Source organism: Cucurbita moschata, unplaced genomic scaffold (assembly GCF_002738365.1).
Source record: "Cucurbita moschata cultivar Rifu unplaced genomic scaffold, Cmos_1.0 Cmo_Scf00009, whole genome shotgun sequence".
NCBI lineage: Eukaryota > Viridiplantae > Streptophyta > Magnoliopsida > Cucurbitales > Cucurbitaceae > Cucurbita > Cucurbita moschata.
This window is the reverse complement of record NW_019268525.1, coordinates 1-61,482: the sequence shown is the minus strand read 5'-3', so window position 1 is coordinate 61,482 and position 61,482 is coordinate 1. Positions and strand designations below refer to the sequence as shown.

Genomic DNA, 61,482 nt, shown 5'->3' with positions numbered 1-61,482 from the left:
GCAAAAGATTACAGTTGAAGTTTCCCCAAATGAAGAGACAAGGGTCAACTCCAGTGCATCTCCCAGTGGTTCCACTGCAACACAAAGTGTGTCAAATTCATCATCTTCAGCATCACTTAATAGCAATTCTTCTCTTGAAGAACTTTCGGATGAGACACCTCCAAGGAAGTATAAATCTTTAGCTGACATATATGCATCATGTCAGTTTGCTCTTACTATTTCAGACCATATGAATTATGAAGAAGCAACTGAAAAAGAAGACGGGAAGAAAGCCATGGCAGTAGAGATGCAATCCGTTAAGAAAGATGGAACATGGGATATGGTTGACCTACCAAACGAAAAGCTTTATGGAGATTTACAAGAAGAGGTTTATGTAACACCGCCAGAGGGATTCATAAAGGAAGACAAAGAAACAAAGGTATACAAGTTGAGACAGACATTGTACGGGTTAAAGCAGACATACTTACGAAGCCCTTGTCAGAAGAAAAGCTCTGTACTTACATCTGCAACTTTGAATCATGGGGGAGTGTTGAGATATGATTCAAAGTATTCAAAATGAAGATATGATTTGAAGTAGTTGAGATATGATTCAAATATTCAAACTACCAAGATTTTTAGGAGATTGTTAGTAGATTTAAATTCTTTCTAGATTTCGATGATTTACTATTTTTGGTCCAGTGTATTAGCTATAACTACTGGAATTGTGTAACACTATGAGCATTGAGTCCGTAGACAATAATAAAGCACCGTAGCTTTCATCTATTCCTATCCATTCCTATCTCTTTCACTATCCCTCTTTCCAACACTATAGTCCCACAAACAGTCTCCCTAGTACAAATTTTCACATACTAATCTTTTTCTGATCTTTCTATAGTTTTTTTCCCTAAATGTTGCTTCTCAACTACCTATCAATCAAAGAAATTTTCTGTTAGAGATTCATTCAACGTCTCTGTTGATTTCACAGGATTGCACATGTTTTTCAATGACAATTCACCAACATTATCACAACAAAGAGGAATTATAACAACAATGTAGCAAGAAACAATTTGATGAAAACGAAACGTGGAAAGCCTGATCGTACTTGAGACAAAACTCAATTGAAAAGAAAAAAAGAAATACGTGATAAAAGTTGCAGGAGAGTGAAGTAGACAAACCTTTATACAAACTTTGCACTATTTTCGAAGCAACAGCCACCTCGAGCATATTCTTTCGACTATGTCCAATATCATCTTTCTCCTCTCTTCCATAACCTATGTTTATGAAAGAATATGGCCCAAACATGGATTTAAAAAGATAGTTCTTCTGATAGTTTAAACTCGTAACATTAGGACCATCTAAAATCCGACTAAAATAGAATTTTGAATTAGGGAATAAACTAATAGATGGATGCATTCTGTACTGCACATTCAGAAGGTGTCTTGGGTGGCCCAAAGAGCTGAACCTCTCGAATAAACTTCTTCCAAAGCCAGCATCATCAGCAAGCTTTAAAAGAAAGGAGTAAAAAGGTCAGAACTCAAGTATCTAAAAAGTAATTGTTGAGAAATAAAATATTGTACCTTGCTTTCAACCATTGCTGGTAATTGGCACTCGTCGCCTATGAGTATAACATGCTTGATATACGGAAGTCGTAATGCAATCAACGACTCGCACTCTTTTAGTTGTGCTGCTTCATCAATTACTAATACTTTGAAAGGGTCTATCGACATAGAATGTAACCTATACGAACTTGAAGCGGTGGAAAAGACCAAAGTCGCATTCTGAAAGAAAAAATGCTCAATTGACAGTCTGTCTGTGACTTTTGGAAGCTTGAGTGCAGTTAAGGAGCAATGAAGAGATTTTAAAATAGAAAGGCAGTCACTTCTTGTCATGTTGAACAAGCACGCAAAATCTGTACATGTATGAAGAGCTTCACCATCAGTGGGAGATGAAAAAACATCCTCAAGTGCTTCAGAATCAAGGGATTCTCGAGACAGTAAATCTTCAAAACAATCTAGGTTTTTAACAAGAGAAGTCACATCCTTAAAATCATGCTCCGAAAGGCATTTCCTAGGTAAATGGGTAATGAAGAAAGCAAGACAAGCTCGGAGTCGAGAACCAAGAAACACGACTCTCTCTCTCGCAAATTCAAGAAGAGATTTGCCAACCACCTTATCATCTTTAGCTTCCCTTACACAGCCCTTCTCATCAGTTTCTTTATCATCGACATCATCTTGTTTTACTTCATTTTCCAAAAACATATTGTACTGAGAAACACAATCTTCAAGAAAATCAGTCATGGATGCAAAGCAATGCCTCCAACCAGTGAGGAACTCCACAAGTTTCCCAACTCGAAAATCTAAAAAGATTTCCTCAACGTTTGAATCGACTTTGAGCCTCTCATCATTTCCAAATAAAAGAATATCTCCCAAAGAATAAAATGAACAATCGGGTCCATATTCTAGTTCATGCAGCTCCTTGACCAAATTAAGGACTCTTGAGGCCACTTCCACAATGGCAACATTTGTTGGAGCTACTATGATAGTTCTGCATCTATTCTGCATTAAGTTTAAGAGCAATACACTGACCGTTTTCGTCTTTCCAGTCCCAGGTGGCCCCCATATAAGGTCAACAGAAGATTCATGCACAAGACTCACTTTGTTAAGGCATGACAAAACCGCTCTCACTTGAGAGTCATTCAAGGACGATAGAAAACCGGCGTTCAATTTTCGATCCAAAAGCCTGGACATGTCGTGATTTTCATTATCCTGTTGTGCAAAAAAGGGGGAAAAAAAGAAGCTTTTTACTTTTGAAGAAACACAAGAGTAAAAGCATTAGCAATATATAGAATCATATCATAGCAGAAAATTTTGTCTCTTCTAAAAAACAAAAGAAAAATAGATCAACAATATTTTGGTGTTCATGGTTAGAAAAAAGAAAAAAGAAAGATCTTAAAATGCTAAAACAACTCAAAGTAAATTTTGAGATGATACCATTTCTGTCTCTCTTGCTTGGCGCAAATTCCACCACCTATAGTTTAGTTGTAGTAGAACAAAATTTTATGTGAATTGAAATGGCTTATTGTAATCTTCTCATAACATGGCCAACCCTTTTTACAATTTTACCCCAATTTTGATGAAAGATTCCTACCATTTCTTACGGTAAAACAAATAAACCGCTAACTCAAACATTTGACTTTTTTGTGTAAGAACAAAGGTCACTCACCAATTGAGAGGGGCATAGAATTTTCAAGATGATCTTTGACTTGACATTAATCTGTAATGCATTCCATATTCTTCTTATTGGAAGTATGTTGAATAAATATACCACAAACATCGATTTGTCGATCATTTCCGAGTTATTTACAGATACTTTCACTTTAAAAGAAGTGGAGTGATCATCCTCGCTCTCATCATAATTTGAGATTTTATGAACAACACCTAAAGTCCAAGATTTCCCCATTCTTTCCAAATCTGTAGCAACTTCAGGTTTGATATCTGCCAAAATAATTACATCGCCAGGTAAAACTTTGTAAGACTCCTTGCCGATACGGTTAGATCTTTTCTTCCATCCATTAACTTTGCAGTCATATGATGCGGTATCATGCGGCCCACATTCTTCAAAACTAAGCACTTCAGCAAACGGCGCAGCTGATATAGCATCGATGCCCATACAAGAACAGAGATGAGCTCTTGTCTCCTCCAGTAAAGGGTACAGAAATGATCCAAAATAGCTCTCGACATTGTCAAAAGACTGTGGAATCTTTTCAATCTACCAAAAAACAAAGGATAAAAATCAAGTGAAGACTCTATCCAAAATAAAACCATATTTATGATATAGTCATGTGGAAAGAATCATTTAATCCGATAAAAAAAAAAAAGGGAAGCACAACAAGCAGCAAACTTAATCAGATTGAAGAGCAACTACTTGGGAATAAGTTATTTAGAGAAACAACAAATGACCTTATCTTGGAACAAGTTCTCATTGAAAATATCTTCAAGTGACCAAGAAAACACAATATCATCCATGCTCCTTCCTCGGTGATCTGCAGAAACCAAGATGTTACTAAAACAAAACCCATTTAAAAAAGGAACTAAAACAACCGACACCCTAATAGAATATCATTTCTTAAAGTGAAAGAAGTAAAGAAGGAAGAAGGAAGAAGGAAGAAGAAAAGTAAAAGAAATGGGCATGAAAAGGGGAAAAAGTGAGAAAAAGAAGAGAAGTGTACGGGAAAACAATCTGAATACGTACACACTTAGTGGTCATTGTTGGGTGTTGGTGAATATGTATGCAGTGAGGAGCTTGGCTTGCATGCTTCGGAAACTCCATTCTTGGGACCATTTGTCTTATTTTCCCACTGACGACAACCGAACCCACACTGACTGTCGTAGAACCATAATTTTATTTGTACGGTCAACGGTTTCTTCGCCATGAAGAATTTTTATGATAGGACCATATCCTTTTCTATAACATACACTTTTTTCTTTTTTCTTTTTCTTTTTCTTTTTTTATGTTTAATAAAATTTCATATATTCAATATTTTGTTTCTTTTCTATTAAGAAAAGTAAAAAAAAAAAAAAATTGTTTTAATTTAAAATGTTTAAAATCAGGAGAAAAAATAATGTGTTTGAACAATTGTAAATGCATGTTATTAATAAGGAAGATGAAAGGTTTTGTGGTATTGGGAGAATAATAAAAACAAAGAAATAAATATTGATAAATGCTTTTATTCAATCTGGAAGCGAGTAAGGAAGATGGAAGGTTTTGTTGTGTTGGGAGATCAATAAAAATAAATAGATATTAAAGAGAGAGAGAGAGGAGGGGAAAGGTTGGAGGTGTAATTAAATAAATAAACAAATCACATTCGTATTTGGAAAAATGGCTAGAATATGATTTTGAGAATGAAACTATGTTAAAGTATTTATTTTGTTTTACTGTATCATATTCGTTTAAATCTTCGCAATGATGTCAAAATTCAATTTAATTTTTTACTCTAATACTTTAAACGGCTCGAATACAATTTCCTCATCTATGGTGTAGATGGCTACAATTTTGTTTTCTTTTGTATTACTCTCAGTACAGTTCAGCAGATCTTTTTAATAAGAGACTAAAATGAGAAAAAGAAGCTTTTGTAAAGTCTCAGTCACAATTGCTTGAAAAGAAAGGAAAAAAAAGGCAATGGTTTCCTATGGAGACTGAGGGAACCGTATTTGATAGTAAAACAGAGTCTTAATCTCAACCTCAACCACAGATCACCATATTCATTCAGCAGAATCAACTTGGGATAGCTCGAAATATCACAGGCATAAGGCTGAGAGTACTTGATAGGCATCTGCCAAATCCAACCATATTCGCAAGTCCGGAACTTTTTGCATTCCCTTTTTCTTTATCAGAATCCCTCAGGTAGCCATAGAATTGAGCATTTAATCCAATACATGGCTTGCATTGAACTTGAATGCAACCTTAATTGGGTTCTATAAATTAGATGTCTCAACCAAACTCAGAATGTGACAATAATGTTTCATCGTATATAATCGCATCTTCAATTCGTGGACTCCAATAGCTCATCACATCCATCATTCAAAACTTAAATATAAAAGATCAGAAAAAAGATAAAAAGGACAACTTAATAAACAATGAGAAACCAGATGATGTTTTCTTCTCCACCTAACAAAAATGGTTCCAAGAAACTGTCTAACTTCGCACATTTTCCTTAGTTCTGAAATTTAACTCCTCACTCGCTTCTTCTTGATTCTAACCTTTTTCTAGGAATAACTCAAATGGGGCAAGGGGGAACGTCAAGGGTCGTTCCAGCTTGAATTTGACCCCAGCCAATAAGACGCCAGTGCTTCTCGACTCGACGACTTAGAGCAATCTTCTCCCCCTTGCTGGTGCAAACAGGAGAGGTAAGCTGCAACTTTGCTAAATCATTCTTAACTGCAAGTACTCTAGCTCCTGTAGACATGGATCCTATGTTCAACATTAGAATCTCTCCCTTAGCCAATTTTGATACTTTTCCCTGCCTTTCTGATCCTTTCGTCCTGACACCTAGGAGCCGCCGCAGAAGGAAAAAGTTCACCTACAAAGACAAGGAGGACAAATCTCAAAACAGGCAATTTTTAAGGACAATTGCCCTCCAGCTCTTTGAGACCAATTCGTTCACAAATTCTCATTACAATGTCCAAACCAGCAAATCAGAGCAACAGAGGAACTTCGAGAAACTGAGGATGAAATTTATTCTTACCGAAAACTGAGTTTTTATTGAGTAAAATGAAATAATACAAATATACACAACTAAATTAGCTATACAAAAAAAGAGCTCTAACCCAAGATAATAAGACCCAACAAATAATTAAAAAAATGATGGGAGGCCATTGCCTAAAGAGAAGCATTACACAGGATCAAACCTCTTGTCGAAGTTCTCTCAATACCTCTATAAAATTCTACACAGAACTGTAAGAACGCAGCATGCCATAAGATTTAGCCCTTATAATCAAAAGGTGAAAAAAAAACAACAATCCAGAAGAAGCTGAGGGCTCTAAAGAATCTTAGAAGTAGTCCTGGGTTGGACCTAAAGGTATTTCATCCATGAAATAATAAAACATTCAAATTTTAAGAGCTTTACCTCTAGCTCAACAAAAACATCAGGAAGTGATCCGACTTCTCCAAGAACCTGACCGACCAATCTGTCAGCACGAGTCAAAGTGGGATCCATGGTTGTGCCAACTCCAATAAGACCTCCAGGGACTGCAAATTGCAGCTCATTTTGCTCGGCATACAAAGAAACAATCCTCGAGTATATTGGGGTGCACTTGATGTTACCACTTTCATCCTTAACCACAATCCCCGGACGAACTTCAATAAATTGATTCACCTTTAAAACACCCTGGTAAGAACATATTTTCAAATTTGTTAGCCATGTATAATGCACCACCAAAACTGTGGACAAATTTTCCAAAGGTAAAATGGGTTAAGAAAATGTTAAGTGATGACATGAATTCCTTACAAAAACATTATTCAAAACAGGTTCAACTGCAAAATTCAGGGAGGTCAAAACATCCAACCACCAAACTAAAACTTAGAAAAATTTTGTTTTACTACTTATTACATTTTTTATCGAACTAGTATCCTAATAACTCAAACCAATCCGAAACTTGTATAAAGTTCACAACTGCACGTAACTCTACCTATTTAACAATATCACCTACATGCAAAGTCAAAACCCTCTTTTCAACCATAAGCATTAGGATGCTGCCTTAAGTATTTCATAGCATCTGAAAGCTGCTTCAGGTACTCCATAGCATCACAATTTAAACAAAACCTGATGATTATTTTTTTCAGAAAAAAGTAACAAGTATACCCGTAATATGCTACCACCAGCCACACCACCTTTGATCTCGTCAACTTCAAATCCAGGTTTGTTAACATCAAAAGATCGAATCACAATCATATTAGGCGGAGAGACAAAATTCCTTTCAGGAATTGGAATCTTTTTCACTATATACTCGCAAACAACATCAATATTGTACTTCAGCTGAGCAGAAATTGGTACTACTGGTGCACCATCGGCAACAGTTCCCTATCAAAGATAAACTGAACACAGTGAAAATCGTTTCATATGAAAATATCAACATCTTGAGACAATAGAGTAAAAAAAAATCTAACTTGAATAAATTTTTGAATTGCTTCATGTTGATTGATTGCTACATTTTCTTGAATAAGATCAACTTTATTCTGGAGGATTATAATATGTTGAAGGCGCATAATTTCAACAGCAGCAAGGTGCTCAGAGGTTTGAGGTTGAGGGCAGCTTTCATTTGCTGCTATCAGAAGTAATGCTCCATCCATAATGGCTGCTCCATTAAGCATGGTAGCCATAAGAATATCGTGACCCTAGAGACAAAAAAAAAAAAAACCGTGTTATGGTAGTAGTGCAGAAATAAGCTTTGGCTACATGCATGATACTAACCCACCAAACAATAAAATCAAAGAGTAAAAAATCATGAAACTCATAAGAAAATATAACTTATCTCATTCCTATTTATAAAGTATCCGAGGATTACTTTACTAACTTTCTTTGTCTCCTGTCATGCTTTATACAATTTCTTAGCTACACATATACAACAATTCAAAGCCTTACCGGGCAGTCAACAAAGGATACGTGTCGCAATAGTTTCATCCTGCAATTTTCAAACCCAGGCACATCACATACAGGACTGTCTTCCTTTCCACTTCCATACGCCCTACCAAAAGCATGTTGAGTACGTCAATCAAATACTGGAAGTTAATTGACCTTTTAAGTACAAGTACATGTTGTGTATGCAGGCAATATATAAAAATAGAAGAAACACTCACTTGTAGCACATTGGACGAGGGCACTTGTCATCTTCACATTTGTATATCTTTGCATTAGCATATCCCAGCTTAATGGTAATGTTACGCTCCAACTCATTCTTAAAACGTACTGTCTGCAGATTGACATTTCATGAATAAATCCATCAAGAATGAACAAGTTACCATGATTTTCTAGGGAAATTGTACTCTTATCAATTAAAACTTCTACTGGACAATCACTTTAAATCTGTGTTTCTGGCTGTAAGCTAAATCCAGCATAGAATAAAGAATCCATGCAAATAATACATGTTATTGAAGCCATTGTGAATATAGACATAAACTACTAACAACAATTTTTTCTTTACCGATCATTAAGAAGCAGAAAGAGATAAAGTAGAAGGCAAAACAAAGTTTCTGTATCTGCAGATAATTCAAGCTACATCTATGGAACTTAAAATTCAACCAACAATCACGCTAAAGGAGGAAGACAGAATAATTCTATAAAGAACTTCAACCAAGAGTAACCATCAGTAATGGAATAAATAATCACCTGGACTCCTGAAATTGCTTTTACAACAGTAGATTTCCCATGTGCCACATGACCAATTGTACCTGGAAAAGATTAATTTAGTAATTGATAGTTAGCTTTAATAGTAAGATAAGATCCACAAGACTAATTTTCTAGTATACAGTGTAATGAGGGGGAATAATGCGCAATAGAAAAATCATAAAGAAGAGAGAAGTTACCAATATTAATGGTAGCTTGACGAGATATAACTTCTGGTGATAGTGGATGGAGTTTTGTCACATCCAATTTCTTTAAGTCCTGTTCCATCAAACCCTTCCGTGACATCTTGGCTGAATGTCCGTGTGCAAACAAGTTACGGATGTCTTAGTTGGTTCTTTGTGAAGTTAAGACAAGAGAGAAACCAGTCTGCCTCCAATCCCAAAAAGAAAAAAAAAAACGTAATTATCAGGATGCCACCAAGAAGCTAACAAAATAAACAAACACAATGGTCTAGACTCTAAACAGAGAGCATCTACTGAAAAAAGTACTAGCCCCACATCAGAATGCAAATCACTGGAACAAATTGCATATTTGAAAACTCAAACTTATAAAACACCAAGGAAAATATATTGAATCATAATAATAAGCTACTTCACATTAAAAAATCACAAACGATTTTGGGTCCAAAATTGTTTATATAAAATCAAACATGTCTGCAGCATTAAGAAACTGACACTGAATAATAATTCACAAACTTCAAATAATTTGTGCACTAAAAAAACAAAACAAAAAAAAATCTTTGGAACTTTAGATTAAAGATATAGGAACGCAGCCAAAAACTACCGAAAATGATCGGTGGAAAGAACTTGCGCCTGCGAACTGAGAGATTCTGAAGACCGAGCAAAAACCCGACGTAGCGCTTGGAAGGAAGGGGCAGGCAAAGGTGATACCGTCGAGAGAAACTGGCTATTAGGTTTTTTTTTTGCATTGAAATTGGCTGTCAAGTTAGGGATATTATTTCTCTTTTTTTTTTTTTTTTTTTCTCTCTCTCTCTCTCTATAGAATGGTTTGCTTCCGTGGGTCGTATTGGGTCGAATTTACGAATACTTAAAGACCCAACACTTCAAAATGTAGATTATTTTGGACCAAAAACCCTTCCCTATGCTATAAACTCAAACCAAACCAACCCCTAAAAATTCGATCAAAATGGAGTTGGATTGGTTCGGTCCCATATGTTTGAACTTAACAACATGATTCACCCACCAAAAATCATTTCAGCTAAAAGTTGAAGATATCAAGTACCTAGTTGCAATTTCTTAAAATTAAAAAAAAATGATAAATAGGATTCATCATTGGAGTACAATAGAAGTTCGAATACACACGATCCATACATCAAAATTAAGCCAAAACTTCTATAAAGAAAAGATGCAGGAAGCAACTGTTGTTCATCGGAGCTGCTGATGCTTAATCTGAAATATCTTGCGTTGAGAGAGAGAGAGATAGTGAGAGAAAGAGAGAGATTACCGGCGGCGGCGAGTTGTGAATACGAGAGAGAGAGAGAGAGAGAGAGGGATCACCGGCGTGCAGGAGAGAGATAGATAGACAACAGACAGCTTACATAGGCTAGGGCTTGGCTTGAAGAAATGGGTAGCATAAGAGGGGCGTGAGTGGGTTAAAATTTGTCTGCTTCATCTTTTTTGGTCATATTGTGGGTAGAGTTTTTAATTATTTAAAATCAATTCGATGCTTTTTATCATAAGAAATGGAATGATAATTTTATGTAAAAATATTTTTCTTACCAAAAAAAAAAAAAAAAAAATCATATTTTTCAATGACTTATTGTGAGATTTTTCCTTAGTTTTTTTTTTTGTTTTTAATTTTGTTAGTGTTATGGTATTTTAATTAAGGTTTAGATTTCTTGGATAAGATCTAATACAATTTGAAGCCCTAAACAAATAAATTAAAATTAGGAATAAGTTTTTTTTGAATTTTTCAAAAGTACCTATTTGAAAAATGATAAAACGTCAATGGTGCACGGTTGAAAATGGACAAATAATGGCCCATAAAAAAATCTTTTGGGATGTATTTTCTTTATTTAATATTTTCGCTATGATTCATTTGATTCATTTGAATTTGCCAAAGATACTCTATTTTTGTCTACCACCTGCTCCCCATGATTCATTTGAAATTTCTAATTAATCTTTTTTAGTGTTAGGATCTTTAATTTACAACCTAAATTAAAATTATAAAGAAATCTTTTTGAGAAAAAAAAATGATGACACTCCTTTTAAAAATCATGAAAAATAATCCAAGAAAAAAGGTTTTGAAACATTCTTTTCTTAAAAATGTGTTAAATTCATCAATATTTTGAAAAATATTGACAATAACTAAGGTTTTATCCATTAACCATTTTAGAATTTCTGTATAGCTTTTGGGTACGAGTGTCTTTTATTTAAGTTTGAGTTTTAAATCTTTTGGATTTTTGGCATAGCCATCTCCGAAATTAAAAAAGGTAAAATGAAAAACAAGTTTTTTATGAACTTACCCTTGGTACGCATTTGAAAAATGAAAGCTACGAAAAGTGGGCAAGGGTACACATTTAAAAATTGACAATAGAGGAGTCGCTCTCTTGCACAATGGGAGGAGAATACAACTTTTCCAGCTGAGAATGAAACGATTTTGCTACAAAGTTTAAGAAAGAACGCAAAGAAGAGGTGAAAGCAGTCAGATCAGTAATTACAATAAAAGAAAAATCCAAAAGGTTCATCATAATGTAAATTCCATTTCCAACTAAACAAAGCTTTTTTGTACAACGCAAACTTGAACGATCAATTTCCAATTCCGATTGATCTCTCAATCTTACAGCATAGAACTGTAGGAAGAAACATAACTCCAAAGGATGTGCCTTTCCTGGGCGGATCCTTAGCTAAAAGCTATGACGATCCTTCGGCTAACGTCCTCTTTGAAGTACTGATATATAGAACTGCATTAAGAAATTGATGTTCATATTGATCTCAAAACATCAATAATATCATCACAGATATTATTTTGATATTTACCATTATTTCCACGGATAAAAGCATCACCATATTTGTTCTTCAACTGTCCATTAACATATTCTTCAGTTTGCTCCATTGCTATATTCATGTACCCATCAAGACAAGCTAGAATACCTATACAATGAGAAGTATAATGGGATCTTCTCATCAGAATTCAAAATAGAGAACATCTGTTTTTCATCAGTTATACTGCACGAGATAAGACAAAAATACAAAGGTCTATAAATGGTCATGTTTAAAATCAAAACAACATTTGCGGTTAATGTGGGAGGGTGTTGGTCAAGGGGATAGTTCACATTTGGTTGGTTGGGAGAGGGTTAGGAGACCTATTAAGTTTCGAGGGATAGGTGTTGGCAATTTGAGGATTTGCAATGAAGCTCTTCGGCTAAATTATTGTGATGTTTTGCTTTGGAGCTGAATACTTTAAGTGAACAGGTATAGCACATCCCTTCTTTCCGAAACCCTTGGAAAGCCATGTCTTTAGGTCCCTTTTCTCCAATTTCATTAATCACTGCCAGGAATGGTTCAAACACCTATGTCTGGGAGGACCACTTGGTGGGTGATAAACCCTTTCATAACTTGTTTCCTCCTTTGTACATACTTTCCTCTTTGACTTTAGTCATTTCTTGGGCAGGTAATTCAATTCATTTAACTTCAGCATTCGATATCACCTTTTGAACAAGGAAGCTTTGGATGTGTCCGCACAACTTTCTCTATTGAGAAGAGACCAACTTCACCCATAGAGATATTTGCTTTTGGTTACATTCCCACAACACTCCTCAATCCTATCTTTTCGTTGTTACGGAAGGAAAAAGTCCCCAGCAAGGTCAAGCTCTTTGCCTGGCAGATTTTGCATGGAAAACGCTAACCGCATCTAGATATACGCATCCTTTGTGCTTAAGCCACGATTGAGGTGTTTGAGCACATGGGTCATATTCTTTGGGATTGAGGTTAGCTATCTCAATTTGGAACTCTCTTTTGGAGACTTTTGATGTGTGCCCAACTCGTAATAGTTATTGTTGCCTCGTGGTGGAAGTCTTATTCCATCCATCTTTTCAAGATAAGGGTCGTACCCTATGGTAGACTAGTTTCTTTTGCTACTTGAATGGAAATGAACACGAGAATTTCTAGACGGATCGAGAGGTCATGGGAAGATCTGTGGGCTCTTGACAAAGTTTAATGCCAATCCCTAAGCATATATTTCATTTTGCAGATATTCTCTTGGAGCCCCTTTTATCTTGTGATAGGGTCAGCATTTTTTTTTTTTTTGCCCCTTTTGCATTCTTCCATTTCTTCCCCCCTAAAAGCTTGATTTTCTAAAATTTAAAAAGAAGAAAACATTTTTCACAAACGAGACATGTTTGAAGGACAAGGAATTGAAGGAGAGATTATATGAACGCAAGAACAAAAATCAACCTATAGAATATATCATGTTCAAGTAATGTCATAATAAAAGCGATTATGTAGAGAAAAAAAATATATGAAAAATGACGCCAAAGAAAATACGTGAATTAAAAAAAAAAAAAAAAAAAAGATAGTGCATCAACATTTGCAGGTAATTTTTTACATCATCTATCAGATTCTTAGAAGTAATAATACAATTCTGGGAATAAAAATGAAACAAGATTGAACATGTAGAGACTTATCCAGGGGAAAAGAAAAGTAGAAGCAAATATACCTCGATAGTCAACACCAGAATTGAGTTTCACGACTACAGGATGGCCCCGAATTGATTTGAGAAAGTCTGCTGGTGTCTTTGTTGATGCAGAACCTTTTTCACCACCAATACTCATCTCTGGTTTTCTTCTATCTGCACAACCAACTTGTTATAGCTAATCAGATATAAGTAGTCAAATTTATTCAGGACCATCACCGAACATAGAAGAACTTATGTGCAATTTTCATTTAACAGCCACTAAATATATATTTCAAATGAACTATGACACACCCCCATAGTTAAAGGAACAAGGGCTCAAACAGAAAAATCTGCACGTCTCAAAAATGAAATTGAGAATCCATTGAGGTAATGAACGTCTAAACAATAATGAGGATTCACAAAGGAATCATTATGTAAAAGCTAGAAATTGAAAAAGATTCAAGTACATAGTGGATTTCTTAAATCTAAAGCAAATATGAATATGAACAGCCATTTATAAGCATCTTAGACTAAGGGCATAAGGATGCAAAATTAATAGTCCAAACTAAACCAAACAGAAACAAATTCCTTTTGTTTAATGTATTTTTAAAAATTTCATTTCCGTAAGTTTCTGGTGAGCCAAAACGAACCAAAAAACGCTGTCAGTCTTCCCAAATCACAGCAGTTGAGAAATTTGAACCAAAAAAATCAGAAGACGAAGAAACGGAGAGTAAAAGAAGGATAAAGAAACGATATAATATCAAAAGATATGGATACGAGAAAACGGAAGACCTGGTGTGGATATCCCTCTCAACTGCTGGCTGCGAAGGTGGATGAGGAAGAGAAAAACAGAGAGAGCGTAACGGTACGAGGGATTGTCTAAAAGAGAATCAAAAACAAAAAGACGAAGATTAGGGCAAAAGTATTTTTTGTCTTTCCTTTCATATTTTATTTATAATTGCTGAAAGTAACATTTGGATCTTTTGTAATTTGAGTTTTATTTTGTAAAAATTTAACGGGGAGTGATATCTTAAGCTTCGTCATTTTGGAATTAAACAATTTTCATTCTTTAAATCCGCGTGAAGATGAAAACTTTCGTTGACCATTTTTCAAATGAAAGTCTAGGGGAAGGAATGTAAAAATTGTTATCAAAATCCAAAATGTTATCAAAGTTTAAGGTCTATTTTACAAAATTTTTACATCTTACCAAGTTCAAAAATTAAAATTTATATTTTCTAGGACTTTAATACAATAGTAGAGTTGGAAGTTTTATTTAATATTTGGCAAATAATGTTTTAATTTATTCAGTTAGCATTATTACGCATACACGTGGCAAAACCTTTATTTCCCTTTTGTTGTACCCACTATTTCTTAGAGAAGTAAGTACTTGGAAGAGGAGCAACGTCTCAAAAAATTAAACACCCATTTGATTGGAGATTTTAGAGTTAAATTACATTATCGACCATTAAATTCATTCTATCATTTCATCAAACACCACGTCGTCCATATGTGGTTTTGCTTATTTCACAACTAATGTTGTTGTTTTTTTTTAATGAAATAGTTCAAGAATCAAAGTTATTATTATTTTTCCAGTTATTATCCCAATTGAATATTTATTGTTTTGATTCTTGCGATATTAATAGCAACACTTCATGGCAACTAATGCTTATTTAGAATTAGGTGGGACAGTCGGTGATAGTGAAGGACAATACCTTGTGCTGTAAACCAAATGGATGATGCCTCTCTCTGATTAATGTTTCTATTCCAGCAGTTTGGGATAAATGAGCATCGTCAAAGACAACTCTCAACATTTAGAACTTTATATATATTATCAATAAGCCTCAAAGGTTGTCCAGTGAATCCAGTTTGCATTTCTCCGATTTTAAGATTGCAAAACGACACCGCAAAAAGCCACCAGAAAATTTCCATTATTACCACTACCCATAATAAACTCAGATAGACCAGCACCACATCCACGCTCACATGCATGGGAGGGGGGGAAGCAGAGAATGGTAAATAACTCCTGTAATATAAAGAGTAGTCACAACCCTGCCCCTTTTGTAGGGCGAAATGGAAAAAGAAAAAGAAATAGCACAAAATACAGTGAGTGACTACTTACACACAACTCCCCAACTATGTATGTTGATTCTCAGTCCCAAGTGACAGAGATCATTGAGTTGGCAAGCCCTGATTCCTCAAATATCATTTTGGTATCATAGTCTAGAAACTCTGTAGCTCCTGGTATTGCATGTGTCAACTTGAAAAGTTTCGTCTCCCCTTCCTCTAACTGAGAAGAACAGAAAGACCAAAGCAACTGCAACAGAAAAACGCCCTCAGAGATGTACCTTCGTTATGCAGAAGTGGTTGAAACCCCAATCATAAGAGTTGGATTCAATTATAAGACCATGTTTGTTCACGCTGAGTTGGGTTAAAATAAATTTAAAAAAAAAAACTACTTTTGGTTGTGCTTGAAATCATATAATTGTTTAGTAGTCTACATAGTCGGACCAAAGCAAAGGAAAAGAATGAAAAGTAACAAGTACAAGTTGCAGCAAATTCTGAGGCCCAAGTGGATGAATTAACCGAAGAAATTTAGAATGCAATTGCAGCTCTCAAGAATCAGTATTACCTGGATTGGATCCGTCCGGAGAAAATTCCTTTGGCATCTACGTCCATTAGGAAGACGGACTCCAATCCTGCAAAGAAGATTTCTGTCACCTTTGGGTTCTTCGGCCAATGGTGGATAAGTTGGGCGCCTCTCTTCTTCCTTCTCAGTAGTTTTTGCATCCTTGTTATCCTCAGAAGATAATTTGACCATTTCTTTTATGCCTTCCAGAGAAACTGCCAATGCATGTTGCACTTCCTCATCCTCCTCATGATCCTCTTCTGCACATAATTATGAATAAAAATTTCAAAAATTTTACTCATCTATCAGATTATCTGCATTTGTTTCAATAACATTGGCGAATCAATAGTTACAAGTTAAAATAGCTGTTTAGTTAGTTGAGAGGTTGTCGGTAAATTAGGTAGAAGGCTTCAGGTAACATTAAATCACATAAAGGTTGGTTTTTTTTAATGGAATATGTTCTGTCTTCAGTTTTCAGATGAAAATGGGAGAGGCAAAAACAAACGAATAGCATTTAAATCTATCAAATTTAAACTCCCAAAATAAAAGAGAACATTCATCATCAATCTGCCATATTTACAATCCCATCAGACAAGAAAAGGCCTAAGAAGAATAAATAACCGAACATTAGTGAGATAAATAAAAAACTAGACCTTTAACTTTCGGTGGAGTCAAGGAACTCTCCCTTGGACGTTTATGAGATAAGGTGACATGATGATCCTTTGGACATCCATCCATGAAGGGCAATAGATCCTGCAGGACACAAGATACATTTTTCAGATAAACCGAACCCATTATTGAGATAAAGATAATTAAAATCTCTAGGATATCCACCTCAAGTAAACGTTCAGGTTGAACCATTCCAAACCAAGAGTGCATTTTTTGACCTGTGATGGGGTCGATGACAAGAACAGCAGGAATTGATTCTAGTTTATAATAGGTGCAAACCTTTTGGCCTTCAGTTGAATCGTCATATACCTGTGTAAAAATAACAGAATATGATTTAAAAAATTAAACTGAATACATAACCAAGAAAAACTAATATATATAAATGGGAAAAAAAGTGAGATCAAATTTTTTGATTAAAGATGGAAAAACTTCCATTAAAAGACGGTTCTGTAATCGATAAATCTCTCTTACCATAAAGGGAACGGAAATAATCTTACAGGAGCACATTTGGCATGATTCTGAGAATGTACTTGTCTAAACTGTGCCGATGTTTCTAAATCCCCAAAAAATTTAGAAAAAGAAAACAAGATAGTTGCACTGCAGAGGATGGTGGAGTGGTTGGGGATAAGGCTAACGATGAAGGTTACTTTTCAAGATATAGTTGTCGGTGGATCAGGCCTTTGAGTTTTTGGCTTGATTGTTGCTGTAAAGATCTCTGAATGAAGAGTTTGGAGGTGGTTGAGGAGCCGTGTTTTTTCTTAGAGATTGTTGAAGTGTGGCTATCTCAATTCCAGCATTTTTGTGGTTCTTGGCTTCAAGGAGGTGCTGCATGGTCATAAAGAGTTCATCTTCAACATTTTTCTGCTGTTGATGTGGCCTTAGCAATTCTGTGGTTCATTCGTCGTCAATTTTTTGCTCCAATTGAGGATGAAGCCCTTTTAACGTAGTTAGTTTCTATTTGGTGCTAGTGTACTGGTTGCTGTCCAGTATTTGTTAAGTTCTTAGACGGTCTACTTTTGTTAGTATAGTTTGGATTTGGTTTTAGTTCAAGTTTTATGGGTTTGAGTCTTGTAAGTTAGTATTTGATTAGTAGTTTTTCCTTATGTACAATGAAGATACTCTTATGTAATTTTTAATTAAATTTCCCTGTGTGAAAAATTATTCTGTTTCCTTCTTTTTCAACAAATAAAATTCCATACACTAAGTGCAAATAAGATCTGATTCTTATAAACAACTACAGGAAGTAGTAAATTTAAGAACATTGTGAATCTACCCTAGAATTAAGCTCACCTGCCAAAAAATAAAATTGGTAGTTATGGTTTGAGAAACAGCTTCATTTGCCCATGTATCCCGGTTAAGCTACACAAACAAAATAGTAATACCAAGTAAGTGCATATTAAAAAGGTAAACGTACCAAGACAGAAGAATCAGAATGGCAGAAGATATTACCATGTGCGAGCTGAATTCCTTGGTGGACTGCAGATTTACAACCAGCCACTTGTCCTGGACGCAGGCAGCACCTTTTGCCTGAAGAAGATAAAACATCCAGTAAATTGAAGAATGGCATAAATGCACAAAAAAAAAATTGAATCACAACCCAAGAATCACATACAGATGAAAGTGGAACAGGGAGGATGTGTGTTGACATATCAGCCCACTCAGAAAATTCTTCCTCCATTGGGTTCCTACTAAGGGATAGGTCTCAAAAACCCCTATCGTTTTTCCAGATCTCATGAATGGAAGCTGTCTTGGTAGAAAAGTGGAAAGACATCACTATCTCTAAAGACGGACGTGTTACCTTAGCTCAATCCCTGCTAAGTAGCCTTCCTTGCTATCGCTTCTCTACTAAGGGATCCTAAAATTGTTATAAATTGGGTTGGAAAAGAGTATTAGGGACTCTGTATGGAGTGATAGAAAGTACAAGCTGACCACTTATCTTTAGTTGGAAGTGGACCATTCTGCCCACAGATTATGGGGACTTGGGATCGACTCTCTATACCAGAAAAAGGAATTCCTTCTGATGAAATGGATGTGGAGGTTTACTCGAGAAGAAGGGGCGATATGGAGAAAAGTGATTGGAATTATTTACAGGGTAGAGCAAAGAAGTTGGAAGGTTGCCAAATTCTGCTAGTAAGAAAGGACAGAGAGACTTTGGTCCATTATCACCAAAAACAAATCAGTGTACTAAGTTTCTGGAGTTCAAAATGGGAAATGGGAACTGGCAAAAGGATTGTGTTTTGGGAAGACAGTTGGGTGGGTTCATCTCCTTTGTCTAGCTGCTTCCCAGACATTTACCCTGTTTCACTCAGAAAAGAAGCCATGGTACCTGATTCTTGGTGTGAAGAGCAGCAAACACAGGACCTTGGTCTGAGAAAGGGGTTATTTCACAGAATTAGAAAGCTGGAACAACCTAATCCAGGTTTAAAATCCGCAAAGACAAATGTTAAAAGTGATGAGGTAAAGTAGAAGTTGGAGCCTTCGAGTTCTTGTCAACGAAGTCTACTTTCCTTAGACTAAAGATGGGACGGTAAGTCAGTAGCTTTCACACAAAATTTGGGAAAGCAAAGTTCCAAAGAAGACCAGAGTTTTTTTTTTATCGTCAGTGGCTTCTTGAAGCTTAAATATCTATGAGAGATTACAAAAAAAGTTCCTAATTGGGCAATTTCACCCTCTGTGTTCTCTGTCAAAATAGTGAAGAGTCCCCAGATCATATCCTCCTTCATAGTCCGTTTGCTTATAAAGGGTGGTCAGTCATCTCTAAGGAGTTTGGGGTCGTTGATTGTTTGCCAAGGAGGGTCAATGATTGGCTTTTGGAAATGATGGATGGTTGATGCTTCAAAGGAAAAGAGAAGACAGTTTGGCAGTGTGCTGTTAGAGCGCTTTTGTGGAATCTTTAGAGAGAGAAACCGAAGGACCTTCGAAGATAAGTTTGTCTTTTTATTCCTTTTGTATGTATGTGTAGCATAGTGCCTCTTGGTGGTGCACAATTCACACAAAATTCTTTTGCAATTACAGCCTTACCATGATTATTAATAACTGGAAGGCCATCCTGTAGTTGATCTTTGGGAACGGGTCCTCTCTACCCCCTTCCTCTTGGGGTTGTCTTTGTGTGAATTTCCTTTAATAAAAATAAAAAGAGAAGGCAGAAAAAATGTAAAATAAGGGACATAATACTGACCTTTTCAAAGGGCCCATTGAACATCAAATGGTTAGGAGGGCGGTATAGAGAAGCCAAATTATCTCGAGAATTGCCACTTGTTGATGCTGCACCTTCTTCCGAGTTCCAAACATCATGATGTTTCACTTCATTTTGCAAGTTCCGGAATCCTACTGATGAGCCAGATTCATTTGGCAAATAGCTCATAGTTGTTCTGGATAAAGTTAACCAATATCCGCATGTCAGGAAAGACAGCTAATCGACTAACAGGTTCAGAACTGCATGTCGTATCATGTAGGAACAAAAATATGCAACATAAAGGCTTGTAGAAATGAAGAGCTTGTAAAATCTAATTTAAACATAAAATGGAAAGATCACACAAAGATACAAATGCTAGAAAAATGAATTATACTGCAGCTGGTGGTTCATACTAAGATGCAAAGTTATTGGGACTAATGCAATCAGAACTCTTCTTTAGTATATTTGGAAAGAAAGAAATTCTAGAACTTACTCAGATAAGTACAATTCTCTTATCATTTTTTATGACCACTTAGCATCAGTATGGACTGCCCTATACAATCCTTTTTTGTACCATACCTCTTTTATTGATCAACTTAGATTGAAGGCCTTTTGTTTGCGTCCTCCCTTTTCATTGTCGCTCATTTAAAAATAAAATAAACTTTTTGAGGCAGCCCATTCAAACGAGTAATGCTTTGGTATTCACTTGACAAGTTACCTCATTAAAGGATCCAAGGCTTAATTAATTCAGGGAAATCAAAAGTTACATATCAATGATATGTAGTCATTAGGCGATCAAAAGAAACATATAAATACATGATCCCATGGCACACACCACATTACATTTATGAAATACAAAGTATAAACTCCATTGCTTTTGACCAACTTTATATCAAATTCTTTTCTGGAGTTCACCTTCATCCGATAAACTCAATTACTTAATGAATATGTTATGAAAGGATAAGTAATGATTAAGAAAGTCTGCAGAAGAGGCAGCTGCCCGTTGAAATTCTATTAATTTCTAATGGAAACTAGCAATCAAATAATCTAGAGTAGAATTAGTAATAGAAGAAAAATCGTCACAGGTACAACTAAAGGACATAAGAAAGAAGAAAGAGAGTGAAAAAGATGCATACCCATAAAGCATTGCATCATCATAAAGAGCTTCCCTTATAACAGGTAAGGGAGGGCGGACCTGATCCTCATATTGTCCAAATGTACCAGCTCCCACATGTTTTCCAGATTCACTGAGCCAATTGTAGAACCAATGTTAAAAAACTATGAATCGAACTCCAGCAACCCGGTAGTAACAAACATAAACAAATGGGTGGCGAACATACTTGAATGTCTGACCGGTTGAAGAATTGATTTGTTCATTTGTAGTGGGTGGAGAAGGTATAGATGGTGGTCCAGCCGCTCCTCCTTCATTACCGACATAGAACAGCTGAATGGCATCCTCAAGCTTCCAACTCGTGGCCTGACCATACAATGTTCAGAATCTAAGAGAAAAAGGAGAAGAAGAAGAAGATGATGTAGAAGCTTCCAACATCTTGTTGACAGTGGGTAATTCACTCAACAAATAGGGAGGTGTTAATATAGTAGCGAAACCATGAAACACGGACTTAAAAAACCCCATGAATGTGGAATTGAACCGGAGAAGAATTGATCATCAGAAAAAAGAAATTAGGCAATTCCATGTGTAATGTTAAACGTAAGAAAAGTAAGAAAAGGAAGGGGGAAAACCTGCAAAAATAGGGTAGCAGTCTCAGCAGTTTGGCCAACAGCAATCTCGAGGAAGGAGGAGACCATACTCTGCTGATCGGTGGGTAAGAGCAGGCCCTCCATTTCCCCACTCCCTCCCGAAATCGGATGGCAAGGATCCGCAGGAAGGCAAAGTAGAGTTGACGCGAGAAAGAAGGAAGAAAGGTGGAAAGGTTGTTGGTGGATTGTTTTTGTTTGGTTTGGAAGGGTGAATTTGTTGCAACAGTCAAATACGCGGTGCGAATCTAATGGTGGATCAGTTATGGAATATATGAAGAGAACGAGAGAAAGAGGATTGGGATTACTTGAGGAGACATCGGCAATTACAATTACAAATACTACAATTACAACTACAATTACAAATACAACTACAACTACAATTACAAATACAACTACAACTACAATTACAATTGATTGGATGTTGGAAGGATCTCTTCATACTGTACACCACCACTTATGAAATCACTCCACGTCAAGTTTTACGATGGACCCCACTTTCACCTTCCACCTGGCACTCTTCTACTTCTACCTCCGACGCAACAAAACTTTTACTCCAACCAAATTTTTAATAGGTTTTTGTACTTTTAATTTATTCTCCATTTAGTTCTTTCTTTCTTTTTTCTTTTTTTTTTAATCTCAATTGAATCAAATAGTTTTTTTAAATACTTAATTTCTCATTACACATTTCCATGATCGTCAACTAGATAGTTATTTCTTCCAAAACAATCATTATTTATAAATAGAAACTTTAAACCTCATAAGAAATAAATAAATATATATATATATATTTCATATCTAAATTATTAGTAATAAAACTTTATATATATAATTAGAAAAAAAATCAATAAATGAAGGGAGGATGGGAAATACAAAAGGCATCCTATTAAAGAGTGAGTATGTAATAAATTATTAAACTTGATGTCAAATAAATTATTGATATAAAAAGATGTATTATATTTGACATAAGTTAAAATTGAATATTTATTGATTTATTAGAGGCAGTTGATGACATAAATATAAAAGGGTAAAGTTGTAATTAAATTTTAGGATAAATATACAAAAATAAAAAGGATAGAGAAGTTGTAACTTACAAAAAATGAAAAGGAAAAAGGAAAAAATAAGCAATAAAATTAATAGTATTAAGACACACAGAGAGAGAGAGAGAGAGGGAAAAGGAAGGAAAAACTTTCACTTCTTCTCTCTACTTCTCTCTTTTTCCTCTATCCATTCCTGAGTCTCTGAGATGCCAAAGCCATGTCGGAGCCCCCGACGACATCAACGGAGCCACAGCGTCAGCATCAGCATGAGCAGCAGCAACATCCCCACCATCTCCTACATTTACCCCTAATCCACGGTGGCGCATCCACGGGCACCACTGCCCGAATCAACACTGCAGTAGCAACCTCACCCTCGACAGTAATAGTCCGAGAGTACCGCAAAGGGAACTGGAGTCTCCAAGAGACGATGATTCTGATAACCGCGAAAAAGCTGGACGAGGAACGGCGGAACAAGGCGGAACAAGGAACGGCCAGAAAGGGCAGCGAGCTGCGGTGGAAGTGGGTGGAAAACTACTGCTGGAGCCAGGGGTGCGAGCGGAGCCAAAATCAGTGCAACGACAAGTGGGATAACCTACTCCGCGACTACAAAAAAGTCCGGGAGCATGAATCCCGCGCGTGTGATCAATCCCAAATTCCGTCTTACTGGAAAATGGAAAAGCATGAGCGTAAGGACAACAATCTTCCTTCTAACATGGCCTTTGAGGTGTATCAGGCCTTAAACGACGTGGTTCAGAGGAAGCTCAGAGGTGTGTCTGTTGCTGTTGTTGCTGGTCCTCCGCCTTCTCCTTCCCCCGCCGAGGGCGAGGCTGCGGCGGGGACTAGTTCCCCGGCGGCTTCAGGTGAGTGTGTTTTTGTTTGTGTGTGTGTGTGTGTGGGGTACTATTAAATTTGATTTTATTATATTATTTTCGGCCTGGACCTTTCATTTTCGGCCTGGTTCGAGTTAATAGTGTGGGTCAAAGTTGCAGGGTTTGACTCTGCCACAATTTTGAATAGGACCCTCCTTCCTCCTTTTCGTTTCGTTATTCGCTTTCTAATCCTCTACGGACACCTCTACCATCTGCAGATGGGGCCTCCAAATCTTATCCCTCCGATTACGTTGCGAATTTAATATAGTGGGATTAATTTTGCAATCATGATTAATACAAATCTAAGCATGCAATCCCATAATTAAATATTTATTGTTTACTTACTAATTTTGTCTTCTTCTTCTTTTTAAAATCTCTCTATTTTACAGCTTCTTTAAAATTTATGGATGGATATATTTACCAAATGCAGATTCGTGAGCTTTATGTGTGTGTGTGTATATATATATATATATTTGAAATTTGATTGTGTGGGCATATGTGTATATATATATACAGAGTCGTCGTCGTCGTCGTCGTCAGGGAGGGAGTGGGGGCAGAAGAAAGAGAAGAGGGAGAGAAAGAGGAGAAGAGTGGGAAGAAGCATTGAGAGAAGCGCGTCGGCGGTGGCTCAAACGCTGCGGACCTGCGAGGAGCAGAGGGAGATCCGACACCAACAACTGATGGAGCTTAAGAAACGGCGCCTTCAAATCCAAGAAGCCCGCAACCACATTCAGGGTCAAGGCATCGCCGACCTCGTGGCCGCGGTTGCCAACCTCTCCGGTACATGTGTACATATATATATATATATATATATATATATAAATAATAAAAAGAAAGGAATTAGGGTTTATGTTGACTTGGTGGGGGGATGTTGTGAGTGTAGGCATAAACAATAGAAGAAGAAGAAGAAGAAGATCAGAAGAGTATGAATGTTTATACAGTGGAGAAGAGGTGAGAATGTTGAAAGAACAAAACGAGGCAATGCAGGCTGAGCTTTCGAGCGTCAAGACTGAGCTTTCTCAACTCCGAGACCAAATGCCCTCTCTCGTGCGAACCATGATGCACAATGTGATGCACAACATCCCTCCTCCTCCTCCTCCTTCCACGGTACTCTCTCCCTCTCCCTCTCCCTCTCCCTCTCCCTCTCCCTCTCCCTCCCTATGCATCCATCCATATTATTCTAAATAATATATATAATATTGACTATATGTTCTGTACATCTTTGTTTGTATAGGACCCAGGTGGAGATGCTTACAAATAATTGGTTATTAATTCATTCACAAAATTACTACAATTCATCATTGTTTCATATCATATGGAGTTTAATGATTTTGTAAAACTTGTTTAATATAATTTATTTTTATTATTATTCCCCATACACAACCACAACCAACGCTGAGCATCCAAAATGAAATGCCAGAGTACCACGGACTAAATATGAGAGAGATCACACTGTGTTTTTGGCAGACTCTGTCAGAACGACTGGTCAAACCTTGTGAATTCCATTTTCACCACATTTACCCCTGCCCCCTCCCCACCATGTTCTGCCCTCCATCTGACACTTCCGCCTTTTCTTTCTTTTCTTTTTTTTTTTTTTTTTTTGGCATCACAAACANTTTTTTTTTTTTTTTTTTTTTTTTTTTTTGGCATCACAAACAAACACCATCACCTTTTTCGGGGCTTATTATTTTCCCATTCTCAAATGACCCTTTTACCCCTTCTCCCTTTTCTTTTCTTTTCTTTTCTTTTCTTCTCACCGCCCATTCGAACGCTTTCGTTTCTTTTCCTCCCAATTTATCGTTTCCCAAAATATCGGCAAAACGGGGTAATGGTAATGAGTAATTGACATTTACCTTTCGTGAGTCAGACGTGTTGCCTTGCCACGTCAACTACCGTCACCCTTTGACACCTTTTTTTTTTTTTTGAAGTAAAAAAAGTTTATAATAACCCTTTTTTATATTTGTTTTTATATGTAAGCTTATTTATCCAAGTCATAGTGATCATATCTAGAGGTCTTTTTTTCTTAGCTTTGAGAACTCTGTTCTCACTTGTACCTTCATTTCAGTTTACTAACATTTGTATTAAAAGTATCTACCTACCAGCGTAATCCACTACTACTGTTTTCACGGATGAATCTCTCTCTTTTAATAAGTCACAGAAGTAGTGCAGAAGCAGTGTAGTGCATAATACAATTAAATTACACATAGTGCAATATATATTTACTAAAAAACTACACCAAATAGTTTCACTGTTGTCCCTTTTTCGGTCATTTTTCATACTATTATTGTCGACTTTTTTCTTTATTCAAACTAGTGAAATTGGGACGTCCTTTTACTGTATTCACTAGAAATTGTACGAAAATTGAAATAGGGAAGAAATAAAAACATATAGTTATGTGCATAAGACTTCACCGGAGAAAGACTGAAATAGGGAAGAAATAAAAACATATAGTTATGTGCATAAGACCTCACCATCCAAACTCTCTCGAGACCATCCAAACTCTCTCGAGAAGACTCTAATAGAGTCATTATGTTAAATAAAAATGAACTGTGTTTTGAGAAATACTCAAATTTTATGAATTTTGGGACGTTTACAGTGGGCTACAATTGGTTTTTTTTTTTTTTCTTTCTTTTTCATTTTTTGTTTTAGTCACTTACTATGTTGTAATATTTTTTTGTTCTTGTTTTAGAAACTGAGTTTTCTTTGTAACCTGTCTTGTGTAGACACCTGTTTTTTGATCTCCTTCCAAGTTTCATCTACTCCTTTAGGAGCAAAGCAGAGCATTTATTGCTTTTGATTCTTGTTTATACCCAAAAGTCTCACCGGTCCTGAAGGGCAAGAAATGAGAATATCATTGACAAAATGGAGGTGAATAATCAACTGCCTTGGCTTACTCCCTCTCTTAACCTTAAAATAAGTTTAAAAAAGAGCTGTTCCTTATCACAAAACCACAAAAGGACAGAAATGAACCACAAATAAAAGACTTGGAAATAAAAAGAGGATCACGGGAAGTTGATGTTGAAAGGTGCATAAGAATATCAATTTTCTTATTCAACTTTCTACTCTTACACCATTCACTCTCGCCAACTGCAACATACTTTTACTTCGTTTCGACTGGTGAGCACAACTACATGCCTCAAGCATAACCAACATCTCCCATTCAAATCAGGGTTGTTAAAATATAATTAAAGCAGGAAAATAAATCAAGTAAAAAGACGGTTCTCTTCCAATTAATACAAGAGGAGTGTCCAATAATTGATGGTTCAGTACATTATTCATGGCAGCCACCAACATGTGCTCAATCTTGAACTGACCATGCAAGTCCTCAGAAACAAAATGTTCATAGCAAAGAGCATGAGTGATCTGCGCTGCTCATGATCGTGATCATGACATGACACCAATTTTTTTGGCAAAGTCATCTCCATCTTCGTCGTCCATGTATTCTTCTTCAGGATTTATGTTCTCATCTTCTTCGTAATTGTATTCCCCATAGTCGACTTGCTCGTACTTGTATTCACAATCTCTCTGATCATCTCCTTCATATTCATGACCCTCCTCCAGTGTTTCATCGTAAGCTTCAATCTCGTGGTCATCAGTTGAATGCATAGGCTGAGAAGAATGGTGATGAGATACGTCGATATTTTCCTCCTCTAGCCCAAAAGCTTCAGCTGGAGAGGACTTGGTTCCTTCAAGACTGTTCGATTCTTGCTTGGCCGTTGATGATAGACCACTTTGCTTCAAGAGGGGAGTAGTGGAGCGTTCAATTGATCTGACACAGCGTTCTCTTTCATCATTATTCACAGGAGGGTCAACATCAGATTTAACTTGTCTCTTCTTTTTAAGAATCTCACCAAGAGACTTCGGTCCCTCAAACGAAAGTTCACCTCCAGATTGTTCATTATCTGAGCCTTTTCTTTTGCCAAGGGTTTGCTGCTCCTTAGTACCCACATGCTTGTCTTTCAGCGCAGCCAGACTTTTTGGAGCAGCAAAGTCCGGCGTTCCATCCATCCTATCCCTTCTAGAACTAAGACCATTGAAATTTCTACCCTCATTGTTATAATCTTCTTCCAGTCTGCCTTTCATTTCATCTCTGTTGCTTCCCTCATGAGACAAGGACTGTGACCTTCCAGGTAGCAATCTTCCCCAGGGTCTACCCCGGTTCAAATCTCTTTCTGGCTGCAAATTGCTATTCCTAACTGGAGACGGTATCCTTAGGAGCTTTATCCTACCTCGGAGACGGTTACTCGTGGAGTTCTCTTGAGAGGGGTGAGAATCTCTCCTAGGAGCGTGATAGTTTCGCTCTTCAGGGTGACCAGCAGTATGCTCATTATTGATCACAGATCTCAAACCATTTCCCCTTCTCTGCTTGTTTAAACGATGACGTAAATCCATAGTCTGAATATGTTCTGGACTGTTAGATTTTGGGAAAAGTCTCTTATCCATCTGCGCTGACCCCATCGAAAACTTCTCAGATGAGGACCTATGCCGATCCCAACCATACTGCCCTTGCCTACTGTCATAGTCATAGTCAATTACATTGTTGTAAACATCATGATCAACATCAGAAATCATCTTATAATCAGAAGAATGACCAATTTCATAGTCATTCATAGAAATCATATTTGTTCCCTCGTGACCTCTTGTTCTCCCGTACTGTTCTTCACTTTCATAATAACCAGAGCCTCTCAGCTCATCATCAACAAGAACATCAAAGCCTGGAGAGGTCTCTCTCAAAAACTCATCAGCATCCTTACCATTCTGTAACCCATAATCATCTATTACATGACTCGGTTGCAGTCGACTGGCCCTACTTAATGAGCTTTCATTTAAAACAGGAAGAGAATTTGTAGCCTTGTACCTTGAACCATCATCAGCCACTTCTGCAGGTGGTCCACTCTTCTCATTGACGTTACCAACGTTTGACGGCACAGTTTCATCTTTTGTTGCAAGCTTAAGAGGTGCCCCATCAATCGACTTCGAACAATCTGCTCGAGGTATCTTCTGCTCTTGACCGCTTCTCAGGGTACCACAAGAAACTTTCTTGACACTCGGTGGCTTGCCAGTTTGGGCATTTGCTGTTGTCTGAGGGACTTTGTTCATTGGAACAGGAGAAGGCCCATGCAAGAATGCACATCGATCTCCTTTAAGACACAAACCCTTCTGGAAGAAAATGCAGGGGACTCCTTGTTTACTCGAATTGACAGGAGCAGATGGAATTGCTGAAGTTTGGGAAGGAATCTGAGAACTCGAATTTGTTGAATGGGGTGTTCCTACCAAGCCATCAAGAGGCTAAAAGAAAATCGTAACAAGAAAGATAGGAAGATGAAAATCAGTCAAATTGGGTTTGAAAGAAGAAGAAAAAAGAAAAAGAAACTAGTTCCACTTGAAACTATAAACAGGGATTTACTTAGAAACATAAACAGTTGCTACAAGCAAATGTATAGAACTTACTGGATGTCGGAATGAACATTTTGGATTCAAGCAGTTACCATTCAACCAGAACCAGCAATCCCTAGGATTGACCCGGGCATATTCACTGTGGCGATACTCGCATTCACTCCCCTGTTGGAAATCACATAGAAAGATATTACGGACACAATTAAACATCAATGATAAATATAATTGTATCCACAGTGTATTTTCAACAAACATCAATTGTCTTGATCATGTTGGAAATCACATAGAAAGATATTACGGACACAATTAAACATCAATGATAAATATAATTGTATCCACAGTGTATTTTCAACAAACATCAATTGTCTTGATCATGGGATATAGAGTTATCAAAGGATTTCCTGCGATTCTTTCTAATACTACGTGAATGCCAAATAACTGTCCTGATTAATAGGACATAACCAAATTAAGTTTAGGAAGAGGAACCTATTAGTTAGAAAAATATATTGAAACATATTAGATTTTTTTTTAATACTCATGGTTGTTTATAACCCTACAACACAAATCAGATATTTCCAATTGAGGATTTACAAAAAGTAACTCAAGGGGAAAAGGTAGGAAAAAAAATCCAATGAGTTCGAATCCTCGAGAAGTGATGAAATATGTATGTGTATTTACAAGGATATTAAAAACTACTATGTATACCTAACCATGAATTAAAAAGTGGTCAATTAACATCTCGATCCGGTATTAAATACCAAGAATTTGCAAACTTAAGTTGGGACACATGATAAATTTGAGGAAATATTCTACAACAATCATACCTTACATTTAAATTCCATGCCTTCAATTACAAGCTACGAGATCCTACATCTACACATACACGTGACAAACAAGAACAAACAGTTTTCCTCCCAAAGTTACACAATAACGTTAAGTGGCTAACAACGCCACAATTTGACCCTAAGTTAAGGAGAACTATGAAATTGACAACAAAATTTCTCCAGAAGCTAACATAGGAATTACAGTAAGTCCCTAGTGACTTGGGTGAAATAAACATCAAATGCATTCAAAAAGGACTTCTAAGTGAACTAGCTAAATTTCCACAACCTAATCCTCACTAGCCAACTCTCAGGATCTTAACCTACACAGATCTCATTCAAAGAAAAAAAGAAAGAGCAAACGCAACCAAAAAATTCAAAGATAGAAAGGCAAAAGAGGGTCGAATCAAGCAAAATCAGAGTAAAAGAAAAGAAACCTTTTTACAAGTCAAAGGTGAAGCAAGAAAGTAAACACAGTCGGTGTTCCTCTTGACGGCCTCCTCGTCGGCAGCCGATAGGGGTTGAGGCAGAGATTGCTGTTGCTGCTCAAGAACTTGAGGTCCGCCTCCTACCATACCGATCGAAAAGCAAAAAAAAAAAAGGACCCCACAAGACCGCTTCGCTCACAGATCCAAGAACACCCCAAAAATCCCAATAGCTATTCTGATCCAAAAGAACGACCAGCAAAGGAAATCAGAAACAAAAGAGCCAACTGAGAAAGCGATGGAATGGCGAGAATTATACCAAAAAAAGGGAAAAACAAGCTGAAGCTCGAAGGAAAGTATTGTTAGCGAAGATTAAGAGGAGATATAGTGAAAAAAATGAATCTGAAGGAGAAATCCATAAGGGAAGAGAAGATGTAAACGGTGGTGGAGGAAGAAGATGAAGGATATGAAGAAGAGCAGCGAGTATCTTAGAGAATTTGGGGAAAAGGCAAAATCCCTAATTCAAGAAGGAAAGGGCAAAGAGAATGGCTGAGATGCAATTCAAGGCTCTCTATGTGTGCATGTGCGCCATTTTATGTGTTTAAATCCTGATTTCTTTTGGATTCCTAGATATTTATAATAAAAATAATTTTGAAAACAAATTTTATTTTTAAAAAGTATAAATGACAAATTTGTGTGAATATTTAATTTATACTGAACAATCTTACCCTCTAATAATTTATAACTATTTTCCCTTAATTTCATATAAATTAACTTAAAATCTTTATAAAAAAAATGAAGAGAAAAGGTTTAATGTTTAATTTACATCATTATTAGTGTGAGATCTTAGTATACGAATATAAATTAATTTTTTTCTATCTTCACTCCCACAAATCTAGGGTTTGCCGTCCTTTCTAAAATACTCTTAAACTTCAATTAATGTAAAATCTTACACTAGTTCATAATTTGATTTAATTTTAGAGGGTATGGATTTACTTTCACAAATCTTACAAATACGTCGTTGAAAATCTTACAAATACTTGTCAATGACTCATTTTGATCTAGAGCTTGCATGAGAAGTTGATGGGTGTCATGTCAAAATTGATAAGATCTATCCGTCAAGGGTCATATCATGCATTGGATTAATAGTTATCATGCATTAGATTATCGATCCAAAACAAATTTAAAATACTTTTATAATTTCTCTCATTCATCCAATGAGACAAAACTATGAATCACATGGTAACAGACCTCCAAAATGATTTTTCATATTTTTGGCACCTCTTTGAAAACATAAAAGTGATAATGTACAAAATATGAAGCAGACCATATCTTTTCTTCTATAAGCGCATATAGAAACTAAACAAACCATGCAATAACCGGAATTTGTATACAGTATGGACAGTACATAGACAAATAGTGAGAAAAAGAAAAAAGAAAAAGAAAAAACTCTCAATTTTTAAGAGCAACAATAGCAGCAGGAAAATAAAGAAGGGATGCGACCAGTTTGGCGAATATAATCTGCTTGCTGCTCAGCTATTGTAGCTTGGCGGTTTCTCTTGACCTCTGCTGCTGCTAGCTTTTCTTCAGCTTTGTGTCGAACTGCCGCTAGTTTGTTAATCAGCTTATCGTGCGCCTGTCCTCTCATCCTCTCTATTTTAACCTGCATAACCCCAAGTACTAATTCAATGCATAATTTCATTATCAAAAGATTGACTTGATATTTGAGTTTCTTGGCTGGAGATTTTCCAACGTTAATCAGGGATGAGTATATGTGACGTATTATGGGAGTTCAACTATTCATGGTATTACAGAAGTATTTCTACAACGGAATACTCGTGCTTTCCACTCCCCCTAGACATGAGCCAAAACCAAAACTTGCTTCTCCTCGCCATTCGTAATGTCTATAAACATGCTTACATCATAACTAACTTACCACATGAAGGCACGACTCTTGACGAATACTCAAACAGGCTCAAACACTGACCTTATGAGGAGTAAACGGTAGGAATTTGAACATCTAACTTTACGAGGAGTAAATGCTTTAACCGCTAAGCTACCTTATGTTGGCCTTTATATGTACACATTTGAAAAGAAAGAACATTTGACCAACCAATACCAATAAAAAGTTGGCCTGAGTTAAAATGTTGATAAGGCGAACTCATTCTCCAAATTTCCTTTTACTCTTTTCTCACATATCCCAATGCCACTGGATCCAGGAGGTTAACAACACACTGAAAACTCAACAGCTAAAACATATAATGTCATTCAAGAATAGCATCAAGTAGTATGCACAAACCTCAACTCTCCTCATTTCAGCTTCTGTTTTCGCTTTCTGATGATTTTCCCATGCTTGAATTTTCATCTCTTCACGTTTGAACCTGATGAATTTTCATCATCATTAGTTTTTGTAATCAATGGACCCAATACTTTTCCATGCCAAAGTATAGTACTTAAGATCTGAATAGGGATATGGATTGGAATAGGAACAAAAACAAAGGACTGAAACTACCAAACTTTAGGAGTTTGTTTTTATTTCTATTTTTATTTTACTTTTCTGAAAGATTTGAAAGACTCGGCGCTTGGTAAAATGATAGAAAAGATTACCTAGCCATATACTTGGCTTTCTCAGCATCCTCCCATGCTGCAGCTCGTGTTTCTATCACACTTTTAGCTGGTCGTTCGGTTGCAACAGTTTTAAGTGACGTTGAAGCATCTTTATCCTCCTCCTCCTTGCTAGCCCATGCAGCAATGTTCAGTTTCCCCAATTGTGTGCCGAGAACCATTATCTCTCTTCTAGTTTTTAATTGTATCTCCTTCTCAGATAACTCCTGTTCAGTATCTACACGGTCATTAGCTGCGGCGGCCGGAGATGAGATTGGTGCACCTCTCCCAGGAGTTGATGGTAGAGAAGAATTTGGACTACGCATTGGTGTTGTTGCTCTCACAGGAGTTCCAGTCCTAGAAGGTTCTTGACTTGCAATAGGTGTCATCTCTGTACCCATATCTCTCATCGAGACAGAACGAGCAGTCGTGGGAGGAGGAATAAATGTAGTTGCAGTCTGAATGGCCAAAGATGAATCATGTTGGCTAAGACTAACTGCAAAACATGTACAGAACAAACAAAAAAAAGGTGAAATCCAATTTACTTTTAAGTATATATATATATTTTTTCCCTTTCTGCAAAGGGATTCACATTAAAGATCATATGAAACAGCTATAAATCAGCATGGTCAAAATCAGAGTTCAAATAATTATTTTCCAGTGGATGCCATGTCTTGTAAGAAAAATTATTGGTAACTACGATGGGCAGGGGATGAAGAAAAACAAGTTCCATAGTTCATGTTTTCTTCAAATAAAATTATTTTACACTAGTTTCAAAATGAGTTTACAATCCAACATTTCATAGAAGTGAAAGCAATATAAGCATTGTTGAAGCCGCACCTGAGGTTATAAAACAGCTACTTTTCATAACTACTTTATCAATGACTACGAACAAATAACAAAAAAACAATGACAAAGGATGAAGCAGAGTATGTCTCAGAAAGAAATTAATCATTCAGAAATGTTCCACCTTCTCTACCTCCCAAGTTCAAATACAGACTACTATTCTTCAGATTCATTAAAGTACATAAACTTTACAAGCAGTCCAAGAGAAGGTACATGAGAGGAGTTCAAAATGATCAATCTGTAACTACAAATTCAGTAGAGCAGAGAAATGGATAGCCAAAATATTGCGGATAAAACTACCAAATGTAAAGAAACAACTACCAGTTCATTTTTGGGTACTCATTTCCAACTTCGAAGTCCAAGAATTAGAGTACGAATATATTTGAAAGCCTTCCTAGCATTTCCTTATTTAAGTTGGTGATTCATAATTTATTCTGCAAAATAGTCCCGAAAGCATGCTACATGCCATAACCACCAGAAAGATAATTTAACAATAGAGGCCAAATATTGTAAAAGTTCTGGAAACCTTTAATCTATAAATATGAGAGTTAACAACTAAATCTTTAACGGTCATTTCCTGGCTAGACTAATGAGATAACAGTTAAGAATACTGTAAGACCAAAATTTATTAAGAACTACATCTTCTTACTTGCTGACTCTCCAACAGAGTTCTCAATCATCAACATAGGCTTGCAATGTGTATCTGCTACTGTGTATGGATTAGCATCCCAAGTAACAAACTTCTGGGCAACACTTCCAAAGTTAGCTTCACTATCAATCTGCTTTGTATCTGGTTCTTCAAAAGCAGCCACTTTCCGATCTGGAACTTCAACCACGATCTTCAGAGATGGTTGACGATTCCCAAGACCAATACCTAATTTTCGTGATCCAAAAAGATGTCCAGCCTGCATCTGAGATTGCCCTGTTTTGGGTCTATTTGAGGTAGGGCTTGCGATCCATTTCTGAGCATCATCCCATTTGGATGGTGCTGGCTTAGAGAAGGGTCCCAGGGTAACTCGTGTGGACCTCTCTGACTTCTGGAACTCAAAGGTTGAAGTGAGCAGAGTGGAAGCATCCTGTCCACTATCATAATCTAGAGAAGGCTCGTCCTGCATCCTAAGTCGTGAATTATGAGTGTTGTCCTTCAACCTGTGCTCATTAATCATCTCCGAGTCCAGTGAATCAGCCTTTTTTGAAGTCGAGCATTCTGGAAGGACACTGACCACATCCACATCTTTGCAAATATCAGATCCGCTAGTGCCTATTAAAAACATCTCAACTTCAATAAAACAGGATACTCACTCACTGTAAAATTCAGAAGTTCAGTTTAAATCATGTGCATTTCACTTATAAACTATATATCCTTGTAAATAGCACCTCAAGAAGCAACAACGTAAAGAAGTACAAAAGATCAAGCCTTTTCTCTTAGTGAAGCAGACATCTGAACATTGAAAATGGGAGCATAATGCATCATTTTGTCTGGAATAGACATGAGTTAACAGGAACTTGTTAGCTAAAAGATATATGGAAACATGGGAAATATTACGCCCTCTTTAGCTGGCTAAAAGCACCACTTTCTTACGCCCTCTTTAACGGTACTTCAGAGACATTAAGTTTTCCTTATAACACTCAATGATTCGACATCGCGACCTCTGGATAAGTGTTATACAAGAGAGTAAGGCTTACCTAACGGCCCTCTACGGGGTCTTTAGTACTTCTACCTCTTATGGAAGCTTTAATTTCCATTTTTTTCTATTTGGAGCCTTCAGAGCATCCAATCCGTTCGAGGATCAAAATGAAACTTCATAGAAAACAAATCCTTAACATTTTCAGCTTACCAGCTTCATCGACCGGCAAAGGTTGAGATCTCAAGTCGTAAGTGGATCCAAGCTCTTCCTCCTCTTCCTTCCTCTTTTTCTCCAACCCAAGCAGCATATTCCTAAGCTTCCCGGGCGAAAACCCCCCTCCACCGGCAGCCTGCCGAAAATGAAGTCATCAGATAACAACACAATACAACACAAGCATAAAAGAAAAAACGAACATGAAAATACAAATCAATTCCTCGGTAACTCTGCATCGTCCCCTCATGATGGGTCATGGAAATACAGGCAGCGAGAAGAGAGAGAAACAGAAGAGAACGAAGCAAAAACCTGAGGCTTCTGGATCCTCTCGTAGTCCATGAAATAAATTCGTCGTCTGGGATTAACAGAAGGAGAAGAAACGAAGGGATTTCGAGCAATGCTACAAGCCTTCGCGCAAAGGCGAGTTCAGAAGAGTGGGTTGTGGAGGGAATTAATGGGTGGAGATTGAGATTTCATGGTCAAAGCTCAGAAAGAGGAAGAGGAGTGAAGGGGAGTTCCATCACTTCCGCTATGAGACTGAGAGATAAGGCAACAAGCATGTGTGTGTGTGTGTGTGTGTGTGTGTGTGTGTGTGCGCGCTGCTTCAATTCATCTGTACACTGAACCGTTCTCTGCCTCTGCATCTTCAGCTATTTCGTCTTCTTCTACTAAGACCATGGAAAAGGACCTTTATTCTCTTTCTCCTTTTTTTCACTTCAAATCCTTTTACTTTCTTATATTCTCTACTTTGGTCCCTCTACTTTCAAAGAGTTCATTTTATGGTTCTTAATATTTCAAATTTTGTCCACTTCAGTTTCCATATATTTTTTTGAAAATACCTTTTGGAAACGTTCATCTTTGTTCCTTTATTTTAAAAAGTAACCAACTCAAAATTTTAACACAAATTACATGCCCAACGAAAAAAAAGAAAGTCTTTAATATAAAATTATTACTGCATTTCAAAATTTTATTGAGTTAATATTATGCCAAAATTATAATAAAAATAGAGTTTAAAAAATAAAAGAAACCAAAACAACACTTGATTAAAACTTTATTATGAACCCAGAATATAAATATATGAATTTCTATTCAAATTTTGAAAAAAGAATGAATGATCACTTTTCAAAAATGGGTAAAAAAAATCATGATATTTATAAATTAAAAAAATACTGTTTGTCATCCTTTCCTTTTAAGTTTAAATTTGAATTTCTTGCTTCAATTAAAATATAAAATAAATTGAAATTACTGCTTCAAGTAAAAGTAAAACCACAGAGAATGATTTGCATATCCCTAAATATATAAAAAAAAATTCTTTTTCTTTTTCTTTTTTTTTGTTTGTAATGTTTTGAGAATTTTGGTATCCAATGTCTTGTATAATTGCTGACTTTTAGGTGGTGAATAACTAAGTTGACCTCTCAGACCACACCAACTTTTTCTATCTCACTACTAATTTCAAAACTCTCATGTGAAGCAGAAGGGAACGGTCAATTTCATCGTTTTTTTTTTAATCAACAAATCTATATTTCAGATCAACGAAAATATTTTTATTATCTTTTCCAAATGTGTAAGGAATTTTGAAAGGAAGATATTTAGTCATCCTATCAATCCAGTGTTCAAATTGGTATACAACTTTTATTCTCACGGTAAAGAAGATAGAATTCTGACTATCACAAAAAAGAATGTTGACCCGAAACTACTTGACTAATGACTCTATCTATAATCCTCAACAATCTTCCCCTCGCACTTTAGTCACTTTTGACTACACCTTCGAGACTCACAATTCTTTGTTCGATATTTGAGAATTCTATTGACATGGTTAAGTTTAGAGAATGACTCTAATACCATGTCAGGAATTTATATTGTCCAATTTAAGCATAAACTCGACTTTGCTTTGGGCTTCTCCAAAAGCCTCATACCAATGGAGATAGTATTCCTCACTTATAAAACCATGATTTTCCACTGAATTAACCAACTCGGACTCACTCCCAATAATCCTCAACAAACAGTACCTCACAAGCTTCGATTGAACTACTTTCTAACTTTCTTTTTCAGGATTGCTCAAATATTTACAAGTTGCACTAACTACCTAGGATAAATCTAAGGCATGTGCAAACTATTGCATACACGAAATATTCAACTACACTCAATATGGAACCCGAGATATATAATCAATCTCATCATTTTACCTTGAGGAAGCTCCAAAGTTTCCATTTATCATTCTTGTATATCGACTCAATTTCTTCTTAGCATTACAATTATCTATATAATAAGAAAACCGTGGTTACTAGAGTTGCAGTCGTCATAACTACTCTAACATCAACCATAACCCAACAACAATCTTCTCTTCCAAAGCATCTTATAAAAAACTTCTTCGCATTTCTTCTCGTGAGCAAGACACTAACATCTCAGAAATTCTCAATAAAACTTCTTCAACTCCCTTTGGACAAGCACTTCATTTAACGTTGATTTTATTTAAAAGCTTCTTTTTTTTTTTAATAGTTTTCATTGGTTGGTGTGTCAATCCGAAAATGACGGTGTGGGTAAGGTTAGCAAGTAGGAGCTTTGTCCATTTCTTTCTTCTTTCTTTCTTTCTTTCTTTGACATTATTTTGTCCATTTCATTAATATCTTTGATAATAATTATTATTCCCATTGGCGGTGGTCACCTGGGTAGGGCCAAGAAATCCAACGAATAGATAGATTCAACATTAAATTGGAGGCATGTGGGTCAAAATGTCACATGAATGGTTGCCTTTTCTTAAGAGGGGTTTTAAATCTGTATACTTTTCGCCTACATCTATTTTGGTGGATGGCTTAAACACAACCAAATTATTGATCAAAACTTAAACAATAGGAAATGAAATAAGAAAAATTAGTGTACAAAAATGATGTAGGAAAAAAAATGAGGACAAGGGTTCAACATTTAAGGCACCATTTACTTTCCTTCACGTCGGAGTTCAAGTTTCAATCCCTGTTGCACTAAAAAAAGGAGGAGAAAAGAGATGCTAGTTTAAAAATGTCAAGTCTTGGGTTTGAATTCCTCCGCCTCTAACGGCTTTTGTCGCAAAAAATTAACGAGTCATAGAGCATGAGTTATAAAAGCAGAATTCAGATGCAATTGTTGGGTATATATACAGGGAAAAGCATTTAGAAATGTCACTGTTTCTCTTGCTATTATTGAACCAAAAAGGAAACAACAAGAGATCCAGCGAGTTAGGTTAAATCATATGCCACACCAACACTAATCTCGGGCCTGTACCTCTTCATTTCTATTTAAACACAACTCCAAATGCCTGTTTCCCTAGAAAGCATGTACATTTTCATTCCCAATTCTTCGTTTACTTCTGCATGCAACACTTTCTTTTTCTTCCTCAACCCTTTCAGCGGATAGGATGGTACTGCGTAATTCCTTGTTTGGGAGGCAGCTTTCTCAGAATGAAGAGGACCAGAGAAGAAGGTAAAATCTCAACCAACTGCAGACATGGAAACACAAGTAAGACATTTTCCCGAACAAAAAGAAGTAGAAAATACTAAGGAACAACATATTCCATTCAAAGAATAACCCATCTTCCATTATAATTTTAAGTTCACCTTTATGAAAAGGCACCAAGTCCCAAGCTTAACGCTGAGACTTGAACTAGATTCATCATCATAGAACACTAATACTCAAACTGAATGCAGGAAACTCATCATATTGATTAGAATACCCCAATTGACTAAAAGATTCCAGTAATACAAACAACCACAAGCGAAATATCATAGGTAAATCCGAATTTACCAGGTAGTATATAAAATTTAGAACAGGATGATCCAAAACATCAAGGTCTGCAGCTTGATCAAAAGCATTAAAGCACATCTACAGCGCAAGAAAATTAAACCAAGATTAAAACGAATGAGTATGACTATAAAGCAATTAACTTTATTACGGTTACCTACCAGTAATAGCTACAAGAATAAGCCTATATGTAACTTTATTACGTTATGCTCAATCCTTGAGGACGGCGTTAGGCTTTCCTTGATGATTGGTTAAGGACCCAAACGAAAATGGATTTGAAGTTCATTATAATACCCAGGCCCGGCCCAGTTACTGGTACGGTAAAACATGTAGGTAACCGTCGATACAGCTAACCTTCTTGAGTTGCTTGTCTTCATATCTTATTAAAACATTATTCTATGCTAATTTTCATGCACATCAAGTAACAAAAGCTGATTATAATAGTTAGCACCTCCATTATAAATTACAATTGTCCAACTTCTTAAACTTGTCACAAATATTTTTAAAATTTGATCAATCATAATGAGCGAGATGTTTGTTCTACACACCGATTGTAAGCATGATAACATACTAACTCTACAAGGCAGAATATCTAATGCAATCACTCCCATTGGTACAGCATAACAACATTGGAGAGAAGTAAACTCACCATGATGCATCTGACGAGGAAACAAGAAAAACATATAGTTGTCACATAGCCAACCTGTCCCACCCAAAACAAATAGAAGTTAAAAGAGAGAATCTATGGGAAAGATTAAAACGAATCAAAATTCTAAAAAGAAGTCTATAACATCCTACCTCTTGCAACTTCTTACGTCTTCCTTTGGATTCCACAGGAAAGCGCTGTAACATCAAGAACAATCTACCCAGAGACAGTTAAAGTAACCATTAGCAAATTACAAGTAATGTCACAGACAGGGAATTTCCAAGTCTGCCAGATGCCAATAGTGCACCAAAAGAGAAAAGCCAACGGAAGTGAAAACTACTGAAGATCACATGATTTAACAATTCTGCACGAAAAGGGTTATCATATGACAAGAAAAGTGAACCTTCCTCAACTCTTCAATTATTTTTGGCAAAAAAGAAACCACTCCAAAACTAAACATTGGTACTGTCACGCCCAACTTTGAATCTGAAAAATTACTCCTAAAAATTTGAAAATATTACATACCCTATAGCTATATCTCCATTAGTCATTGGATTTAAATTTCATAAGTATGAAGGCAAATAATTGCAGCAACCCTCGCAATTTAGAAATACCTTGGGATTCCAACCTTTATAATTCAGTGCTAGTATGCATATTGTTAAAGTTCAACTATTTGTAGTTATAACAGCAACGTTTCCCTAAAAATAATAATAATAATAATCTAACTCCTTTATTATTTTTAAATATTGATTTAAAAAAGTCTTGCCAAGACGCTAACTTATTTATGGTTGACTTTCTAACCATAAGGTCCATAACCAACAAAAAGCCTTGTGCTGTAAATATTTTTAAAAAAAACTTCAGGGTAGAGATTGGGGTCAAAGCAAGGTTACATTCTGCCCCCCGTCCTTGAAATTGTTTTGAGGAAAAAAAAAGATTCTCCAACCCCAATTAAACTGAGAATTTCAGGGGGAAAATGTCATACGACTCACACACAGAGAACAATTGAAGAATGGCTCGCCTTCAATCGCTCTGTGCACGTTTTTGGTTCTCAGTGTTTTCTGTTTCCTGGATTAAATTTGAAATGACAGGAGCCTTTCGTTTTAACTTTGTTGTGGCTCCCTTGTTCCTTTGGCTTATGTTCTGTTGGTGTATTCTTTCATGAAAGTAGTTTCTTCTCTCTCTCTCTCTCACACAACACCAAAAAAAGAAAAACCCCTTCTAGAAGTCTTCATTAACTTTTCAGAATTGATTAGGGTCGTCTCAACCAATCCATCTCAGGATCTCCAATCTCAATGACCGGTATCCATCAACACCGGAAGAAATGAAATTATTCAACTGGAAGAACCACTCACTGGGGACCACTGAGCTGCAACTTTATATTCCACCTTTAATAGTTAAATCTATAGGCAAATGGATTTTTACTCGGACATATACAGCTTCCCTAAGCTATAAATCATATCTGGCACATATACCTTTAAAATACAGCAGCCATTAACAAAATTACTCCCCAATTAAAGAAACACAAGGCCCGTTTAGAAGTTCATGATGTTCACAAACTTCCCTTGTAGTGTATGGTTCTATAAGCAATAAACATAGATTTTTTTCTTCTCCATCACAGAAAAAAGGATTATTTAAATGTATGTAAATCATAAAGAAACAGAGAAAAAGCAGATGCTAATATTACCTTCCCCCATAAATAAGAAACCCGAGGGCAGCAAACAAAGAGACACTGGCAAAGAACATCTTAGAAAGGGTGGCCAGAACATGAACAGGATTCCACCACAATATCAGCCACAAAACAATCTGCAAGCAACTCAATCAAACTTTTAGAAAAAGAAGGGTTAAATATATTAATCGGTTAACATTCTGGCTATTGACTATGAATAATGATCCACGTAGTAGGCAGAATGCAAAATACAGCCGACACATGTATGGTTAGTTACACGTTGAGTCAATGGTCTGCTTTACCATCCAACATGCTTAAGTACGCATTATTCTCACTCATATTCACTAGATTACGAAATTAATAACTGGTGTTATGAATCAAATGATTGTTGATATCGTTAATTGAAATGGCCACAACGAGCCAACACCCTGATACACACATTTTTTTTAAAATGAAAAAATCAGAAAAGATGAAAGAGTACAAGAGAGCTAACAAGGGACGAAAGCACGAGCCAATAAAAAACGGGCCTACAAAACAACCACCTAAAAGGAGGCTGATGATACCTAGCTTGGCGGCCTAGGAAAGAGCTACCATTTAGAATAATAAGACCTAACTTAATAATTGCAAAACTCCTTCAACATGGACGCCCAAAATGAGGCGTCAAACCTTGCTAAAGACCAAACCTCCTCCCCTGAACTCTCCTCGCCCCTAATATTCTATTCTTCATCTCTCAATCGTGATATAGCAATGAGCCTCACCTGAATAATATAGACCACTGCATTTACTGTAAGGAAAGTTGGTCTCAACCCATCAGTTGATACAGCACGTGCCTGAGGAAAGTTTTTGTAAGGTGTGTATACATACAGTCTTTCCATATTCGCAAAAAGGACATTATGAATTCAAAAATAAAAATGTCCACCTGGTAGTAAATCTCTGCCCAAAACAAAACCAATAGAGCATAAGTTGTGAAGAAGGCAAGGCTTGGCATGTCAAGCAAGATATGATGGAGAATCTATTAAGACAGACAAACAAGGGAAACATTAAACATGTGATAGGAAAAAGAAATCAGAACAACCAATTAAGAACCGAACCACACCGGTGGTTCCAAACTCTGTACGTCACGACGGAATACAAAAATGACTGCCCGCACTGCAGTGAGAAACATTTAATCACTTAGCCCAGAGATTCACAGAACTCACAACAATTAAAGAAAAGGTAAGTGGAAAAAGGAAAAACAAAACCGATGAAATAAACCTCCGTTCACCAAGAAATTGAGAAAATGGAAGACCTTCTGCGTGGTCCAACCATACTCCGGCACCCTCAATTGTATACGAACTAGTTGAACCTAAAACCACGCACAAACATCCTAACATTAAACATTTAAGAAATCCAACAACGATTCATACAATCGAATTCATTATCTCATCCATTCTTTTTCCATTGCCTAAAACCAGAGAGTCCCCACTACAGTTTTTCATTCTAAAGAAACAATTAAGGATCAAAAGTAGAATGACAAAGAAAGCTCCATGTTTGCTAGCTCTTCGTTCTTTTCCTAGCACAGAGACAGGGATTATGAATCAGAAACAACAAAATCCTTAAATAAAACCCCATATTCAAGTCCAGGTGAATTAGATGTGCAATGAGCAAATAACCCAATACAACAACGAAATTAAGGAAACCATAAACAAGGGACACCATGAAAATCAAATATTCAGTCTAGTAAACAAAAACCCAATTCCGACGAGAGATTAACAACAGAAAACACAAGGACAAGGACGGGAACAGAAGGGTATAGAAACAGAGAGAAGGAGCCTACAAGAGCGACGATGGCGACGATGCCATAAAGAGCGGCAAGGGTGAGGAAGATATGATCCTGCCAAAGGAGAGAATCATTGATTTCTTGCCACCAAGTGGTTGCGTCGATCAACAAAAACGCCTTCGCCGGCGAATTATCCATGCCGACGCTGCTAGTCTCCATTGATCCTCCTCCCCTTTCACGTGGAAACGAATTATAGAGAATCGTCGTTCCTCCGCGAAATTCAACGACGAAAAAAGAAAACAGCAATGCGATCAATCGAGCAAATAATGTAGCTGTGTTGTGAGTGAATATTCTTGGTTCTTCGTTTTGGGGCAAATAATCTAGGTGTGTTGCGGCATTTAAACGAAATTGGGGAAATACAGAATGTGCAGCAAAAATAGAGAGATCCCGAAAGTGAGATGGGAAAACTACGCGCAAACAGAGATTTCTCTTATGGGCTGATGGATGCTAAAGTATTCATTTGCTTGGGTTTAATTTAAGGTTATGGCGGGTGTTTTGGTTTTGTTTTTTAGCTCTTCGACCACATTTAGGAACGTGTATTTGGGTGTTGAGTTATTTAGGTGGGTTAAAAGAGTCCATATGTTAGGACTTAAATTGTGGACTCCATTTGTAGTTCCAGATACAAACAATTCAAATTTGTTCCTTTCTTGTTTTTATTTCCTATTTTAACATTTATAGTTTCTAATGCTAAATATTACAACATTTAGTTTCTATATAATTTGTCATTTTCTCTCTCCGAAGATTTCATCTCCATAACCATTTAGGGGGCATTTAGAGTTTGGGATGGGACTTGAGATGGGAAATGACATGGGTTCCTAAAACCTATGTTTGGGGGATGGGACTTAATTTATTGCTTGGGAAAGCTCTTTTCATAGCCATAAAAAATGTGGGTACGGGAAGGTATTTAAAATCCACTTATTTTTTTTTCGATTATTTATATTTTGTATTGCTTCTCTGAGTTACTCTTCTTTTTTTTTTCTTTCTTTTTCTTTTAGTTAAATGTATTTTATTTTGAAATATAATTAATTGATTAAGAAAAAAGCAGTAAGCAAAATGACTTTGGTAGTATTCTAGAAATATACCCAAGCAAAACAACTCGATATTGAACAACGCATCTCTTGTATGTTAGGAATGAGCAAACGTACAAGCTTGAACTCAAGTAATTTTGGAATAAACTCTGTCAGCTTCATTAAAAAAAAAAAAAAAAAGAGACAACGTGAAGGACCAGCTCATGCAAACTGAGAAGGATCTCTAAACCATTGGTCCTAATGACCGACCACACCTAGTGGGGTTGGGTTAGTTGACTGGCCATACTGCCATATATATTGAGAAGTCAACAGTTTTACAGAGAAGAATTCAGAAGTGTGACAACGGTATTCGAAAACAACTAATACAAAAGATTTGAACGTATTCCACAAGTATTTTGAACTCAGTCAACCAGAGTGGCTAATTATTACCAATATATTATATAAAAAAAAGCAGCTAAAAGAGTCCCCACAAGATGCACTCAAATATCTAAACAAAATTGTCACAACTAATCTGAAAAAAAAAAAAAAAAAAAAACTCCCCTAGGCCGATTAGATAATTCCAATCTTGTTTGCCACGTCTAGAGCATCATAGTCTGGGGTTAACCTAACATATGCCTTCTTTGTTCCATCAGGCCTGCATACCAAGAATATAGTTAGGACACTAGTCATAATTTCAATGTAGACTTCATGCATTTAACAAATCAATTTTAACTTTATTTATTACGAAAAATATCTGAAAATAAAATGGCATGCACTATCGAACCCAAACAGCCAAGCAGTTATAGCTAAGGTATTGCCATTGGCGAAGCTAGAAAGAATCATACGAACTATTATTTCTTCTGTTCCATGCCACCTAGGTAAATGATGATGGTAAACTTTGGTGGCAAGTGCAACTTCTAAATTCATACATGCGTACCTGATTAAAGTGTTCACTTTCTTGGTCTGAATGTCATACATCTTCTTCACAGCATCTTTAATTTTTTTCTTGTCGGCACGAATATCGACAATAAAAACAAGTGTGTTATTATCCTCAATCTTCTTCATTGCAGACTCAGTGGTCAATGGATATTTAAGAATTTGGTATTGGTCTAACTTATGTCTAGGAATCGCACTGATCCGAGGATACTTGGGATTCCTATCCTTCTTCAATGTCTTAGGGCGATGGAATGTGACCGATGTTCTGATCTTCTTAGCCTTCTTGAAAGTTGGCCCAGACTTGACCGCCTTGGCTGTCTTCAGGGCTTGTGCTTTAGGATCAGCCTTCTTGGTGTTTTCAGCTGCAAAACCATCAATTTAGAATAGAACACAACAAAGAATTGCAACAGCTCAAGAGCAACCAGTTAGTACAGTACATTAAGAGCTCAGATGCCATTCTTCCAGTATATTCTCAAAACAATTCAAATTTAAAACATCAATTTGTTTTCCATCAAACGAGGAGAAAACAACCAAATGAAAGAGGACATAATGCACTAACAATTTCTAGGATCGGTACCAACTATACTGGAAAATATAGAGAGTATTGGTCACAACTAACTAATCTTCTCAGCAATATAATATGTTTAAATCCTAACACCAAATAGTATACATAGGAATAGAAGAAAATAAATTTCTATAAACACCAGGCACATAGAAATCCACTGACCCATGTAGCTCAGAGCAGAAGTTGATATCATAAATTTTCGAGTAATATGCCCGTACTAGATTACAATGGAACACACTGATTCGAATAAACGAACATTGCGTACTGAAACCACAAAAACACAATGCGCACGTACCTTTAGGTGCCATCGCTGAAACCCTGTATCAAAATTACCCTCCTGCCAGAACCAAACAACGAAACGGGAGGAAATTTATCAATAAGAATAGCACTAAGAAACGAAATCAAGGATGAAAACACGACACTCTAACTGTAACAAACAAATCAAAACAAGAGGCATGACTTAAGGGAAAGATCCCGAAGTCTTGAGGCAATAGATAAATTGAACAAGACGGTTGATTCTTGTGAGTAAAAGACGGAAATATTTTCTTGTTTTGAGTACACAAAGACAGAAAGAAAACATAACGATGAAAACGAAAAAACGAACGGGCATTCAAGAGAGAGAAGAAGAGAGGGGTTACCGGCGGCTACGAGCGGAGTGCTGCCAGTGCTGCTGCCCTAGAAAGAAGAAATGAAGGTATTTGCGAGAAGGCGGCCTCAAAAGAAATAAACAGGTTTGGATTTTCACTTACATGGGCTGGGCTGGGCTGGGCTGGGCTGGGCTGGGGGCTGGCTATCTATTTTTCATTTCTGTCCAAAAATCTTAAAATTTTCATATTAAAACAATTGATCTTTTTAATTCTTTCTTAAAATCATTCGTTGTAACCACTAACCACGTCTCAAAAGAGGAAGACCCAAATTGTTGTCTTTGCCGACAACGCCCAACCATCTTCCTTGCATTTGGGGGATCTCATCAGAAAATCATCCATTCACACTCCATTTCTGTTACAATCACACTAATCTTTATGTGTGTGTGGTAATAATATGCGTGTGTCTGGTATATATACATTAAACAAAGGTTGCTTATCAACTTATAACAAGTCAAACCCAAAATCCTAATAAAAAAAAGTGGAAGCTAATATTATGTGATAAAATTGGACAAAGAAAACATATCAAGTTATAAAGGAAATCATAGGCGAAACATACAGTAAAAAGCCCAATGCGAGAAAACTTTGGGGCAACCATATAGATAAAGAAAATGAAAATTTTGGCCGAAACCCAAATGCAACTCCACAACTCCACTCCCTGACTTGTGGCATTCCAGTTTTGTCTTTTGATTTCAAGAGAAAAAAGAAAAAAGAAAAAATGTTTGTTTTACTTACTTTCAGAATGCTTCATATGTTTCGATATAGAATCGGGCAAACACTTTGATCTCAAATTGTGGCTAACATGAGTACCAATAACGATTTTCCAAACTTTACATTCAAAAAATTATACACCAAATAGGCACATAGAAAAAAAATCAATAGATTTATGTATATTTAGAATATTATTGACCATTTCCGATTATTCTATTAACAAAAAAGATTGATTTGACTACATTTAATAATGGTGTGACCTCACAAATTTGACAAATGTGGTCATGGAATTTCCATATTTGACCATCTTTTATCATTCCTTCCTATCCCTTCATTGGTCAAATTTCCATCTTTATTTAGAATCAAATGTCAAACCATTTCGCTATCTCAATCAAATCTTAGGTTTGAAAAAATAAATATTTATTTATTATTATTATTATTTTTTTATGGTAGAAAATACTCCATAACGTGGATAAGCACAATTGAAACCTGCTCTAAAATGGGAGCCACAAAATTTATTCCTTACATACACAAAATGATCTCTACTCCTCTAAATCATTCTTACTTTTTGTCATTTAAAATTCGCAGATTTTGCACTCACATATTAAAAAATTTCAATTCCACCATTTAGTTTGGAGAAAGAAGAGAGAAAAAGGGAGGAAAAATTGTTAATCAAAAGTAGGCATCAAATATTGGTCGATCCACGAAGCCTAATCTGACCCTCAACAAAAGTTTAAAAGATATATATTGAAAGTGAGACTTATTACTTTTTGTCATTATTCAAAGTCCAGCCTATGAACCCAAAATACAATTCATAGTTCCGCACAAGGGAAAATCAACGTTATCTTATTAGTCAAAAGTGAGACTTTTAAGGCTCCTTTCAACAACTTATCTACTTTTAGTTTACAAGTTTTCAAAATATTACTATTTAATCTCAAAATGAAGCTTCACATCTTCAATTGAGACTGCTGGATGTGCATATGTACACAAAAGAACTACCGTGTGGAATATATGCAGTATACTAAAATGTACAAATGTTTGAGTTGAGAAGCTTGGGAGATTTAACCTACTTTATCAAGCCAAGAAACCAGCTGTTGAGTTGAAGGCCTCTCTTTAGGTACCTTGCATAAGCAAAGGCATGCTATATCAAGAACTTCAGACATCGCTGTCTCATGCTGCTTATTGTATATTAACGGATCGAACACCTCACTTACTTTTCTGTCTTCCCTTATTTGAAACACCCAAGAGATCAAGTCTCGAACTCCTTTCGGTCTGCACATATCGATTGGTCTTTTACCAGTCAAAAGCTCTAATAGAACAACTCCAAAACTATACACGTCCCCTTTGTAAGTTGCCACCGAGGATTGCCCGTACTCTGGTGGAATGTAGCCCAGTGTACCAACAAGATCGGTCGTGACGTGGGAATCATAGGGAAGAATGAGCCTGGCAAGACCAAAATCGGCTAAGTGAGCTTTGAAGTTTTTGTCTAAAAGAATGTTACTCGACTTTATATCTCGATGGAGGATATGAGGTTCACAGGATTGATGCAAATAAGCCAGCCCTGCAGCTGCCCCCCGAGCAATCTGCAGTCTGGTATCCCAATTGAGGCAAGACGGACCATCAAGTTTTTCATGTAGCCAGTAATCTAAGCTACCATTCTCCATGAAAGAGTAAATCAGAAGCCTGTCATTTTTATACAAACAATACCCTAGAAGAAGAACAAGATTCTGATGCCGAGCACCAGAAAGCGTTTCGATTTCCGCCCGAAATTCTCTGTCCATTTGACCACAATCACCAGATAGCCGTTTTATGGCAACCTTTCTGCCGTCGGGAAGGGTTGCTTTGTAAACTAAACCAAAACCCCCACATCCTATGATATTTTCTTGATCAAAATCATTTGTCCATTTCAAAATGTCCTCCAGCGAGAGGCTTCCATTGTTATTGTTTTGGAACAGAACTACCAATCCTGACCTGCCTTCCTCCAAGTCTTTATCGTCAGTATTAGACACTTCATTTTCGGGATCCCCAACTCTTCCCCGAGGAGCCCGAAGCATAAACACAACCATAAGAGTTATAAGAAACATGATCCCGAACACAATACCGATAACAATACCTACAATACTCCCTATATCCATTCTTGATTTGTGGGATGGCACGAGAGGATCAATTGACGTACATATACTGTCTCGGACACAAAAATTGTTTCCTTCAAAGCTAGAGTTATCAAAGCTATGAAACTGACCTCCTTCAGGAATTGCCCCATGTAAATGATTGTATGCAACACTGAACTTAGACAAAAAATTGAGATTTTGCAGTGGAGGAGGAATTATTCCTGAAAGATTGTTGTGAGAAAGATCCAAAGTCTCTAAGCTAACCATCCCCGAAAGGCTGCTCGGAATCGATCCCGAAAGGCTGTTGATTTTCAGATCAAGAACTAGAATCTCCTTAAGATTTCCAAACTCTGGCGAGATTGGCCCACTGAGATTGTTGAGACTGAGATTCAAAGTGGGTGGAAACCTCCATACTTGATTGTACTGCAATCCAGTTCCATTTCTTGTCACAAAAAGGGAAAAATCTAGTGAGGAAGGTTCATCGGGCGAGAATTTTCTGTCAATGAAACTCCTCATTTTAGTCATCTCTGTAGGGATATATCCAGTGAATGAATTATTAGATAAATCCAAGTAAAACAAGGACTGCAACTCGCTGAACCAGGGTGGAATAGTTCCTCCAAGACGGTTCCACGACAAATCCAACAACTGCAGCTTCCTAGAACCTCTCAACCACTGGGGTATGATTCCCTTCAATCCACAATTAGCAATTATAAAAACTTGGAGGCTCTTGAAATGCAAGTTAGGATCATCTTCCAACACTTCACCACGAAAATTAAAGGTAAGGACCATTGTACTCAAATTCTTGCAATGTTGCAAGATGTTAAGAGCAGACGAAACATTAACAATGCTCGTATTCGTAAGTGATAAATACGAGAGGCTCTGAAAATTCCTAAAGCTTTCGGGGATCTGACCGCCAAGGTTGTTCCTAGCAAGGTTTATACTTCTCAGTTGAGTACAAGAGGGAAGATTACTTGGTATAGAGCCATGAAACCTATTAGTGCCTAAATCAAGTGTAACCAGGCTTTTCATTGCTGAACAGTTGAGATCAAGAGTTCCCTGTATTGAATTGTTCCTCAAATTTAGGACAGTGAGTGAAGCAGAGTTTGACAAAGAACTGGGAATCTTTCCGCTAAACCTATTAGATTCGGTAGCAAAATAACTCAAATTCACAGAGTTATAAAAAACATCCGGAATTTCGCCGAAAAACCCATTAGATGACAAATCAAATCGAACAAGGTTTGTGAGATTCCCAACACCACCATTCAAAGAACCAGAAAGCTTGTTATTCTGAACACAAAAATGTGTCAATTTCCTCAATCCAGAAGCCTCATCAGGTATCCCACCACTGAGTAAATTCGATTCCACAAACAGTCTCTTCAAGGAAACACATTCAGCAAGCTCAACAGGAAACATACCAGTGAAATGATTGAAACCCAGATTCAGAATCTCAATTCTAGAGGAGTTAACACAAACCCCAAGTGGAAGACTTCCATTAAAGTTATTATGAGAAACGTTAAGAAGCCGGATGGAAGGCAAATTAATGGTACCTGATGAGATGCTCCCAACCAAATCGTTGAAACTGAGATCAAGAACTTCCAAGTATGGTAGATGAAACAGAGCCAAGGGAACGGACCCATTGAGAGAATTAGAAGACAGATTGAGAACTCTGAGGTGTTCCAATCTTGCAATCGAGTAAGGTAACTGACCCTTGATCTTCCTACCACCAAGCTCCATCTTCACAACCCGTCCAGAAGAGTCACAAGTGAGGCCAATACAACTGCAGCAATTCGTCGAACAGCCGGTGTGCCATCCGTCGATTTGGGAATCAAACGCGCTGTGGAAGTCCTGCAAGGCCTTGAAGTCGTCGGAATGGCAAATTGTGGGGTTCTGGGAAAGGGAGAGGCGGAATTGGAAGAAGAAAGAGACGGGAAGAAGGATTAAGAAGAAGCTATGAAGACCCATCGAGGAGAATTGGGATTAAGGGTCTGGGGTTTCAGGGAAAAAGATTGCAGGAAATGGGGAGAGAGAGAGAGAGAGAGAGAGAGAGAGAGAGAGAGAGAGATGGGGAGAGAAACAGAGAAATATGGGATGAAATGATGTAATGGTGAAGCTCCATTGTCAAAGCTGGACGACGGTGGCAAGAGTCAAATGGTTGGTGGCTGAGCTCATCGTTATCACGTGCACGTCGAAGGTAGGCCTTATTTATTCCTATTATTATTTTTGAAACAAAATTTTAGTAATTAATGATTCGATGTGGACTGGAGTGATCACGTGCCATCGACATTTTTTTTTCTTTTCTAAATATACTTTTTTAAGTTTTTGTTTATAGTTTAGACTAGATTTGCAAGGGGACAAAACTATTTTTTTGTTTGGTAAGTTTAATTCTTTACGGCACTTTAATAACTTGGTTGAAGTTCCATCCTAATAATGTGTAAAATATGTAAGTATATAATGCACCTAACTTTTTGGTTGGCACCTCTTAATTTTGCTAAATTAAGATTAATTTGTTTTAAAGTTGGTTCTTCCCAACTCAAAATAACCTATAATTAAAAAAAAAATTGTTACTAATGATTAGTACTCTTTAACCTTTTTTTTTAAAAAAATGTTAGTATTTTTTTTAGTCTTTTAAAAAATATCAAGAATATTACTTTGAAACAAAATATTAAAAGTTTTCATTTAAAACAAAAGCAATTTTTATTAATTCATCACACTTTTTGTTCTTAATTTGTCATTTTAAGCCGAAGAAAGTATAGAAAGAATTTGATCCGAGGTTTATCTAAAATGTTTGAGAATAAACCGTCTAAGAAAAATAAGAAAAAGATAATAATTTTGTTTGGTGTAATACTATCAAATTTTCGTGTAAACAATTTACTTCAATTGCGATGGACGGCCATTGATATTCACAGTCAAGCTCACGAACCGGGGCGACAGCCGGAGAGTAGATCATTATGGAAGTCTCGGGCTCCTCGAAGAAGATGATAGCGACGCAGGCTGAGATGGTCGAGGCTAGGGTTCCAATCCCTTACCGAGACCAGTGCGCTCACTTGTTGATCCCTCTTAATGTCGCCAATCAGAGTTCTACCTCCCATGGAAATGCGAAAACGAGCGCCATTCCTACGAGAAGTGTGAATATGAGCTCGTTATGGAGAGTACGAAACAGTCCGAGATTTGAGAAAAAGGAAGAACATGTCCTGTTTCATAAAATAAATAAGATAAAGAGGATCATTATTTCCCAAACTTGGGCACTACCAAGGAAACCAGTTATTTCCTAAGCTTGGGCTCTGGAAGCATAAGCTCTTATTGGGTGTCAAAACGGTACTAAAATTGGCCAAGTTGTTTTGAAAACAATTGGATATATCATAAATCTTTCTTTGAAAGACTAAGGACCTATGGTGGGGCATTTTGCAATGACTTGTGCACTATAAAATGAACTTACTCGATTGACTACTTGATAAAGGTCCATTCATCATTTCTTCTGGTCAGCTCAAGACTCTCAAAATTCACCACGAGCTTTATTTGTGAGAGGGACTGATCTTTTGTACCAATTTCTTAAGTTCTAATAGTAGTACCTTTTGTAAGGTTGGGCTACTGGAAGTTCTGTTAGACTCTTAGGATAGTAAAAGGAAATTATGAATGATCCACCCCAAAATGATTATATATTTTCCTCTTCTACCGTTTTAGAGTATGAATCTTTCATGGAAAGTGGGTTATCCTAGTTGCAAAAGATGCTTAAAAGTTACAACCTACAAGGATCTATTTTTCAGTGAACAAAGGATTATTTTCACTTATCATACTGGCCATAAAAGTTTTGTCGTTGTTTAATCTATGCTCTCAGTGCTCATTTTTGTTCAGTTAGAAAAAGAATTCCTCCCTCAGATGGCTCAAAGAATGCTTGGTATATCAAATACGAAAGGTTAGTTGACTTTTCTATTTGTTCGGTGTTCACTGCTTGCATTGTAGTACATCTTCAAAAACTCTTCCCAAATCTGCATCTTTGAACCCAAGCCCAAAGCCTCAAGATAAAACTCTCCTACCTCGAATTTATATAGAGTAATTTATTACAAAAAAAGAATAACAATTGAACTCTCTTTCTAAAGTAACCAGAAAGGAACAATTTTTTTTTTTTTTTTTTTTTGCAACAATCCTTAGATACAGCATTAAACCACCTTGTATTCCTTTCCAACCATATGTTTCTTTAGAAAGTTTTTAAAGCATTAGCCGAAGGCTATCAAAGTGAGTATGGCTCAATAATAATTGACATGTACTCTTGTTCAACGAAATCGTAAAAAGGCCTTCAGTTAATTTTTTAAAAAAGTTTAACAACATTTTCAAGGTGCACTCAAGTGATTGCATATGGTGAGAGATGATATGAGACACTTATCAATTTCTTGAGTGATATCCTAAGTGAGTGTGCTTAATACCTTTCACCCACGAGAGGAGAAGATCAGTCAAATAAAGAAGAGCGGTAAGGGGTGGAGGAGGAAGAGGCAAAAGGCAAAAGGCTCTTTCTTACATTTCCTAGAAGCACTACTGAAGTGCTCACTCACGGCTCCTATAAAAAAAAAAAAAAAAAAAAAAAAGTGCTAATTGCATGTTAGTCAACAAATGGCTGAATTTCTTCCCCAATAAATGTAAGTGTTTTTATTTATAACTTTATTGAGATGGTTGCTTGAGGCACAAGACTAGGTGTGGTTTTTATGCAAAACTAGATGTGGAAGAGAATTAGAAGCAACGATGTTTGGATGGCTTTCCATGGGCTGAGATAACTAGGTTTCATGGGTCTTCTGAGTATATTTTTTAAAAAATAAACATAAAAGACAGAATTAAACTGATAGGGTTCTTTTAGGTGAGTGCCTAATTGGAGGTGCTTGCCCAGCCTAATGTTGATGCGCAAAGGTTCTCGGTGCGCAGGCTCCAAGATGTTGTGTAATCATTTCTATACTATTTGATGCAATGACCACTGTTCTCACTCATAGGTAGTTTTATATAAAGAGCTGCCCCTAGAAAGGGAAAAATAGGAAAAGAGATCATTGCTTACGTTAATAGTCCAACGCACAAGTAGCTTCCTCATTCCATATGAATGCATCTTTCTTCAACCCCTAAGTGAGGGGAACAATTTTCCATATTTAGTGGGAAGTCGTTGGTAGAATCTTATCAATCCAAAGTACGTCCTAACACCTTCGATGATTTCAATGTAAGCTACTGTAGCATTCCTTGGATTTTGGTTGGATCCACTTCAACTCGCACTCCACCTTTGGCTGAGGGAATTGACACTTCTTGAGGTTTACATAAGCTCCCTTACCTTCAAAATTGAGAAAAGGGCTTCCAATTGTAATCCTTGAGAATCTAGATCAACATTGTGGATAAGGATTGTTTAATCAATGCAAACATGCCAACTACCATTTTTTTATTAACCAGGAGGATCAGAATGGGGTTGGTGTTGGGTTCTTGCTGTTGGGGATGTGTGTGGAGGGAGTAGGTGATGAAGGAGTCTTGCGAGGGTGGGTTTGGGATTGGAATTACATTGAAGAAGACTTGGAAGTTGATCTTTCCACTTTATTGCATAATGTCGAGTTACTTGTTGATTGTTTCACCTAAATCTGACAGGATATCATAAATTACTGACATGTCAAGGTTCGCTATTTCCTGGTGCCAGCAATAGGAAGGTATTTGAAAACGTAAACGACTTTTAAATCTGTTGGGCATATCCCTTATTCAGCATTTAGAATAAAGTTATTCACATATCCCTTATTCAGCATTTAGAATAAAGTTATTCAGCATCTGAATGTTGTTGATGTGTACTGATATCAATGGTTTCATAACTTTTCAGATACAATTTTTCCAAGTTCAAGTTTGAAAAGAAATTAAGAGAGTCGTAACTAATCGAGTTTTATGCTCCTCAGGAATTGGATTTGAATTTAGGTCTGTGAAGGGATGTCTTTGATGGGGTTGGTTTTCTGTATCTAGAAAAAAGATGACGAGTTCTCTGCTGTATTTTAAGTTCAAAGTGTTCCTTTTGATTTATGAATTTAAACCACATTATCGTTTCCTTCCACCAAATTTCAAATACTCAAAAAATTGACATATAAGAATTGGATGCTTGGAACTGCAATTAAAACTATTGATATATTTTATATAGGGTTGTATGAATTTGAAATCTAACCCAAGACAATATAATGATTCCTTAAAATTGCTATAAATATAATTTTAATTATTAATGAATTGATTTAAGGAAGGCAATACTCGCAATAAGTTTTTCTAAAACCACACATTTGTACCGAGTTACATAACTTACTAACGTTAAATCTAACCACTCAATTTAATTTTTGATTTGATTTTTTAAAAATTCGGAAGCCTAAAAACTAATAACTTGTAATTAAAAAATAATAATAAAAACCAAAAGAAGCTCCGTACTTATGTTATCCCTTCAGGGCAAAACCGTAATTTGAGAAAGTGATGGAGGGATGGGGAGTGTTTAATTGTAGTACGGAGGCGAGTGTTCCAAGAATATAAATGGTAATAATAATTGTTTATTTTCGGAAGGAGAATAATAAACCCCCTTCACAAATTTAAAATAAAAAATAAAAAATAAAAAATGGAAACTTGGTGATCGTATTGATTACAGACAGATTTAAAAGAAAAAGAAAAAACCCAATTCCGATAAACAAACAATATATTTAGAAAGCAGAAAAAGAGAAGGCAACAAAACATTCACGAAATCTCCCTCTCTTAACAGACAGAATTTGATTTGGGTGGCAGGGTAATGATACATGTATTTGTTGTTTGTTGAACAGTGGCAGTACACAGAAAAAAGCAGGAGCAGAAGCAGCAGGTAATTTTATCAGAAGTCTTTTAAGGAATTTTCAGACTGGGCTTTTAACAGACAGAATTTGATTTGGGTGGCAGGGTAATGATACATGTATTTGTTGTTTGTTGAACAGTGGCAGTACACAGAAAAAAGCAGGAGCAGAAGCAGCAGGTAATTTTATCAGAAGTCTTTTAAGGAATTTTCAGACTGGGCTTCGTATTTTCCCTTTCTCGTGATCTTCTTTTCCCTCCCTCTCCTTAAACCCTTTTCCTTCTTCAGGCTAGCTAACTAGCTAAGAGAGTTCAAAGCTAATCGAGTCCAGAAAGATGAGTAGTAGGTGTGGTAGAACTGCAAATGCGAGACAGTACATTAGATCCAAAGTCCCAAGATTGAGATGGACTCCTGAGCTTCATCACTCCTTTGTTCTTGCCATTCAAACACTTGGTGGCCATCAAAGTAACTTCTTTTTCTTACTTCTACTCCTTTTACAGTTCAAACACATGGAAGTCAAAGTTTTTTCATTTTGGATTCATGGTTTTTGTTTGGTTGAATTAGAAGCTGCGCCTAAGCTTGTTCTACAGCTGATGGATGCCAAGGGACTCACCATTTCACACGTAAAGAGCCATCTCCAGGTCTTGTCTTTCTCCCTCTCTCGCTAAATAAAAGTCAACACATTTCTCATTTGGGTTGGATTCATATTCTTCTATATATGTTTCTTTGGGACAGATGTATAGGAGTGTGAGGGCTGATATGGGAAGACAAGGTACAATAATTATAATTTAGGCCATACTGACATGGTTTTCTTTTACCTTTTTTGGGTTATTTAGAAAATAAGAAAACAATTAATGTTTATGAATATAACCCTCTTTATTATTTCAAATTTAACCCGATGTTTTATTATTTTTAGTTCATACACAAATTGTTGTAAATGGCACAAAAAGCTATTGCCCTTTCAACTCCTAATATTAGCAATTTTCCTGTACACACATTTCCGGCGTAAATTTTGTTTTCTTTTCAATAATGAATTTTTGTTTGGTTCACAGATCTAAATTCTTCAACCCTTAAAAGAAAGCCTAGTATCTTCGAGGACGAGGAGGAAGACGAAGACGACTGGTGCGTAGAAGAAGAAAACGCGAGGGATTTGGGCGAAGTAGCAAAGGGAGGCGATCAAGAACAGCTCAAATTTCAGCGTCAAAAAGGTGCCTGAAGTAACAACAAACATTGGGTATTCGTTTGTCATTGTTTTTCCCTTCTTTGTCTCTATTAACATGTTTTCTTCTCATATTCTGATCATATCAGCGCAAAAATCTGGAGCTGGGGCGAGGAACAAATAATATATAGGAACAGTTTGAATCGATACTATTCTTATGATTGCCAAGGAGATAGAGAGGGAATGGAGCATCCAAAGATAAAGATGATGCCTAATTCTAAATCAGACCGCGTTGCAGTGAACGAATCTGCTACTGTTAAACAAGAGGGACATCGAAGAGAAGAAGAAGAGAAGGAGAAAGAAAGCAAGTTCTTTGAACTATCTCTATCTCTATCTTTACAACATCACGATCATCATTCAAGCACTGAAATCTGTGAGGCAATTTCTTCTCCTTGTTCAAAGTTGGATAAAAATAATTACAATCACATAGATTGTTGGAGTTGGTGTTCTATAAGGCAACAGCAGAAAATTGGTGTGAATTTAGAGTTGTCAATGGCGCATTTTGGTGGCTAATCAGAACTTGTGTGAATTCAATTTCAGTTTCGAATTTTCTTTTTAGGTCTCTCTCGCTTCCAATATTTCGGGTTGCATTTATTTTGCATGGGAAATGGGTATTTTAAATTTAGGGACAGAGTTGTAGTTTTTATTTTAGTTCTAGTTATAGGCCAACTTTCATAAACTTGGACATAATCAAGGGGCCTTCTCCCTATTGAACTAAAATAAAAATACAATACTGATTCAAGTTAAGTTAAATAATACTATAATTATACAAATTTAAAGTAAAAAGGGTAAGATTTATCTAAATCTAAGATTCGATTAATCATACTTCCTATGTTTCACGGTAGAAATTATTTGTTTAAAATATTTTTAAATCACTCCTCTTCCCTCCCTCCAATCCTCCACTTTCTAGATCTAAATAATAATATTAATAATAAATCCAAATATATAATTCTAAGAAAGAAAAACCACGTCACTATAGAGAGATTGATAACTTTAAAAAGCCACATTATATTTAAAATACCATGAAATCATCACCGGTGACACTCACGAGGGTATATGAAATATGTTTAAATGATATTATAGCTTGCTGCAGTTGAGGGGCAAAATCTTATAATCAAGATCCAAAATGGAGGATGACCAACCTATGACTATGCTTGACAAATAATAGCGCCAGTTTCATTTAGAAATATCATGTCACTCAAAACATACAAGAGACTTCATAATCACGTTTTACAATTACATGCAATCATATATACTACAACAAGCCTTCGTGCACACAAACAAGTCACTGCACTCGTGGAGAAGACTTTGAAAGCACCAATGGCAGGTACAACTTCAAGTCAGAAATCTTCTTTGTCCTTGTGTGGTTGTTGAATATTTATTTACAAGTGCTTTCAGGTTATAATTATATTGTTATTACAAGAAGCCAATGGTTGGTATGGTGGTGCTCTCCTTGGTGATCGAGATGAAAGCAGTGAGAGCTATAAACACTATTCTGAGTTAATGTGAGGTAATCGGATTCCGTACTCGGGCTTGTTGCATTCATATTCAAATTAACAGTTATAGTTTGACATGTATTCATTTGGCTAACCATGATATGCAGTTTGAAATTTGTTCTTAATCTACTTTTTCTTTCTTTCATTATTTTTTTCGTTTTATTGTAGTATGACAAATATACTTAACAAAAAAAGTTATCCTCTTTTTGACAATTGTCTTCCTAGCAAACTTGGTAATGGGAACTCTCTGAACGCAATTTTTTCCCTCTCCAACTGATTTATTGGCTAAGAAACACTTTTATAATATATTAAGCATGCTCTTATTGTTTGAGCTTGTAAGGAATTCCTTCCTGTTCTTTTGCAAAATATTAACCAACCAACACAAATCAGAGGTAGAAGGAACTAATTTGTAACATCTTAACTGGGTTGACATTTGCATGTGTAGTTACATGACTTCTAATTGCAATTTGCATGTATATTCACATGTAAATCACAAAACACCACCGAAAGGAAGAGAGAAGAAGCTGTCAATTTGGGGGGTTCCTCTTCTTGAAGACCACCGGACGGGTGTGATTCTGCTGATGTTTTTGAGGGCGAGGGAGTTCAAAGTGAGGGATGCATTCCCTATGTTCCGAAACACAATTCGGTGGAGGGAGGAATTTGGTATCGACTCCCTTGTGGACGAGAATCTGGAGGACGATCTGGATACAGCAGGGAGAGGAGTTTTAGGAAAAGCGGACCAAGTTCTTACGTTGGAGGATTCAGCTCCTAGAAAGGAGTACTAGGAAACTTGATTTTCGTCCTGGAGGTATCTCTACTATGTCCCAAGTACGATTTCATGGTCTCCTTGCATATAAATTCCTTATCTCTAGCTCATTCTGTCCCCCGACCGCCGCCCATCGCTTTTCCTCGGAAGAAAAAGAAACCCTGAATTGACCTTTCTTTCATTGCTGAGATCTCAATTATTTTGCCTAATTAATTGATATGATCTCATTGTCATTTCAATCTTTGATTGTTTGGCTTGCATAGAGCCCCGAGATTTTTTATTATTTAATTTTCAAATTCTGAAGTATTGTGGTGGGATCCGCAGCAGCCAAGCGGGATCCACTCCTGAGAAGACCATTCCTTTATATTCTCTGATCGCTCCAAGATTGGTAAGCGACTCAGCGTTATTTGCATCGTGTACGCTTCTATAGTCGCGTTGAAATGCAGTGTCGAAACACGTGTTCCTCTACATGCACTACGTGTCGAAACACGTGTACTACGTGTCACTCCTGGTTGTGCAGCATCTTCCTGGTTGTCACTTCTGGTTTTACAGCATCTTCCTGTTTTCGACACCTTCAACATCATCATCATGCCCAACCTATTCGCTTTGTGTCTGGTCATTACTTCTTTATCTGCAGCGGGACTCTGGTCTCCTTCCCCGGCGTCCCGGCCAGATCAGGAGCAGGATGTTATCGTTAAAGAAGGTCACCGAGTGGTTGTGGTCGAGTATGGCGACCAAGGACAACAGAATACTAAGGTTTCCATCTCTTCCGAACCCACCAAAGACGCCGAAACGCACCGCACCAGAGATCTTATTTGCGATGCCTTGGGCAAATGTAAGCATAAGATAGCCAGTGCTGTGGGAAAGGCTAAAGTAATGGTTTCGGAGACGGCGCAGGAGGCCCACAACGTCGGAGAAAGGGCATCGTTAAAGGATATGAATCAATAAAGCGACATGAAATACGGAAACCATTCTACTAAAGATTGATGTTTAGCAAGTCTACCAAAAAGAAGTTTCCTTCAAACCTGGAGACGAAAATAAGTGGAATAACTGGAATTACATCATCATCATGGACCAGTTAAAAGGAAGTAAGTAGGGTTTAGGGTTCTTGCTCCCTTCTTGCTTTTTCTAATTTCAATGATTTTCCTTTTATCATTTTTTCCATTCTGCTTGTTTGTTCCTATTTTGTAGTCAGCACATGCAATTTGCAAACTTCGTGAAGTTCTGGGCGAGTCCATTTCATCTTATCATCAAGTCCTCCAATCATATATGGGAGGTACAGTTATATGATTTTACCTTCTTACCCAAATGCAATATGCTGTATCGTTTTCAGGAATAGGACCCATCTAACTTTGAAGTTTTTGCATATATTTCAGTTTGACAAACCTAGCATGAAGAAGAGGATTCTGGTATATTAACAGAATAATGGTAAAAATCTGAGCAAGCAATGACAGGAATTGATTAGCTTTGCTTTCTTTTTCTTGCTTTGACAGGGAAAACATACCATATTATATGCACTGGGTGCTATTTCAACTGTCTGCCACAAATTAATTTCTTCTGAGATGCTGCCTTGCCCAATGCCATTGTAAACCAGGTATCTTCTTCCTGCACCAAGAAAGTAAAGAAATTCCGAGAAGCCGGGTTTACCGATCTGGAGCAGGTGCAAGTTTAGGGTTTTGGGGGGGGGTTTGGGTTTTTGGGGTTTGGGTTTTGGGGGTTAGGGTTTAGGGTTTTTG

General features: G+C 36.7%; 10 protein-coding genes and 1 long non-coding RNA gene across 23 annotated transcripts in view; 3 read left to right on the top strand and 8 right to left on the bottom strand.

The window, feature by feature from the left end:
• The window catches only part of LOC111447259, a 17,345-nt gene extending 13,128 nt beyond the window's left edge, over positions 1 to 4,217 (bottom strand). Inside the window, exons 1-4 of one of the 2 annotated variants that reach the window (XM_023086302.1) lie at positions 4,208 to 4,217; positions 3,939 to 4,021; positions 3,202 to 3,747; positions 1,683 to 2,744 (exon numbers count right to left, since the gene is read on the bottom strand). In XM_023086302.1, the coding sequence (XP_022942070.1) occupies positions 1,683 to 2,744; positions 3,202 to 3,747; positions 3,939 to 4,004 (1,674 nt within the window). In that variant the 5' untranslated portion in view covers positions 4,005 to 4,021; positions 4,208 to 4,217. Of the gene's footprint in view, positions 1 to 1,154; positions 1,483 to 1,556; positions 2,745 to 3,201; positions 3,748 to 3,938; positions 4,117 to 4,207 lie in introns of those variants that run through there. The other variant, XM_023086303.1, reaches the window with a different exon arrangement.
• A 1,270-nt stretch (positions 4,218 to 5,487) lies between these two features.
• Positions 5,488 to 10,502, bottom strand: LOC111447300 (eukaryotic translation initiation factor 2 subunit gamma-like). 6 transcript variants are annotated; one of them, XM_023086385.1, is made up of 9 exons: positions 10,326 to 10,502; positions 9,061 to 9,255; positions 8,864 to 8,925; positions 8,335 to 8,447; positions 8,120 to 8,222; positions 7,645 to 7,872; positions 7,340 to 7,558; positions 6,605 to 6,865; positions 5,488 to 6,058 (listed from the first exon to the last, which is right to left on the bottom strand). In XM_023086385.1, the coding sequence occupies exons 2-9, from the start codon at positions 9,164 to 9,166 to the stop codon at positions 5,756 to 5,758; spliced, it is 1,395 nt and encodes a 464-aa protein (XP_022942153.1). In that variant the 5' UTR covers positions 9,167 to 9,255; positions 10,326 to 10,502; the 3' UTR covers positions 5,488 to 5,755. The 6 variants fall into 6 exon arrangements, with proteins under 6 accessions (XP_022942153.1, XP_022942151.1, XP_022942152.1 ...); XM_023086383.1 differs by having other exon boundaries at positions 9,061 to 9,251; positions 10,346 to 10,502; XM_023086384.1 differs by having other exon boundaries at positions 9,061 to 9,247; positions 10,346 to 10,502.
• Positions 10,503 to 11,530: 1,028 nt separating this feature from the next.
• Positions 11,531 to 14,459, bottom strand: LOC111447304 (sm-like protein LSM36B). 2 transcript variants are annotated; one of them, XM_023086393.1, is made up of 4 exons: positions 14,309 to 14,459; positions 13,559 to 13,690; positions 11,881 to 11,994; positions 11,531 to 11,791 (listed from the first exon to the last, which is right to left on the bottom strand). In XM_023086393.1, the coding sequence occupies exons 2-4, from the start codon at positions 13,671 to 13,673 to the stop codon at positions 11,772 to 11,774; spliced, it is 249 nt and encodes an 82-aa protein (XP_022942161.1). In that variant the 5' UTR covers positions 13,674 to 13,690; positions 14,309 to 14,459; the 3' UTR covers positions 11,531 to 11,771. The 2 variants fall into 2 exon arrangements, with proteins under 2 accessions (XP_022942161.1, XP_022942160.1); XM_023086392.1 differs by having other exon boundaries at positions 11,531 to 11,804; positions 14,309 to 14,457.
• Positions 14,460 to 15,307: 848 nt separating this feature from the next.
• Positions 15,308 to 22,054, bottom strand: LOC111447302 (plant UBX domain-containing protein 7-like). The gene is made up of 11 exons (XM_023086389.1): positions 21,730 to 22,054; positions 21,327 to 21,463; positions 21,123 to 21,233; positions 19,990 to 20,182; positions 18,261 to 18,338; positions 18,102 to 18,170; positions 16,977 to 17,120; positions 16,796 to 16,895; positions 16,146 to 16,402; positions 15,636 to 15,830; positions 15,308 to 15,539 (listed from the first exon to the last, which is right to left on the bottom strand). Exons 1-10 carry the CDS (start codon positions 21,829 to 21,831, stop codon positions 15,666 to 15,668), a joined length of 1,356 nt encoding a protein of 451 aa, XP_022942157.1. The 5' UTR covers positions 21,832 to 22,054; the 3' UTR covers positions 15,308 to 15,539; positions 15,636 to 15,665.
• Positions 22,055 to 22,910: 856 nt separating this feature from the next.
• LOC111447303 (trihelix transcription factor ASR3-like) lies at positions 22,911 to 25,022 on the top strand. Its single transcript, XM_023086391.1, has 4 exons — positions 22,911 to 23,644; positions 24,170 to 24,433; positions 24,537 to 24,760; positions 24,888 to 25,022. The coding sequence occupies exons 1-4, from the start codon at positions 23,002 to 23,004 to the stop codon at positions 24,912 to 24,914; spliced, it is 1,158 nt and encodes a 385-aa protein (XP_022942159.1). The 5' UTR covers positions 22,911 to 23,001; the 3' UTR covers positions 24,915 to 25,022.
• A 1,657-nt stretch (positions 25,023 to 26,679) lies between these two features.
• LOC111447497 (zinc finger CCCH domain-containing protein 17) lies at positions 26,680 to 30,888 on the bottom strand. Of its 2 annotated transcripts, XM_023086704.1 has the most exons (4): positions 30,616 to 30,888; positions 30,309 to 30,534; positions 29,105 to 29,215; positions 26,680 to 28,942 (listed from the first exon to the last, which is right to left on the bottom strand). In XM_023086704.1, the coding sequence occupies exons 2-4, from the start codon at positions 30,444 to 30,446 to the stop codon at positions 27,038 to 27,040; spliced, it is 2,154 nt and encodes a 717-aa protein (XP_022942472.1). In that variant the 5' UTR covers positions 30,447 to 30,534; positions 30,616 to 30,888; the 3' UTR covers positions 26,680 to 27,037. The 2 variants fall into 2 exon arrangements, with proteins under 2 accessions (XP_022942472.1, XP_022942471.1); XM_023086703.1 differs by having other exon boundaries at positions 30,309 to 30,888.
• A 761-nt stretch (positions 30,889 to 31,649) lies between these two features.
• Positions 31,650 to 36,291, bottom strand: LOC111447138. Its single transcript, XM_023086153.1, has 6 exons — positions 35,897 to 36,291; positions 35,585 to 35,723; positions 34,396 to 35,007; positions 32,904 to 33,396; positions 32,596 to 32,677; positions 31,650 to 31,959 (listed from the first exon to the last, which is right to left on the bottom strand). Exons 1-6 carry the CDS (start codon positions 35,924 to 35,926, stop codon positions 31,756 to 31,758), a joined length of 1,560 nt encoding a protein of 519 aa, XP_022941921.1. The 5' UTR covers positions 35,927 to 36,291; the 3' UTR covers positions 31,650 to 31,755.
• Positions 36,292 to 37,341: 1,050 nt separating this feature from the next.
• Positions 37,342 to 43,951, bottom strand: LOC111447139 (tobamovirus multiplication protein 3-like). 2 transcript variants are annotated; one of them, XM_023086155.1, is made up of 11 exons: positions 43,490 to 43,951; positions 42,928 to 43,018; positions 42,770 to 42,822; positions 42,593 to 42,685; positions 42,432 to 42,503; positions 41,692 to 41,810; positions 40,160 to 40,223; positions 40,011 to 40,064; positions 39,365 to 39,442; positions 38,944 to 39,059; positions 37,342 to 37,352 (listed from the first exon to the last, which is right to left on the bottom strand). In XM_023086155.1, the coding sequence occupies exons 1-10, from the start codon at positions 43,649 to 43,651 to the stop codon at positions 38,967 to 38,969; spliced, it is 879 nt and encodes a 292-aa protein (XP_022941923.1). In that variant the 5' UTR covers positions 43,652 to 43,951; the 3' UTR covers positions 37,342 to 37,352; positions 38,944 to 38,966. The 2 variants fall into 2 exon arrangements, with proteins under 2 accessions (XP_022941923.1, XP_022941922.1); XM_023086154.1 differs by lacking the exon at positions 37,342 to 37,352 and having other exon boundaries at positions 38,596 to 39,059; positions 43,490 to 43,950.
• A 904-nt stretch (positions 43,952 to 44,855) lies between these two features.
• LOC111447140 (60S ribosomal protein L23a-like) lies at positions 44,856 to 46,743 on the bottom strand. The gene is made up of 4 exons (XM_023086156.1): positions 46,639 to 46,743; positions 46,296 to 46,337; positions 45,437 to 45,797; positions 44,856 to 45,154 (listed from the first exon to the last, which is right to left on the bottom strand). Exons 2-4 carry the CDS (start codon positions 46,306 to 46,308, stop codon positions 45,070 to 45,072), a joined length of 459 nt encoding a protein of 152 aa, XP_022941924.1. The 5' UTR covers positions 46,309 to 46,337; positions 46,639 to 46,743; the 3' UTR covers positions 44,856 to 45,069.
• Positions 46,744 to 52,890: 6,147 nt separating this feature from the next.
• Positions 52,891 to 57,756, top strand: LOC111447141 (putative Myb family transcription factor At1g14600). 4 transcript variants are annotated; one of them, XM_023086159.1, is made up of 8 exons: positions 52,891 to 53,379; positions 55,074 to 55,132; positions 56,226 to 56,298; positions 56,554 to 56,730; positions 56,830 to 56,906; positions 57,001 to 57,037; positions 57,318 to 57,473; positions 57,574 to 57,756. In XM_023086159.1, exons 4-8 carry the CDS (start codon positions 56,601 to 56,603, stop codon positions 57,606 to 57,608), a joined length of 435 nt encoding a protein of 144 aa, XP_022941927.1. In that variant the 5' UTR covers positions 52,891 to 53,379; positions 55,074 to 55,132; positions 56,226 to 56,298; positions 56,554 to 56,600; the 3' UTR covers positions 57,609 to 57,756. The 4 variants fall into 4 exon arrangements, with proteins under 4 accessions (XP_022941927.1, XP_022941928.1, XP_022941925.1 ...); XM_023086160.1 differs by lacking the exon at positions 55,074 to 55,132 and having other exon boundaries at positions 56,261 to 56,298; XM_023086157.1 differs by lacking the exon at positions 52,891 to 53,379 and having other exon boundaries at positions 55,023 to 55,132; positions 56,261 to 56,298.
• Positions 57,757 to 60,334: 2,578 nt separating this feature from the next.
• Positions 60,335 to 61,389, top strand: LOC111447143. Its single transcript, XR_002711224.1, has 3 exons — positions 60,335 to 60,834; positions 60,938 to 61,022; positions 61,309 to 61,389. It is a non-coding gene; the product is annotated as an uncharacterized LOC111447143 (long non-coding RNA).
• The last annotated feature ends 93 nt before the right edge of the window (positions 61,390 to 61,482 follow it).

Excerpts from the sequence above, each read along its gene's own strand:
- LOC111447303 (XM_023086391.1), top strand. The coding sequence starts at position 23,002 with ATGTCGGAGCCCCCGACGACATCAACGGAGCCACAGCGTCAGCATCAG. Across the intron at positions 23,645-24,169 it reads TAGTTCCCCGGCGGCTTCAG|AGTCGTCGTCGTCGTCGTCG; the intron begins GTGAGTGTGTTT and ends ATATATATACAG. Across the intron at positions 24,761-24,887 it reads CTCCTCCTCCTCCTTCCACG|GACCCAGGTGGAGATGCTTA; the intron begins GTACTCTCTCCC and ends TTGTTTGTATAG.
- LOC111447141 (XM_023086160.1), top strand. The coding sequence starts at position 56,601 with ATGAGTAGTAGGTGTGGTAGAACTGCAAATGCGAGACAGTACATTAGA. Across the intron at positions 56,731-56,829 it reads AACACTTGGTGGCCATCAAA|AAGCTGCGCCTAAGCTTGTT; the intron begins GTAACTTCTTTT and ends TGGTTGAATTAG. Across the intron at positions 56,907-57,000 it reads ACGTAAAGAGCCATCTCCAG|ATGTATAGGAGTGTGAGGGC; the intron begins GTCTTGTCTTTC and ends TCTTTGGGACAG.
- LOC111447302 (XM_023086389.1), bottom strand. The coding sequence starts at position 21,831 with ATGGAGGGCCTGCTCTTACCCACCGATCAGCAGAGTATGGTCTCCTCC. Across the intron at positions 18,171-18,260 it reads AGGAATTCAGCTCGCACATG|CTTAACCGGGATACATGGGC; the intron begins GTAATATCTTCT and ends TTGTTTGTGTAG. Across the intron at positions 15,831-16,145 it reads TCCGGACGGATCCAATCCAG|TTGCTTTGGTCTTTCTGTTC; the intron begins GTAATACTGATT and ends TTTCTGTTGCAG.
- LOC111447300 (XM_023086385.1), bottom strand. The coding sequence starts at position 9,166 with ATGTCACGGAAGGGTTTGATGGAACAGGACTTAAAGAAATTGGATGTG. Across the intron at positions 6,866-7,339 it reads CTGGTGGTAGCATATTACGG|GGTGTTTTAAAGGTGAATCA; the intron begins GTATACTTGTTA and ends TGTTCTTACCAG. Across the intron at positions 6,059-6,604 it reads ATGTTTTTGTTGAGCTAGAG|GTGAACTTTTTCCTTCTGCG; the intron begins GTAAAGCTCTTA and ends TTGTCTTTGTAG.
- LOC111447139 (XM_023086155.1), bottom strand. The coding sequence starts at position 43,651 with ATGGAGACTAGCAGCGTCGGCATGGATAATTCGCCGGCGAAGGCGTTT. Across the intron at positions 43,019-43,489 it reads TCGTCGCCATCGTCGCTCTT|GTTCAACTAGTTCGTATACA; the intron begins GTAGGCTCCTTC and ends GCGTGGTTTTAG. Across the intron at positions 40,065-40,159 it reads GACGTAAGAAGTTGCAAGAG|GTTGGCTATGTGACAACTAT; the intron begins GTAGGATGTTAT and ends TGGGTGGGACAG.
- LOC111447497 (XM_023086703.1), bottom strand. The coding sequence starts at position 30,446 with ATGGTAGGAGGCGGACCTCAAGTTCTTGAGCAGCAACAGCAATCTCTG. Across the intron at positions 29,216-30,308 it reads CACCTTTGACTTGTAAAAAG|GGGAGTGAATGCGAGTATCG; the intron begins GTTTCTTTTCTT and ends GATTTCCAACAG. Across the intron at positions 28,943-29,104 it reads AATGTTCATTCCGACATCCA|CCTCTTGATGGCTTGGTAGG; the intron begins GTAAGTTCTATA and ends ATTTTCTTTTAG.
- LOC111447140 (XM_023086156.1), bottom strand. Across the intron at positions 45,155-45,436 it reads AAAGTGAACACTTTAATCAG|GCCTGATGGAACAAAGAAGG; the intron begins GTACGCATGTAT and ends CTTGGTATGCAG.
- LOC111447138 (XM_023086153.1), bottom strand. The coding sequence starts at position 35,926 with ATGGACTACGAGAGGATCCAGAAGCCTCAG. Across the intron at positions 35,724-35,896 it reads AGAGGATCCAGAAGCCTCAG|GCTGCCGGTGGAGGGGGGTT; the intron begins GTTTTTGCTTCG and ends CATTTTCGGCAG. Across the intron at positions 31,960-32,595 it reads CTGAAATGAGGAGAGTTGAG|GTTAAAATAGAGAGGATGAG; the intron begins GTTTGTGCATAC and ends GGGGTTATGCAG.
- LOC111447304 (XM_023086392.1), bottom strand. The coding sequence starts at position 13,673 with ATGAGTATTGGTGGTGAAAAAGGTTCTGCATCAACAAAGACACCAGCA. Across the intron at positions 11,995-13,558 it reads TTCTGGTGTTGACTATCGAG|GTATTCTAGCTTGTCTTGAT; the intron begins GTATATTTGCTT and ends CTCATTGTATAG. Across the intron at positions 11,805-11,880 it reads TTTTATCCGTGGAAATAATG|TTCTATATATCAGTACTTCA; the intron begins GTAAATATCAAA and ends TTCTTAATGCAG.